Source organism: Rattus norvegicus, chromosome 1 (assembly GCF_021556685.1).
Source record: "Rattus norvegicus strain SHRSP/BbbUtx chromosome 1, alternate assembly SHRSP_T2T, whole genome shotgun sequence".
Classification (NCBI taxonomy): domain Eukaryota; kingdom Metazoa; phylum Chordata; class Mammalia; order Rodentia; family Muridae; genus Rattus; species Rattus norvegicus.
In genome coordinates, this window is record NC_141534.1 from 17,201,654 (window position 1) to 17,265,000 (window position 63,347).

Consider the following 63,347-nt stretch of genomic DNA (forward strand, 5'->3'; position numbering starts at 1 on the left):
TAAGCAGGCTTTTTGCCAAAAATCTAAACTGAGTTTGTGAGTGCAGAAACTGGTAGTTTGCTCTTTGTGTCATGTTATCTCTTCGTTGGTCATTTTTTAGACTATTAAGAGCTCTTGCATAGATGACTCATTGAACAGAACTTGCCAAGTAAAGTTTTGAAATTACAGCAGGCTGCCTTGTACATTCTCTCTGAGCAGGGGTAGTACCACCCGTTTTTCAGTTGTAGTCAAGCAGGAATTTGGAGCCTTCCTGCCTCAACACTTAATCAAGAACAAAGTCTGGTCAAGTTTATTCTTTTAAACGTTATCCAGTCCTGTCCCTCTTTGTTTGTCCCTGATACCAACTCCTCCAGACTACACTCTTACTGCCTTCCTGATGCTGGTTCTCTCAAAAAAATCATTCTCTTAACTATTGACACACAGGAAAGGTCTTAAGCAGTCCGGGTCATAATACTCAAGTTTCTTAGAACCTTGCTTGTAGAGATGACTCTTGACCAGAACAGAAAGTTCATCTGGGAACTTTCCAAACTCGCCAGCCTCGTCTGTTACCTCTGCCGATGTCTTTGTCACCTTAGCTAGATCTGTCTCTACAGGGCTGTAAAGAGGAAAGAACTTAACTGTTTTCTTTACATCCAAGATTCTTCAAATTCTCATATCATGTGTGTATAAGCACCAAACCAGTAATATCCCCCCAAATTCCATAGAGCTCCGTACCCAGGTACTGGCTTATTTTGTATTTGTTGGTTTGTTTGCCTGAAATGGATCTGGCTATGTGGTCCAGCCTGGCCCCTAACATTGAACTCGACTCCAAATCTCTGCTTCAGGCTCCTAAGTGCTGTGACTTAGAGACATGCCTTGCCGAGCCTCGCTTACCTGGGTCCTCTGGGTCCTCTGCCATCTTCAGTGACTCAACTAGAGGCCTGTGACTCAAAATGTCTTCTTTGAAGACAAAGTAAGTTCTTTAGTGATTGGCAGAATACCAGCTTCATGTCCAATGTGTCCTTGACACCTCTCTCTCCCCCTCCCCCTCCCCTTCTCCTCCCCTTCCCCTCCCCTTCCTCCTTCCCGTTCCCCTCCTCCCACCCCCTTCCCCTCCCTCTCTCCCTCCCTCCCTCCCTCTCTCCCTCCCTCTAGAAGAGTGGCTGGACTAAAATTATAACATGACATGCATAACAGGACACGTCCAGAAAGTCTCATTCGATAGACGTCACTAAGATCTGGAGATGTGCATTGCCAACAGAATTGGCTAACACTGATGGGGGGAGGGGGGCTTTTAGAGAAACACTGTAAGCACCCTAGAAAACTGGGTGTTGGGTTCACTAAACCCTTGTGCAACCAGTCATACGAACTTTATAAACATTCCTCAAATGTTGGGGGCAGTCAGTTTCAGGAATTGAAATCAACTTCGTTTGCTTGTCCATTCCCCCCTCTGCTTTCCCCCTCTGCTCCCCCCCCTCTTCCCCTGCTCTCCCTAAGTCCCACATCCTTGCCTTCTGTTTGGTTGAGTCAAAGAAGATCACCTCTGCACCATACAAGTGATAGAGACTCTGGGTCAATCCCTGGATACTACAGATGAGGAACTTCTCCCAATGTGCTCCAGTTATTCGACTTGAGAGTTAAGCTAAATTATTTAGTAACTTCCCCTGGGACAGTGGCAGAAGGTAGTATAAGGGTAGGGGGGTAGGCGTCCGATTTTTGGTTCAGAGCACTCCCAGTCTGCAGTCTGCTAGAGTCTGAGCATCTTGTCTTCATCCATACACCAGAGATGCTGCCTATGTCAGAGTCAACACAGAACGAAAGGAAAAGTGGAGTGATAACGTGAGTCAAAGTATTTCAGAGACTGAATAAGTTGCAAGAATTTAAATATGGCTACAATCGAATGGATTGAAATAGTAGACTAATAGTTACTACTTACTAAGCCACTTCCAACTAATGCTAATCCTTAAGGCATACTTGCCTGATCAGGGAAATAAAATGATTCTGTTTAGTTCATTGTGTTAGATACACTGTAGCTTCAGTACTGGGCATGAAGTACTCAGAGTCTGAGGCAGAGAGAAAGAACAAGTAAGACTTCACTAACAATATTAGTAACTTAGACAATTCATGTTATTACATTATAGTAGAAAGGAAATGTCATTGTCTTCTATTTTTTTCTTCTGAGATTTAGAAAATAATGTTCAATACTTACAGTTGACATGGTGCTGTGTTGGTTACGTTCACACAAAACATTTTTATCACTTCTTTGGTGTAGAATAGCAAATATTCACTCAAGACTTGTCACGTGTTAGATACCAATAAGGAGAGGGAGTCAGAAATGAGTGGTCAAGTCCCTGACTGAAGATGTTCAGTCAGGAAGACCAGCCTGGGTGGTGGTTCTCAAGCACAACGACTCAGGAGAGATGAGGTTATATTTAACTCTATAGCAACCAGCTAAGACACTGGGGATGATTTGCTCCTTATAAGCCATTCTGCAGTGTGCTGACTAATTCTTGTCAACTTGACACAAGCTGAAGTCATCAGGAGGAAGGCATCCTTAACTGAAGGATTGCTGCCACCAGATTGGTCTATAAGCAAGTCTGTGTTGTCACTTTCTCCACTGATGATTGGTATGGGAGGGCCGTGACCACTGACCGTGGCCAACATCAATTCTAGGCAGGTAGCCCTGGATGTAAAGAAAGCCAGGGGAATGAACTGTGACTAGAGAACCAGTGACCAGTATTCCACTATGGCTTCTGCTTAAGTTCCTGTCTCTGGGCTCCTGCCTTAATTTCCTGCTCCAACTTTCCTAGTGATGGACTTTAAGCTGTGAGATGAAATATCCCTTTCCTCCCCAGGTTGCATTGGCCATGGTCTTTATCACAGTAACAGAGAGCAAATTAAGACTAACAGCCCAAACAGAGATACTGTTTCTGTGTATCTGACAATAACCCTAAAGGAAAGGCAGAATATTCTTCCAACCACAACTTTTTAAAGTAACATATTTACTATTAATAATATGTGTCCATTTATTTTCTTTTCCTTTTCTTCTTGCATCAGGGCCCCAGTTGGGACCCCAGGCTGTCCTAGAGCTGGTTGTGTTGGCTCAAGTTTGCAGGGATCCTCCTGCCTCAGCCTCTCGTGCTGAGATTACGAGCATGTGCTACCTGAATACAAGGTCAAGGTCTGAGCTTTCATTCATTTTTGAGTTGAGAATTTGGTTGTGAAGAGGCCCAAATTAGGCAGACATAAAAAATTTATTAGGCAGTATGTAAGCCTATGCAACTATATCCCAGACATTTAGCAAGGGTAGGAAGGAGCCCACAATAAATCCGTGCTTTCATCTCTGCTCTGTCTGTAGGAAATACTGTACTGTGAACATTGTGAAATGATTGAAAAATATATACTCGTTAGATACCACTGAAGTCTTTAAAATTACAATATTAGATTCTTCTTTATCATAAACAGGCCTGATAGATAATTTGGACTACTGTGTGCTTAAGTGAGGTGAGTGAACTCGTCGATTCTCACTGGGACCTCTGTCACACAGCCTTTGGAGATGAACTCCCTGGCCAGGCAGGCATATCGCCTGAAAGGTCTGTTTATTCCGATGACCTGGAACTTGCTTCAGTGATGACTTCATTAGAAAACCCCAGGTCCAGAACACCTATTCAGCAGGCGGTAATCACGTTGTTTCTCCATCGCTGTGGAGGTAGAAGGAAAGTTTAATTTTTGATGGTGGCCTCGAACAGCCCAAGTGAGGGCTTCCAAAAGAGAGTATGGTTGGCTTCTCTTCCGTTCAGAGTCACAAGTACGTCCGGAAAACTAAGTCCATCTTCGGGGTGGACTGTGGTGTGTCCCCGCTTAGTGAGTTACAGTTAGAAGCTGGTATAAACTGCTGAGGGTTCAGAGAGCAAGGGAGGCCTCCCCCAGTTTCCCTCGTCTCTTTACAGTATCCGCTGCTTCTTCTGAGCTAGGGAGAGGCTGCTGTTTTATGAGTAACCTTTCACTTTGAGAAGACAAGTTAGTTATGGAGGGAATTTAATAATGAATTCAGGATAGAAGGTGGCAAGCTATGCCTGGTAATGTGTCTTCTGAGGGTGCCTCACTCTGCCAAAGAAGCCTTCAGATAGATGAGGCTACTGAGGGGATCTTTGGAAAATCGTTCCTGCACGTGTGTGTGTACATACATGCACATACACATACACATGCAAACAGACACATATACTACACACACACAAATGCATACACATATGCACACACATACACACATCACACCAAACCACACATATACACTCACATACACATCAATACACACATACACACATGTACAGGTGCACACACACATATACACAGACATGCACACATGCACACATAAATACACATATTACATTCACACATTCGAGCACACACATGTACATGCATGCACACATATGCACACACATGCCAACATACAAACATACACACATATACATACATATAAACATGTACAGGCACACATGTACACACATGCGCACACACACTACCTGCACACATATGAACACACACATACACTCACACATGCATATGCACACACACAAGCACAGGCACACACATACACACATGCACACATGTGCTACATGCACACATATGAACACACACATACACTCACATGCATATGCACATATACACACACTATCAAGTGTTCTGAATATAACAAATGAAGGAAGGGTAGGAAAACGGAGCCATCAGCCCATGCATTTTTAATATTATAAGTCAGTCTATGTGAATGGCACTTCAAACTCCCACCAGCATTTGAAATCGCATGCTACTGTCAGCCATATCTAATTCGTTGTGTTCTTTACAGGCATGACATTGGTACTTGCACTCTGGAGGCTGAGGCAGGAGGTTGTCAAGTTCCAGCAGTTCAGTCCGGGCTCCAAGGTAAGAAGACCCTGTATAAAAGCGAACAAAAACATCAGAAAACAGAGGAAGAAAACGTTCTTGCTTGATTTACAGTTTATCCCAGAGTTTCTGACACAGAACACTCAACACCCAATAACAGCTAAGGATGTTTTGGTGGCGATCTTCCGAGGAGACATTCAGGATGCTTGAACTTAGGTGAAATGCAGTAAAACACATGAAGGTTCATCCATTCCATCGTTTCTATTTCCACGGCGGCCACAGGTTCGTGAAACCATTGGTGGAGCGAGAAGCTGTGGTACTGTTCTTAGGTGCCATTTTTACATGTGATTAGACAGAGAATTAAACACGGGTTTACTTGTGCTTCATCCAAACAACGTTGTTAAACAACTAGAGAGTCCATAAATGAATCTCACGCAGCAGACATTAAAGTCGATTTATCTGTTTCCTAAAAAAAGTAATATATATATACGCATATATGATATAGAATCATATATTTTATGATTTAAAAAACAAAATCATGGTTTTTTTTTCTTCTAAAACTCAGAAAGGTCTACTTCAAAGAATTTACTTTTAAAGTGTAGATGTTGGTTTCCAGAAAGAAAAAAAAAAGGTAAAAACGTGCAGGTTTTAATATAAGAACGGTTAACTTTTCCACTCCCAGAAATACAGACTCCACTAAAGAGAATCAGACTTCTAGTCATAAGCCCTTCTTTTCTGCACTTGAAGAACTGAAAGGTTTCTCTGTTATTTTCTGAAGGAGGGGGTTTCCTGTGTGTCTCGCGCTCTGGGGATCCCCTCCTCCTTCCACTCCCCGGTAGTCTTTCTTCACATGGAGCATCTTTGAATCAATAAAGCTTCTGTGTCTCTCCGGACGAGCTATCCACACACATTTTTTTAGTAACCGAATCAGGACGCCCGTTTCTTGGCGTCTGGTAGGGTGGAGTTGCAGGTAGGGACGGCAGGCCTCTCAGGAAGAGGCAGAAGCTGCCCTGAAGGGATTCAGTGCTGGATGCTAGGCTGCCTTTGTCCTGTGTGGGCGTGTCTGGCGTTCTCGCTTTAGTAATTTGCCCCCACGAAATACACTTGCTCTACACTTCCCTACATTTGGTGTTTATAATGTTGGGCAGCGGGTGTCGGAGCATTGATGCCCACATAAACCTTAAGGGGAAAAAGCTTGCTTGGTAGGACAGGAGAGCCTAGGTGCATTGTCTGTGTCAAAGGCTGACACATCTTCTGCGGGGGAGGAGGGGGGTTTCCCCTGCCTTGGCCTCAGCTGAGAGTGGTCCAGGGGGAGGCTTCCTGAGGCCCACCCCTGCAATGTTAGGAATGACCAATAGGGAGGAAAACACACGCCACCATTTTCTTCCCCCTTAATTCACATTAAAGCTCCACACTTGCTATCTATGTTCCAAACCATTGGGGGTGAAAGATAAATGTATTCTTTTTTTCCCTTTGACACAGAGATTCTGGATTTTAAAAACAAAGTCACAAATAGTGTTTTAAATGGGTGTTAACGCCGGTCATTTTATTGTAGTTCAATAAAGACCTCTGTGTCTCCATTACACAGACTAATGACACCTCCAGACATATTTACAGTAATTTTCCCAGCTGATAGAGTTTAATTAATGATATAAGGACATAATTACATGTTTCAGTGATCTCTCACATATTTACAGGAACTGCTATAACTAGCTTAATTAGAGTAATTATGTAAATAGCTAATAATGCACAACAAATTACAGAAAAAAAATATCTCCTAGAGTCTGGTGTGTATCGGGGGTCTGAACAAGCGCATGAAAGGCAAGCATTTACCTCTGAGTTTCAGCGTGGAGACATGGCCTCTACTTTTTATCCCTCCTAAGCAAAGCAAAGGGTAACAGTTGGAGATTCGACAGCTATTTTCTTCCTTCCCGAAGTTCATCAGCAGAGCGGGGGTTCTGTCCACAATAGAATCGCTCATTCTGCCCCGCCGCTGGTTGGAGTTTCACGATGAGTTTTGTGTCATGTGAGGCAGCGTCGTCGCCCTAGCTGGGAACTGCAGAGGGCGCTTGGGCTTGGCAAACATTATGCCTCTCTTTCATTTCCTTTCTCGCCTGTTTTTCATCTGGAATCGTCTGGTTCCATTGCTGTCATGTACAAGATGATTCTCTGAACCAGCCAGCCCCCTAGTACCGTTCAGAAACAACTCGAAGACTGCAGTTGACATCTCACGGTGCAGTTCTAAAGGTCAGTCTTTACTCCCTAGGAGGAAGCAATGGCCTCTACTGAAAGTGAGCAACTTTGTATCAGCCGCTACATCTCCATGGACGCATCTCAGGCCTGCTCTCTTTCTTTACTCTGGAGGACAATTGGAGCTCAGTCATCACACTCTTCTTTAAGACCTAAGGAAACGGGTGGAGAGATGGCTCAGTGGTGAAGAACACTGACTACTTTTCCAGAGATCCTGAGTTCAATTCCCAGGAACTACATGGTGGCTCACAGCCATGTGTAAAGGGATCCAGTGCCCTTTTCTAATGTGTCTGAAGACAGCTACAGTGTACTGCTCATATACATTAAATAAATTTTAAAAATCTAAAAAAAAAAAAGACCTAAGGAAATGTAAGTAAAAGAAAATGTAAGTAGGTGTTTTAGTTAAGATTTTACTGCTGTGAACAGACACCATGATCAAGGTCAACTCTTATAAGGAAAACATTTAATTGGGTCGGGCTCATAGGTTCAGAGGTTCAGTCCATTGTCATCAAGGTACAGTTGGAGCTGAGCGTTTTACATCTTTATCTGCTAGCAGAGTGTTGGCTCCCATGACGCTAGGATGAGGGTCTTAAAGCCCACACCCACAGTGACACACCCACTCCAACAGGGCCACACCTTCTAATAGTACCACTCCCTAGTACAAGCCATAACAGTGGGCTAAAAGAAATATTAACTTTTGGGAGAATATGGAGTCACATTTCAATTTAATTTAATTATAGTTCTCTTAAATTAGCGACTCTCATAGGCTTGAACACCTACCCCATATCTACCTTTCTATAGCCTCTTTAGTCAGGCCAGACTCTTGACTTGCCCCATGGACATATTTTTAAACCTATGTGTTCAAATTTTCTTTAGACACCAACTTCTACTGGACATTCCCCATTTAAGCCCCCTGTTAAGTTTAACCCCTGCACCAAGCCTTTAACTAATTTTATCTTCCAGGACTTAGACAAGATCAGGATGTCTGAGGAAACACAACATCACCTACAAGACATTATCGTCTACAAAAGTGCTGGTCTGCATTCACAGCTATTCTGGGACCCATGCAGTCAATGGGTTGTGCATACCTGCACTATGCTGACAGTCACTGTCATGTGCCTCCTCTTCCAGCAGGATGGGAATCGTGTGTGTGTGTGTGTGTGTGTGTGTGTGTGTGTGTGTGTGTGTGTGTGTGTGAATTTGTGTGCAGACTGGAGAACAAACTTGGGTGTTGTGCTCAGAATTTTGTTTCTGATACAAGGTCTTTCCTTTGTCTGGAACTCTCTGATTGCCCTAGGCTGGCTGGCCAGTGAGTCCCTGTATCAGTTTGTATCAGTTTGTCCAGTACCTTGCTTGACTTTTCCATATGGGTTCTGGGGATCAATGTCAGGTCCTTATAAGCACATGGACAAGCGCTCTACTGACTGTGCTCTCTCTGAAGGTGCAGAGTTCCTTCTGTATTCCCTATCTCATTTCCATGACAATGCTGGATTCTTACTGCGATGGCTGGATTTCTAGCAACTTGACACAAGGTAGATTCATCGGAAAGGAGGGAACCTCGATTCGGAGAATGCTTCTTTAAGATCAGGCTGAAGCTGAGACTGTAAGGTATTTTCTCAATTAGTGACTAGGGAGAGAGAGGGAGAGAGAGAGAGAGAGAGCGCCCGTTCATTGTGAGTGGGGCCACCCCTGGGCTGGTAGTCCTGGGTGCTATAAGAAATCAAGCCACTAGGAGCAAGCCAGTAAGCAGCACCCCTCTATGATCTCTGCCTCAGCTCCTGCCTCCATGTTCCCAGCTTGGTTGAAATTCTTGCCTTGGCTTCCCTAAATGGACTATGACTCAGGATATGTAAGCCAAGTAAACCCTTTCCTCCCTATGTTGACTTTGGTCATGGTGTTTTATCACAGCAATGGTGACCCTAACTAAGATGTTTATCATCCATTCAGTCATTTATCATTCATGATTTAGTCGGGAGCTCTAAATACGCTTGGCCACCATCTAATAACACCTTTGTGAGGCTTTTAACTGTTATAGGGTGTCCCATTCCTTCCCCAGTGTCTGCAGCTTCTAACATCTGCATCACATTCATGAGAAGTCCAATAAACTTCTTTCGGGGAGCTCACAGGTTATAGTGAACACGGCCAGGTAAGTAAATGATCACTGACTCTTGCGATATTTGTACTGAGGGAAGGATGTGGGAGTTACAGAAGTGGCTCATAGTGGGTAATGTTTAAATTGCAGACTGAACAGCACTAGCAGGAGAGGGAGCAGAGGGGAGGCAAGATGGGAGACCATTTCTAGATTGATGACTTTGAAGATATCATCTGTCATGGTTTGAATATGCATAGCCCGGGGAGTGATACTATATGGAGGTGTGGCCCTGTTGGAGTAGATGTGTCACCGTGGGTGTGGGCTTTAAGACCTTCATCTTAGCTACCTGGAAGTCAGTGTTCTGCTAGCAGCCTTCAGATGAAGATGTAGAACTCTCAGCTCCTCCTGCACCATGCCTGCCTGGATGCTGCCATGCTCCTGCCTTGACGATAATCGACTGAACCTCTGAACCTGTAAGCCAGCCCCAATTAAATGTTGTCCTTTATAAGAGTTGCCTTGGTCATGGTGTCTGCTCACAGCAGTAAAACCCTCACTGAGGCATCATCAATGACAGCAATCCTGGGGGAGAGGAGGTTCTGAACTATGTGGAAATGGCTTGGACAAGTGTGGTCTTTGAGAAAACAGTAAGAGATAAGAAAGGAATAACCACCCGCGGATCCCGGCCCGCAGCAGCTCTCTGCTCCCAAACCCCGTGGGAGAGAGACCTCACCGCCTGATCAGGTGGGCACTCCTGAGGCTGCAGATCGGAGGAGACCACCAACACTGCCCACCCCTGCCCACATCCCTGGCCCAAGAGGAAACTGTATAAGGCCTCTGGGTTCCCGTAGGGGAGGGCCCAGGAGCGGCAGGACCCCTGCTCCTGAGACACCGCCGGAACCTGAAGGAAACAGACCAGATAAACAGTTCTCTGCACCCAAATCCCGTAGGAGGGAGAGCTAAACCTTCAGAGAGGCAGACACGCCTGGGAAACCAGAAGAGACTGCACTCTGTGCACATCCAGATGCCAGAGGAAAACACCAAACGTCATCTGGAACCCTGGTGCACAGAGGCTCTCGGAAAGAGTGGCGCAGATCTTCCCAGTTGCTGCCGCCGTGGAGAGGACTTAGGCAGTACCCCACGAGCAAACTTGAGCCTTGGAACCACAGGTAGGACCAACTTTTCCCCTGCAAGAAACCTGCCTGGTGAACTCAAGACACAGGCCCACAGGAACAGCTGAAGACCTGTAGAGAGGAAAAACTACATGCCCGAAAGCAGAACACTCTGTCCCCAAAACAGGAAAACAGGTCTACAGCACTCCTGACACACAGGCTTATAGGACAGTCTAGCCACGGTCAGAAATAGCAGAACAAAGTAACACTAGAGATAATCTGATGGCGAGAGGCAAGCGCAGGAACCCAAGCAACAGAAACCAAGACTACATGGCATCATCGGAGCCCAATTCTCCCACCAAAGCAAACACGGAATATCCAAACACACCAGAAAAGCAAGATCAGTTTCAAAATCATATTTGATCATGATGCGGGAGGACTTCAAGAAAGACATAAAGAACTCCCTTAGAGAACAAGTAGAAGCCTACAGAGAGGAATCGCAAAAATCCCTGAAAGAATTCCAGGAAAACACAATCAAACAGTTGAAGGAATTAAAAATGGAAATAGAAGCAATCAAGAAAGAACACATGGAAACAACCCTGGACATAGAAAATCAAAAGAAAAGACAAGGAGCTGTAGATACAAGCTTCACCAACAGAATACAAGAGATGGAAGAGAGAATCTCGGGAGCAGAAGATTCCATAGAAATCATTGACTCAACTGTCAAAGATAATGTAAAGCAGAAAAAGCTACTGGTCCAAAACATACAGGAAATCCAGGACTCAATGAGAAGATCAAACCTAAGGATAATAGGTATAGGAGAGAGTGAAGACTCCCAGCTCAAAGGACCAGTAAATATCTTCAACAAAATCATAGAAGAAAACTTCCCTAACCTAAAAAAAGAGATACCCATAGGCATACGAAGCCTACAGAACTCCAAATAGATTGGACCAGAAAAGAAACACCTCCCGTCACATAATTGTCAAAACACCAAACGCACAAAATAAAGAAAGAATATTAAAAGCAGTAAGGGAAAAAGGTCAAGTAACATATAAAGGCAGACCTATCAGAATCACACCAGACTTTTCGCCAGAAACTATGAAGGCCAGAAGATCCTGGACAGATGTCATACAGACCCTAAGAGAACACAAATGCCAGCCCAGGTTACTGTATCCTGCAAAGCTCTCAATTAACATAGATGGAGAAACCAAGATATTCCATGACAAAACCAAATTTACACAATATCTTTCTACAAATCCAGCACTACAAAGGATAATAAAGGGTAAAGCCCAACATAAGGAGGCAAGATATACCCTAGAAGAAGCAAGAAACTAATCATCTTGGCAACAAAACAAAGAGAAGAAAAGCACACAAACATAACCTCACATCCAAATATGAATATAACAGGAAGCAATAATCACTATTCCTTAATATCTCTCAACATCAATGGCCTCAACTCCCCAATAAAAAGACATAGATTAACAAACTGGATACGCAATGAGGACCCTGCATTCTGCTGCCTACAGGAAACACACCTCAGAGACAAAGACAGACACTACCTCAGAGTGAAAGGCTGGAAAACAACTTTCCAAGCAAATGGTCGGAAGAAGCAAGCTGGTGTAGCCATTCTAATATCAAATAAAATCAATTTTCAATTAAAAGTCATCAAAAAAGATAAGGAAGGACACTTCATATTCATCAAAGGAAAAATCCACCAAGATGAACCCTCAATCCTCATCTTCGGTTGGTTTATATACAAGTGCAATTTCTGGGCTTGAAAGTAAAATGATGCTATCTGGTGCTGGATAGAGGAGCCTTATTTTTTATTATGGCAGCTTGCTATTTTTGTAACATGGTGATTTGGTTGAACACAATAAAGTACAGTAGTAACTGAAAAAAAAAAACTACTGGGGCTAGAGAGATTGCTCAGTGGTTAGGAACACTGATTGTTCTTCCAGAGGTCCTGGATTCAGTTCCCAGCAACCACATGGTGGCTCACAACCATCTGTAAAGTGATCAGATGCCTTCTTCTGGTGTGTCTGAAGACAGCTACAATGTATTTATATGCATAAAATAAATAATTATTGGAAAAAAAAGTCAGTGACGGTGTACTCACATACATGAAATAAATAAATAAATCTTTAAAAAAAAAAAAGAAAGGAATAACCTTGAGCAATGGGAAGGGGGGAGTGTCCATACAGGACGCTCACACAGCGTGATGGCTTTTCTGAGAGAATATGCAGAATGAACAAATGAGAGAAAAGTCTGTGAGGTGAGAGGGGAAAAGGCAGAAAGGAACAGAATAAGGTAGGAAAGCCCAGAGCTCCAGGTTCCCCAGGCCACGAGTTATGATAACTCAGAATGTATCGTTAAGGTGCGCCACATAAACCTATGGACGATTCCCACAGACACAGACGAAGGCCACGGTGAGCATGGCATGTTATTTGCACTGGAAGTTGGATAAAATGTATTTTTTTTCTAGTGGCTGGAGAGCTTGCTCAGTGGTGAGAAAGATGTTGCTGGGCAGAGCCTGTGCTAATCCCACCGTGGCGTGAGAGTCTTTTTCTTGTAGCGTTAGTATTTCCTGCACGTTTGTGGTTCCAAAGCTCAGTCTCCCGTCTGGATTGGTCGTTGACTTCCAGGTTCACATAGGTGAATGCTGGATGCCCAGTGTGTCTGTCTAATCTGGTTCTTTCCGTGTATTTCCTTTCTTGGAAAAAAATTCTTCCAGTTCGAAACCTTTGTGGTTACCCTAGGCTTCCTCCTTTATCACTCGCCACGGTTGGCTCCACCTTTAAAAAGTCACTCAGAATGTGTTACCTCAGCAGTCCGGTCCTGCCTCTCTGTCCAGCCTTAGCATCTCTACCTGAAATGACGCACTGCTTTCTGATTGGCTGGCTTCAGTCTATTCTTGTTTTTGTTAAACATACGATTTATTAATTTACCTTATGTGCATTGGTGCTTCGCCTGCATGTATACCTGCGTGAGGGTGTCTGATCCCAGAGTTACAGACAGCTGCGAGTCGCCCCGTGGGTGCTGGGCATTGAACCCCGGTCCTCTGGAAGAGCAGCCAGTGCTGTTAACTGCTGGGCCGTCTCTCCAGCCCCGGTCTATTCTTCCATAAGGACTTTTTACCTTTTGACTCCCTATTTTTTTTCCAGGCTATTCCTATTCCCGTGGCCTCCAGTCTGGTCTTAGAGCATGCTAAGCTTGCTTACCCGAGGTCTCCCTGCACTTGCTTGTTCTGCTTGCACATCCCTCCTTCTCTGCACACGGCTTGCTCTGTACTTCCTGGAGTCGCCATTTAAGCTTCCCCTTTCAGTGAGAACTCCCGGGGCACCAGAACATTTCAGCTCCCTACGCTCCATTCCCAGTGCCCCTTCCTCACAGACTCTTTGCAGTTGCGTTATGCTTCTTTATTTTCATAGTCCTTTATGTGCCCACATCAATACAAGCTGTGTGTTCAATACTTGCTGTATGTCCGTGAGAGCCACCAGCCAAATAGCTAACAAGCAATGTGATAAGCTCAAGGACTAAAGGAAGCCCCAGTGATAAAATAAAACACTCCGCTCGAAACGAGCTAAGTGGTGTCAGCTGAACCGTAGTCACCACGGTTGTCTACGTGCTTCATTTCAGTGGCGGGTGATGGGCAAGAGGTCACACTGACCGACTTGTTGATAATGAGTTTAGTGTTCTTGAGAGTCAGAAGACAAGGCGGACTGGAGAGATAGCTCATCCGGCAAAGCGCTCCCTCTGCAAGCATGAGCGCCTACCTGAGTTCAAGCCCCAAGACCTATGTGAAGAAGTTAGGTACAGTGCCAGGAGCCTGTAATACCAGCACTTGTTCCAACTTGGTGAGTTCCAGGCCAGAGACTATCAACCGGAAAGGTAGATAATACCTAAGGAATGTCAGTTGAAGTTGTCCTGTGCTCACCCACACACACATCTGGACCTTCGTGAGCACACAGACAGATAGACAGACAGACACTTAGATGTTAAAGGCTAAGCTAGACATAGTGAGATATGCCTGGAATCCCAACACTTAAGAAGCAGAGTCAGAAAGATAAAGACTTTGAGGTGACCCTAAGCTAGAGAGTGAGTTAGAAGCCACTCTGAGTTTCAGACCTGGTCTCGAGCAAGGCGCAGCAGCAAAAGGAGTCAGTGGTTATGTCAAAGGATTGGAGGCTAGAAGCTTGCAATCCATGCCAAACTGTCTTAACTTTCCTTATGAAATTTTAGCCAGTTTTCCCAAAGAAGAAACTTAGCTCTGTAGGACCAGAAACATAGCCAAGAAGATGTAAATGCACACATGAACACATGCATACACACATACCCATGCGCATGTACACACACACACACACACACACACACACACACACACACGCATGCACACAAACACACAGAGGGAGGGAGAAAGGACTGTGAAGTTTCTGTGTTTCTGCATTATTTAGGTAAAACAAAGCATTTAGCTTTAAAAGTTGGGTGACAGGTTGGGGATTTAGCTCAGTGGTAGAGCGCTTGCCTAGCAAGCGCAAGGCCCTGGGTTCAGTCCCCAGCTCCAAGAAAAAATAAAAAAAAGAAAAGTTGGGTGACAGAAAGGGATTTGGCTATGGTCATTCATGACTCTGAAAACATGGAGACATACTTTCTTCCCCCCCAGAAGATATTTCTGTCTTCCTCTTCGCATTACTACCCCCTATTTGCCTAGAGAGGTCTGGGGCTTGGGACTGAGGAACATGAGCTGATGCAGGGGCCGCCTAACGGCACAAACTGAAGTCGAAGACCTTGAACACGACGCTTCAAGAGGCTGTTATTTCACCATGGGTGTTGCAACTCTGTAGAAGATACTTGAGGAAATTAGTATCTTATCCATGGATGGGTATGTTTTATTTCTTCAGCAAGGGTTTTGTAAGAGGTCTAGAAGCAGTTTTATTAAAAAAAAAATTAGGAGCTCGCCATTAACTTGATGTTGTACTAGACAAACAGGATGCTTCTTACAGCCATTCAAACACCCTCCCACAATTAACTGTCACCTCCCAGTCCCTGTGTTTTCTTTTTCTTTTTAAAAGAGGTCACACTTTGTCTTTCTAGGTCAATTTCTGCACCCTTATTTCCTTCTCTTAGCAGATAATGGAAAAGAAGTAGGAGTAAGTTGGTAGTGGACAACGTAGAGGTAAATTTGATAAATTCAGATGTGACTGTGCATTTGTCATGGGACTGCTGTTGGAGGCTCGAATGCTCGCTCTGGGCTATTCCAGGAGAGCATGCCCCTCTTAGAGCAACAACAGCCGTGGCAGACACTCCTTTCTACAACCCACACTCACATTCACGAACGTGGGCATGGGCATTGTTGCTACGGTTGCATAAACATTGTCTCTGCCCTTCACAGGTCTCATTCAGTCAGCAGCTGCTTGCTTGGTTCTCCACAGTTTTGTAGCTCACTGGAATTAACTCACAGCGCAAACGGAAGAGACTGTGAAGCCGTGTACAGTAACTACAGAGAGAGATAGACACAGCTGACCTCTCCTTTACTTAGAAATCAAACATTTTAAATGGTATTAATTCAATATTTTCTTTTCCTAATCTATTCTTCGGTAAAGGCTTGAGAGAGAGAGAGAGAGAGAGAGAGAGAGAGAGAGAGAGAGAGAGAGAGTTGCTGTCTCCATGACCCACATCTGGTAGTTCGAAACTCTTAAGAGACAAATGAGTAAGTTTGCACACACTTCCTGAAACTGCCTTTCCTTAATTGTAAGAGCAACGTGGCTGCATGTGGATATAAACACACATACTTTTCCATGTTTCCTTCATGATTTTCCCCCATTCATTTTCATCTTCTTTTCCTTCCTCCTCTTCTTCATCTTCCTCCTTCTTTCCCCTCTCCACACATCTGTATTTGACAGCATATATAATTTGTGTCCTGATTTCCACGTTTGTTCTCAAGGAAGGATTCTACCTGTGTTCTTTCACACCTACCCCATTTTTTCCCTGCCCCCACGTTCATCCACTTAATACCAGTGACTCCCGACTCTGAAGAAACATCACTGTCCCTCCTTGCTATGGGAGTCTCTATCTTGTATTATGATTCTCTTGAATATTTATTCATCCATCATCATGTGGTGATTATTGGCAGAGTCACGGTTGGTGTACAAGTCTTAAGCTCAAGGAGCCAGTAATAAGGAGCTTACGGTTGTGTTAGGAAGTGTGTGATCATCTGAGGCAATGTGTCTGAGAGAATAATAGCAAAGAGAACAAAGGAAGGGTCATGCTAGAGAGAAGGAGTTGCAGGTGCTATCTGAAGGAAACTCAGAAGACCCTTCATCAGTGAGGAGCTAACGTGAGGGAACAGTATGGATGTGTGAGTGTCCCTGCAGGGACAAGTCACACACAGAACATGACCAGGCAGGAAGTGACACAAATGAAAGGGGCGGGTACTTTGGAGAACCAGAGCTCATGTCTTCTGTAAAGCAGACAGCCATTGCTTATGTGTTGCGGGAAGGTGTCATGCACGTAGGCTGGCTGAGGGTGGCAAATCTTCCATTTTTGACAAAAATGTAGAGATCCTGTAAAATGCCTTGAAATCTTCAGACCCTCAAAGGTCCAAAGGAAGCATGCCCATGGGCTGGATGGATCCGCTGCGCGCCAGCCAGCTAGCCTTCTCGGTCAGTATCAGTCTCAAATGGTTAGCTCTGAGTCTTCAGATAAGCACGCTCTGAGCATGGGAGAATCGGCAGGAAATCGTAGAAAACAGAGTTGGAGAGGAGACCTCACAGGCGCTTTAGGAAAGCCCTACGGTCTCCATATTGACAGTTTACATTCCATTCTTGGAGTGATTGAAGACAATTAAAAATGCTACCTTATAAAAAAAGACTAATCATGACAATTGGATTTATCTTTTTTGTTTGTTTTTGTTTTTTTTTTCCGGAGCTGGGGACTGAACCCAGGACCTTGCGCTTGCTACCACTGAGCTAAATCCCCAACCCCTTGGATTTATCTTAACTTCTAAAAAAAACCATTTTTTATTGAAAAATTTTAAACATACATTTCTATTCACAGAGGCAGTGGGCACAGTAGTAATTCGGGTGTTTGTGTGCATGTGTGTGTGCGTGTGTGTGTGTGTGTGTGTGTGTGTGTGTGTGTGCAGCTACTGTGTGTATGAAGTGTTCAAGAACGCATTGAGCCATGGGCTGGCTTGGTAGTCACCATCATGTGGGAACCCATAATACTGTTGTATAACTGGGGTTAATCAGCCAGAACTTCCCACCAATACAAAGTTTCTGGAAGCTTCTCATTCTGAACACAAAATAAAAATTGGCTTTGATGAAACAGAAGGAAAGGAGGAAGTGGGTGAAGGGAGGGAAGAAGTGGGGAGGGAAGGGAGAAGGGGAGAGGGGAAGAAAGAGGGCAGGCAGGTAGATACCAGAGGGGCTACCACACATTTAGTAGCGCATACCTGCTGTGCACAAAGCCCTGGATACCAGCCCAACTCTGCTTAACCAACACAGAACAGCATTTGACATTCACAGGTAAAACCAACGCAAGACTTTACCTTTAGTACACAGACGGGGTCAGAGTTGGGGTGACTTCATTCCAGAAGACTGCGGTTAAGCTGTAGCCCAATGCCTGCCTACCTGTGATCGTGGCTACTGATACTACTTAGGCCACGGCTGTCTACCTTAGGTCACCCCTACCACTCCCTTCTCTCTCTACTCAGTGAGGTCTGGTAGTGAGGGGGTGTAAAGGAAAAACATCATTACTTTCCATCATGGCCTCTGGGCAGGCACAAGGCACTGTCATAGCTGCACATAGCAACTTTGAGCCTCAGGGCAAACTCAGCGTGTTTAATCCTAAACTGGAATTTTGCTGATTTACAACCTTGTGCCTAGAGGAACGTGCATTATCCTGGTGTTTAATCTAGTAAGGTCAGTCATAAACACACACACACACACACACACACACACACACACAATGTACACGTACACACATGAACACATACCACCCACCTTAGAACTTTACATAGGATCTCTGTCTTTACAGAGGCCCAGATTGACTTTGGGGATCAGAAATTAAAAGTAACAACTAAAATCAGACTCCGAAGTTTCAGTTGACACAGGTCTTAAAAATGCCACCTCCAACTTCTTTGAGGCCAGAAGGAACAAAATAGAAAAGGCCACCTAAAGGCAGAAGTCTGGATTGTGAGCCCGGAGACACATTCTGCACGCAGGATGTGCTTGGATCTTCTTCCCCACCCTGCAGATAGTCAAGCTTTGCGAAGAGGGGTTGGATCTGGTCAGTGTGTACTAAGAGAGTCATGAGAAATTATTGCTAACTTACTTTTATTGGTTAAAAATTGCACTTTTAAAATAATTACACAACTTCCTTGTACTGTTTCAATTATAGCAAATTCTGCCTATTAAAAGACTTATATAACAGATAACAATCTTTAATTCTTTTGCTTTCATTAGTTTCCAAGTAGGGGACACTCACTTGATAACTCTAAAATGTGACACAGATGGTGGCGATGTTAGCTATCTTGAGCACCCCTAATGAAACGGGAAATCCCTGGCCTCCTGGGCTTCCTGCGCGATGCACATGGGTGACCAGAGAAAGGCATGTCCATGCCTCCCCACAGATGTCCACATGAACCCAGATCTTCCATTTCCACTTTCACCCAAAAACGGGGGTGCGGGAAGGATCCATAGTTAGGGGGACTTTGCCACCCAGCTTTTTTTGGTTTGCCAACTTCCTGGTTTTAACTTTCACTCCTTTCGTTCTCGCTATCAAAGTCTGTCCTGGGATCACAGTCACGGATTCCATTCCTCCTGGTATGTTTTTCAAGGGACTCTTCAGTTATCCCCTGACACTCGGAGGTTTTTACTATTTTTATCCGCTCATTCTGCAAGTTTCCCCTTGAGCTCTCCACACTCATCCACAGGGAAGCCGCGGGCCTTCCATTTCAAGCTCCGCTCCCCGCTTCCCTTTCTTGCCGAGAGAGGTGAGCCATCTACCGCCACCTTTGGGTATGACATTTGACGCTGGAAAATTCTAGTGTCAGAGCAAAACCCAAGTTCACAAAAATGGTCCTGAAATGCTGTTGTTACGGATTTACAAATTAAGGGGAAATGATTTTTAAACGCTGGGGGTTTCCATCGTTTTCTCTGTGCAAGCAACGCCACGTTTACCACGCATGCTCGGTGGGGAGGAGGCAGAAAAGGCCCCTGAGGTGGTGTTCAGAGCTCTGAGCAGAGACAAGCAACACCAGGCTCTAGGACACACTAGATCATGGGGGCTTTTAAGAAACATGAAAGCGATGCCCCTGCCCCTGCGAAATTCCAATTAAACAATCTTGGACGAAGCCCAGGTATTAGTCTTCTTTTCAAAATTCCCGGACGGTTCCAAATATATTAGAGTTGAAAATGGCAAAGGTTTTCGAGGCATCCTGGTTCTTGTACCGTCTCTTTTCCCGTTTACTGAGCGAAGAGATTCCGTCTTTGGGCTCCTTACAAAGAAAACGCTCGTGAAGGGTGACTCAACAGAGTGGACTTTTTACGAAAGACACCCCGGTGACGTGGCATAGCCGAATGACCAAATCCGGTCATTAGCCAGTTGGAAGTGCAAAATTCCTCCTTCGTTTTGTGGATTCGTCAATAAATTGGTAGCATGAATCAGAGAGACGTCATTTCGTTCGGAGGTCTGATTTCTCCTTTTTGACTCGGAAACCTTCAGCTTTCGTGTTTACTTCTGGGTTCTAAAAGGATGGCACTAATGGCAGGTACCTCCCAGGAGTTGGCAGGGATCGAGTGCCTGGTCCCAGCACGTAGCCCCAAGCACTTAGCAGCAGCCAGGATGTCCTCAGAGATGGCAGAGCTGTTACTGAGGCAGGGGACTGCCCAGAGTCACAGCTACAGTGAAGGGTGTGGAATCAGTCTCCAGAGGTGTCTTTTAAAGTTTCGCTCGAGTCTGGCTTTAAGCTGGTAATAAATTCTTTCATAAAATTATATTAAACTTCACTTAGCTCTTGACTTGTGACGCATAGCTAAGCAGTTTAACCAAATTTAACTCCAATTTTACTGCCAAACTATGCTTCTACAACTATGACTAGGCCGGGGCACAACTCACATGACCAGAGAGGAGTAAACTGAAGTATCTCTCTCCTCTTAGGTGTCATTGGCTACCACCTAATGACAGGGGACCAGTACGCTCAAGAAATGCATGGTGCTGTATTCTTCTTTAAAAAAAGGAACCATTTTCTAAAATACCTTTAAAGACAATTTTTTTAAAGTGCTAAGAGCAAACCTTTAAAGAAATCTTAGTTTCCTTTTGCTGTCTTCCAATAATATTTGTATCTTTTTATTTACCTCCGGTTTCCCAGGCCAGAGGGGCAAATTTTGCATTTGATACTTTCCCTTCTGCCCTAGAGCTTACTAATTAGAGGCATGGGCACCACCATCCACCAAACCTCTGCTAACCCTGGTTGTTTAAGCTTGAACTTCACAGAGGCCTGAGGACTTGGTATATTGGTTATCTACAAACGTCATTGTCTACCAGGGTTTTTTGTTTGCTTTTTTGTAAGCCCTTTCAATTTGCTTAATATCACGAGCATTAGAAAGGCTGATACCCTTTTCACTGATGATGAATTAGCATTGAAAGACTGTAAGCTGCATGGGTAGTGTTAAAGGTTACATTTTCCCCACAAATGTATTTACTCATTTTACATCCCGGTCGCACTCCCCTCCCCTCCCCTTTTCTTTTCTTCTGTTCTAGGTTAAATTGATTCTAATGATATATATCCAATTAGATCACACAGGTGCAGCAAGAGAAAAACCAGAATTGGGGAGATTACTCAGTGCCACCAAAATCCGACAATCCGACTTTGGTCCCTGAAACATATGGAAAAAGTCATATGCACTGGCGATGCCATATTCCCATTTTAAGAGCGATTGGAGAGGCAGAAGGATCTGCTGGGAGCTTACGTGCATACTGCGATGGCAGAGACAGGAGACCCTGCCTCAAAAGCAAGGAAGAAGTATAGAACTAGCTTCCAAATGTGTTCTCTGACCTTCACATGTGCACAGTGACATGCATGTGTGCCCATACCCCCTGTCTCTCTTTCTGCCTCTCTCTCATACATGTACGCATGCCGCACACAAATAAAAAAAATTAAAAATGATTTTTAAAACTATGGTAGTGTTTCGGTCCCCAGCTCCGAAAAAAAGAACCAAAAAAAAAAAAAAAACAAAAAAAAAAACTATGGTAGTGTAATGAAGAAGCTACCTATAGCCACACAAGGCGTCTTAAGATGTCGAACACCTTTGCGGCCATATTGTGCGTGCTGTCCTCTGGCTGTGAAGTATAGACTAAAGAGTCACATTTGGAACGGTCTCGTCTAGAAATACTTCTTAAAGACCAGAGACAGGGCTCAGTGGGAGAACACCTGCATAGCGAGCAGGGCCCTGGGTTCCAGCAATAAGAAAACAAAGAAGAGAACATGTCTTTTTAATTAATTATTTATATCCCCCAATGTTGTCCCTCCCCATCCTAGTTCCCCCTTGCAGAATTCTTCCCCCGTCTTTCTTCCCCTTCACCTCTGAGAGGGTGCCCCTCCTCCCAGCATCCCCCTTGTCTGGGGTATCAAGTCTCTGCAGGACTAGGAATATCCTCTCCCACTGAAGCCAGACAAGGCAGCCCTTGTATCCCCTTTGGTTGGTGGCTTAGTCTCCGGAAGCTCCCAGAGATCCAGGTTCGTTGACACTGTTAGTCTTCCTGTGGGGCTGCCCTCCTCTTCAGCTCCTTCAATCCTTCCTCTAACTCTTCCATAGAGGTCTCCTACCTCGGTCCAATGGTTGGCTGTAAATATCTGTTTCTGTCTCAGTCAGCTGCTGGTAGAGCAGAGAGAACGTTTCTTGAACAAAACGTTCCTGGGTCTGGGAGTGTTGGAGAAGAGGAGTGATTTTCACCTTCTAGCTCTCCCGGGGTTTAGAGAATGGGGTGTGATGCTCATCTACTCCGACAGTTGTCACCGAGTATGGGTTATCTGTGAGGGCAAGTGCTGGGAACAGGGCATGAACAGCTTCAGACTCAGTCTGACCTGCCAGAGCTTGCCCTCCAGGAAGGGAGTCAGACAGCCACCAGATGATCAATTGAACGAGTGTCAAATTAAACCTGTGACATAGTCTGCAGAGGAACGGGTCACGGTGCAATGAGAGTCTAGAGTTAGGCGGTTGACCTGCCTGGTGGAGTGGTCAGAAAAGGCTTGCCCGTAAAGTCACGGCTGTGCTGAGAACAGGTGGAGGAGCAGTCACTGACTAGATGGAAAGGGGGGCGATGAGCAGAAGGAACAGAAAGCGTGGCAGTCCTGGTGCACGAGGAAGCAGAGACAGTAAAGGGAATTGAAAGAAAAGCCAGGTGGCTGGGTCTGTCACAGAGAGGGATAAGCACGTGAAGCTGCTGGGGTCCTGGGGCCGGCCGGTGTTTACATCCGAGCCAGTCTATACACGTGCCTTCCCAAACTGCACATTTAGTGACCTTTACTTTGTAGCCCGAAGCTGGATAGGGTGTGTCTATTTACATCATAGGAATGGGCCTGCCCCTCTTTTCTGGGCCAGTGATTCTGTCTCAGGCAATGTGGAGCCATTTCTAGAATCAGAATAGGACACGGCCTACATCTGAGATTTTCGATAGCGGAGACATATACGTTGGGGGAAAGCAATCCCCACTCCTGGTAACTATCAGCCGGCCAATCAGGTTTGAAGAATACCACCTGGTATTCTGGCTTTAGCATCCAGTCCTCCACTCTCTTCTCTTCTTCCTTAATTTTATTATAGAAACCGGGGTGGAAATTGCTGGGAGCCAAGCACGGCAGAGATGGGTGGATATTAGGGCTTGGAGAGCCCTCTGAGGAGAGACCGACCAGCAGTGAGGACAATCCAGAAGTTCAAGGTGGGCATGTGTGCTTGGGTGCTGATGCTGCTTTGAGAAAGGAAGGTGATGGATGATCTCCTTACCTGCTGAAGATGTGCATAGATGTGAAGAAGGGTGCATAGAGCACCGACTCAGAGGCCAGCTTCCAGCGAGAGTAGAGCCCATGCAAGAGTTCAAACAGCCGGCCAGATCATCGGGAAGGCATGTGGGGTCTCAGTGGGGAGGACTTGGCTTTTTCATATTTGGTACTGGCGTTTGAATGGTTTTGCTTATGAAAGGAGAAAGATAATGGAGATAGAAGAAACCCAAGGGCCTGGGCCTCAGCGCTAGGAGAATTCTAGATCTTCGAAATGATAATTCGGCTTCACTTCAGGCCATACGCTGAAGCAGATTTCAGGACAGCAACCAAATGTCTTGGGTTTCATTCTGGGTAATTTTACAGAGACGCCATGTTTCCCCTTTGCAATGGTGGGCTTGTTGCTGTCGGAACCAGGGCGGCTCTCCTGCCGCCAAGACTGAGCCCGGTTCCATTTACAATCTTCTGTTGCTCACTTTTCATCCTTCCAGGGCAGGCTCCTTGGCGTAATTAAAACGAGACTCTTATCCCTATCCTGCCCGGGTCTGGAACCCTGGACACAGGCGTGTTGCTGCAGGCTTCCTGCCCATCAAGGTTACAGCCTGCGGGGCACAGCCTGCGCTCCTGGGCACAAGGGAAACCGAGACGTCCTAGTCCTATCTCCTCCTCCTGCTCTATCCCTCTCTGTCTTCCTCTTTCCTTCCCCGCTGTCTTCCCCTTCTCTTCCTCTTTTTTTTCCTCCTCCTTTTCCTGTTCCTCTTCCTCTCCTGGCTAAACGTGTGCATGTGCACGGACGGCTCTGGAGGCAAGAATTCTTTTTGTGATATTTTAAGGTGGAGAAGAAGCTGCTGTGTTGGAGGGAGGGCTGCCTCATACTTAAGAAAAATACACAGCCAGGGTAAGTTCGGCTGCTTTTCCCTTAGCCTCAAACACTCCCCAAACCCACAGAGCTGCTCAATAGATAAGATTTAATCTGCTATCCTTCCCAGAACTATTTGTATTCGCTGGAGGAAAAGAACTTAACTGGAGAAATCAATATTGTTAAAGGGAACAGAATTATTTTTTTTTTCAAAAGGGGCCTCCCTGACCTTTTTTGAGCTCACACGGCTCTCTTAAAGGGCTCTTCCTGGAGGCCTAACAGGAGCAGAAACAGACGCTTTTCTGGGGTGGGAAGGTCCCTTTATAATTAACTCAGCTTTGCTGAATCAAACCCTCCTTCCAGGGTGGTTATAGTGTAACTCTATATGGAGAGATAGAGATACAGACTTCTTTAAAACATAGAGACACCATATTTAAATGGAGAAAAACATATTAAAAATCATGTTAATTATGTTTAAATGATGTTACTTCTTTAAAACATGGGGGAAGAAGGAGTTATTCTTCACCACTTAAGACAAGATTGACGGGGTTGGGGATTTAGCTCAGTGGTAGAGCGCTTGCCTAGGAAGCGCAAGGCCCTGGGTTCGGTCCCCAGCTCCGAAAAAAAGAATCAAAAAAAAAAAAAAAAAAAAAAGACAAGATTGACAATGTAAGACCTTTCAGAGGGATTGAAATTAAGAAACCATTGCTGGCTCCTATTAGACTTCTTTTAAACATGTATTGCCCACCAACCATTGTCTCAGTTCATCTCTTAGAGCTTTAGAATGAATCAAAAAATACAAACCAAGACACACAAGCCGTGCCTGTCATCCCTAAATAATGGAGCCCTAGGCCTTTTCAACCTCTGTCTTGGAACAGATCTGACTCGAAGGAGAAATTCCCAGATGCACCCACGGTGTGGATGGCTTGCCCTTGCTCACGCTGGTGACTGAGGTCATAAGGCTTGGGCAGGACTTCGAGACAGTTACGTGGATGTCATAAGGTCACGGCTGGGGCTGGGTTTGGAAATTGGATCTACTAATTGGAGAAATGAAGACCAGCAGTCTGTGCGAATGGAAATGAAGGCCAATTAGACATGATTAACATGTAGATCCCAAAATCAGATAGCACGGCCTTCTACTCTGAGACTCTGCCAGTAGGACTTCACAAATTAAAGTGAAATGCAGTCAAGTTGAAACATCAGAAAAGCAGGTTACGCAACATCCTGCGAGCACCTCGAGACCTGCTTAATGGATCCTCATACTTGGAAGATGGATTCCCTTAGCCAGTGGTTTTTCTCTGGCTTGAGACCCGAACTTTCTGAAAGGAAGGACATGCCCGACACATAGGGACATTTTAGTTCGTTCAATCAGCAAACACAGGCGCACGCATAAACTTTTAAAGGAGCCCAAAGCGTTCCCGTGTTGTTCGCATTTAAGAATAGTTTTAGGAAGGATCCTACGAGATCCACTTTAAAAGGGCCACTTAGTTACGTATTAAAAATATAAATTCTGTGACTATAAGAGTAAGTGATAAGAAAATAGAAGCTTTTAGGGATTCCCTGTGCCGTTCCCAAGGTTTCACTTAGACAAAGCTTTAGGCTGTTAGGGTGCAAATTAAGCCTCGCTCGAGGGCAGCAAGATTTACTTAATGACTGTCTGCAAATCACTGTAAAGAAGAATGTTATTAGGCTGCAGAGAAGCAAACTTGCACTCTGCCAGGAGAAAGCTGCCTTAGCTGCTGGCTTTGATCTCATCGGCCCTCATAAAGTCCGCTCAATTTCTGCCTCGTGTTTTATGGGGACTTTCTTCTAAGGGGAGCAAAGCCCAGTGCAGACATTATCTAATTCCTCCTCATAACACTCAAAGGAGGATGGGTGGGGCTGGTGTTATTATTACTGACCCATTATACATGCGAGGAAATAAAATACAATGTTAGGTGAGTTTCCCAAGGTCAAGTGGAAGTCGTAGGACAGCGGAGAGGGTTCCTCTCAGGGCTTCCCACAGCTAGTCCAGAACCTGACAGATCAGACACTGGGCAAGGAGCCCCAGACTTTGAGACAGAGCTCTAACTTCACCCCTGTTGCTGGGTCTTTTGTGATACTGGATGAGAGGCTGGCCCTTCTGGAGTGAATCCTGCCTCTAACACACAGCAAGAGAACTGGTATAGTGGCTCATACCTGCAGTCCTGACACTCTAGAAGCTGAGGCAGGAGGATTGAGGCTCGCTAGCTAGCATGGGCCACACAGCAAGACTCTGCCTCAACAAGACAACACCAGCATTGGAGTGCGCTCCACAGGACACTGCCCAGTTAGATTAGACAGTGCATTTTCAAGTAGTGACAGATGAGAGGAAAGACCACAGCATGTTACTGTCCCAGAGGCTAAAGCTTATAACCATTATGTTGGGATGCATAATAGAAAAATATGAAAACAGACTACCAATTTACTTTTAAATTTGATTTTATTTCAGTTTGGACTTAGTTCAAATTGTCTATCCCTGCTTTGTTTTGTTTGTTTGTCTGTTTGTTTTTGTTGTTGTTTTTCTGTAGAAGTCGATGATTTCAATCCAGTAAAGACATATGTAGGTGTCCATGGCCTTGAGTCTTTCCGTCACCCTTTAGTTTATGACCCTAACGTAGACACAGTCACAATTCCTGAGCCACACTCAAAGTCTCACCTGTGATCCCGAGCAAGTATCTCGCTGCCACAGGGCTGTCACTTCCTTCCTGTTTCACTGTGGCCTCACCTCTCTTTATCTCCTGCACTGCCTGTGGGGCCCATGATAAGTCATCGCCGTCAGACACGGTTGCTGTCCTTAGACATGATTGCCACTGAGGCCAAGTTCCCTTGCAGAGCTCCTGTGTTCTCTGGAGCTTTCCAATTACAAACCCGTGCGTAGCAGGAACAGAGGGGTGGCGTTTCTGATCTCCGTGGCTTCTATCTCCCTACGAAACCTTTGTGTCAAAGGTTTACTGTGACAGCCTCAACACCAGCACAGCCCTGACAGGCTAGATTAGGGGGAATATTAAAGAACAATTAACATGCGACAGTTGGAAATTCCTCTTCTCTGATCACTAGGGCCCTGTGGAGAAGAAGCCAGATAGCAGCAAAAACCCAAGCCCCAAACGACATTTTAACTATTTCATGCTTGTTTCAATTGTTTTGCTTTCTCACACAAAAATTTGTTTTTTCTCCCAGGTGGTATTTCAAATTTTAATGCATGTGATTCCTGGGCCAAACATGGGCACAATTTCATTGCCTCAGTGAAGCATTAACTTTCAAGTGAAAAAAATTGAATTAAACTTAATCAATCTTATCATGATTTTAAGGTTATCAATTTACTCAATGTTTTCTACACGGCATATGGACCTCTGAACTTAGTTTATTCAGTGAGTGGGTGGTCTTGCACAGCACAACTCTCCTGTCCGTCAAATACAGGAGAATGAAAATAGAAATGGAATGTTTATTGATCTGAGATTGTATAGCACTGCTGAGGCTGAACAAGGTCCCTTTTTTCTAGATGCTTCCATTTCTACATTCCGGGATTTATTTGGTCACCTTTTGTGGCGGGGCACATTAATTTATGTTTTTCTTTTGCTTCTTATCCGTCCCATCTGCTGCATATCCAATTCACATCTGGAGGTAAGAAATTTACAGATCACACCCTGAGATTAACTGGTAGTTGAAACATGAGAAACAATGTCTTCTGGGGAGGGGAGGGTCAAGGGCAGTATTCAAAGCTGAACTGCTTAATTTCTGTCTGGTCTATGGCTAAGGCAGCTATCTGACTTTCTTTTTGAGATTTTTTTTTTCCTAGAGCAAAACTGAGAAAGAAGTAGAGTTCCCATCCACCCTTTGACTCAGGTGTGAGTAGCCCTCCTACTGTCAGCACTATGAGAGAGAGACATTTACTACAATGGACAGGTCATTAGCAACCGGCTGAGAGCTCACACTGGGGCTCACTCTTGGTGGCATAGATCTATGAGTTTGGACAGGTGCACAGTGACATTGCCTAGAGGTCCTCTGTAGTGACATCTGTATTTCTCCTGCTTGCTACCTCTGGTTCCAGAACTTCTGGTCGACCTCCAGGCTCCATGGCTTTGTCTCCCAGAGTGTCTACCATACAGCTGTGACCGGGTGCTCTGGGACCTTTAAGACCGCTTCCTTCCCTTACCAGTGTGTGATATAACTGAGGTCCCTTTGCTGCCCTGAACTTTACTCCATTATCGGGGTACACCACCATTTATTTATCCATTAACCTACACACGGATGTCTTGGTGTCTTCCGAGTTTGGGCAGTTAGGAATAAAGCCACCACAAACATGAATGTGCAGGGTTTTGTGAAGATCTTTGCTGGCTTGAAATATTTAAGGGGCTGGGGATTTAGCTCAGTGGTAGAGCGCTTACCTAGGAAGCGCAAGGCCCTGGGTTCGGTCCCCAGCTCCGAAAAAAAAGAACCAAAAAAAAAATATTTAAAACACTACTTATTGTACACGTATTAGGAACGTGAAGGTTTCTGAAATTGCGCTCGACGTTTTTCACGGAGCAGAATTTTTATAGCGCTTGGATCTACAGATTAACTCAACATCACCGTAAACAGAAGCACGGGCTAAAGCGATAAGCTCCCGAAGAACTTCTGCGTCTAAACTGAAGTCCTGAAAGGTACGAGATTTTGCTAGATATAGGGATAGATGTATAGATATATATCATCCTTAAAGTAGAAAGTCAAAACAAATGCATCTTGCCAAGCAAAAGTTTACCTCCCTAAATTTCTTTGAGGAGTGGGTGTGTAAGAATGGGGGTAGGGTGTAGCGAGAGCTAAGTGTTCAGAATTAGATTAGTAATCCTACACTTTCCAGGATCTTCTTCTGGACAAAGAACCTTAGGGGGTTATTCTAAAGTGAGATTGGAAGGTTTTGCTGATCCCTGTATATACCCTGGAGGAACTATACAGAGAGGAAAAGGAGCAGACTGTACAAGTGTATCGTCCTGTTGGCAGGTAGGCTGTTACCTAAAGAAGTAGGTATAGTGGCCAGACGCCTAACTGCAGGTATAAGAGCTAAACCTTACTGCTTTTATTTTTTCTTTCCTCCAGGATTTTGACTAGCAGACCTTGCAAATACACACAGCAGAACTCAGTCCCAGGGACTATACCGCCTGGCTAATTCTGAATGCTCATTAAGAAGTACATCCCCAGGGCTGGGACGGTGGTTCAGTAACTGAGAGCATGGGCTTCTCTTCTAAAGGACCAAGGTTGAGTTCCCAGCACCTCCATAGACGGCTCACAGCCACCCATAACTTCCACTCCAGGGGCAAATGACACCGTTGGGCTCTGTTAGCACCCACGCTCACGTACACATACCCACGTAGATGTGTACATATAATTTAAATAAAATCATAGATAATAAAACAATTTTTTTAAAAACCAGAGAGAAAAACCATTACTGAGTATGGGAAGAGTTTGTCTTTTGGGGACAGTCAAGATTCCTATCAGTACATGGCATATAAAGGGGTCAAGGACACCCAAGGGGTTTCAGAATGACTGTAGATTACAGGAATAGCAAGAAGGTAGCGAACAGAGGAATCTGGGTGGGGCGAAGAAAGATTCTGTCTCTCTGTCTCTGTCCCTCTGTCTTTGTGTGTCTCTTTGCCTCTCTGTCTCTCTGTCTCTCTGTCTCTCTGTTTCTCTCTCTATCTCTTTGTCTCTTTCTCTTTCTCTCTGTTTGTCCCAGTGCAACAGCGGTTAGAATCAAGTCCCAGCCTGAGTGGCTGGGAAAGTACGGTTGAGCAGTCTCACAATTATCCCTGTTGTCTCTCCGTGGGAGAAGGAAGAGAACATTTTTTTTTTGTTGTTGTTGTTGTGTCTTATTCTGACTTTAAGGACTGTTTCAGCAAGTTCAGGAAGAGGAAGTCATCGATGCCAAGTTACGGGTGGTTCTAGTGGGTATTCCCTCTCGCTGCCCCCAGAGGTGGGGATTTCCCTCCCTTTCTTCTGCCTTGCCACCGGCCCCCAAGAACGCTGGGAGCACACAAGATTTTGCTGAACTCTGACTCCCTTTGGTAGGATCATGCTTAAGCAGGGCGCTTTTGAGTCACTGAATACAGTAGGGCAGTGGAGGTAACACTTCAAAGAACTTTCCCCCACCTCTCGGAGGACCGGTCTTCAGAGGTTCAAAAGACTTTCTGGTCTGATTATCTCAAAGTCAGGGTAGACAGAGATGGAGAATTTCATTTTGTTTATTATCACGGCTATGCTCTGAGTAGAATCCAGGTCCTTGTGCACGCTAGCTAGGTACGAATGCTACCACATTTCATTCTCAGCACAATTTTATAATCTCAAAAAAAATTAAAAAAATAGTCTTATAAATTTGGCTTTGTTGTGTTAAGGCTGAAATGGTTAGGCATTTTTATTATCTGTTTGAATAAAATAGAATAAAATATAGGTGTATTTATAATATCCTATTTTTTAGGCTCCCCGTTTACTGACCATTGCTAAACAGTACTAAGTATTTTCTGTCACCTGCTGTTAATATTTCCTTTTTGGCTCTAAGATTCCCAAAAGTCATTATTATGAAAGTCATGGGGATTTCCTTTACCCCCGATTTTCAAAGATGGTGGCAATTAAAGATAATTTTAATCCTGAGTAGCATTACTTTGCGTTTGCAGGATGCCTTAGGGGAATGTATTGCTGGGCACAGACTACGGTCGTCCACTCTGTGTTAGCCGGGAAGCGTGTGACTGTGTTTGTAAGAGGATTGGTTCCACTCTGGGGCATAGCGTAGCCCTGAGGGCCAAAGAAATGGGCATATGTGTCTTCAAGTTTTTATTCCTCTGACAGGGTCGGGTGAGGCGTTGGCTGGTGTTAATGCTTACTGCTTGTGCCCTGCGTTCCATCATGGCTTGAAGGGCATTGGAACTAATCCTATCTATGGCTAAAACTTTGTTGATCATGGCACGATACACACTTAAACTTTTTTTTTCTTTTTTTTCTTTTTTCGGAGCTGGGGACCGAACCCAGGACCTTGTGCTTGCTAGGCAAGCGCTCTACCACTGAGCTAAGTCCCCAAGCCCCTTTAAACTTTTTAAAAAAGACTTTGCATGTCTGGTTTTGTGCACATGAGCAGATTCCCCCGTATATGTCTAACGTGCACGATGTGTGTGCCTGGTGCCCTTAGAGGCTGGAAGAACTTGTCTGGAACCAGAGTTAACGGTGGCTGTTGGCCAACACATGGGTGCTCAGAACTGACCCTGGGTTCCTTGCAAGAGTAGCAATGCTCAAACCCGGAGTCATCTCTCCGGCCCCTCGATTTTATGTGGGCTAATGTATATTCCTATGTGAGCACACATACGTGTGGGTACGGGTATGCATGCATGGACGTGCGGTCATGTGTGTATAGGTCAGACGTGAACCTCTGGTGGTGGGCCTCACTGGTTTTTTGTCTTCTGTTTTGGAGACAAGTTCTCTCATTGGCCTGGGGTTTACTGATTACCTTAGACCAGGTGGCCTCTTCTATCTGCCTATTTCTGCCTGAGATTACAAGTGGATGCCATAATACTGGGCACTGGTGATTGAACTCAGTCTTCCTGCTTGATCAGTAAGTACTTTATTGACTAAGCTGTCACCCAGTCTGTCCATTTATTTGTTCATTTATGACTTTGAAATCCAGATCCTCCTGGTACCACCTCCCTAGTGCTGGGGTGGCCGGTGTGTGCTACCTATCATTCCCAGCTACCACGATGTTTTCTACATTGACTTACCATATGTAGAAATTACTGTATTGATCTATGATTTCTCTGGATTACTAAGTCTAGGGGCATTCCACCTCATCCTGTATCCTGAGGCAAGTGCATCCTGGTCCCGCTCCCGACCTTGCTGTGTTTCTAGCATTCTGTCTATGGCTGCTGGGCCTGCTGACTCAGTGTGGAACAGATGTTTGAATGCAGCTGCTGATGACCATAGGACTGTTCACCCTGGTGTAAGTCCATTGTAGCCTAAGGGGCCATAAAATGTGCTTCATGGCCTATTCCAAGAGATGGGAAGAAAATGCCATGAGATGCTGAATAATTGGCTCGTTATTGCTCTAAGGGCACCTGCACAGCCATCTTTCTTTCTGTTTTGGTTTTTGTTGGTTGGTAGTGTTTTTTCCTGAATGTGCACATGCACACTATGTGCACGTCGTTTCCTCTCCCCATTTTCTCCAGTCTCTCCCCAACTCCTGTGGGCCACAGCCCAATCTCTTTCCCTTATTTTCTAGCTTTGGTTTAAGTTAGTGCCCCCATAGAATTTAACGAGGGCTGTATGGGTGACCTTTGAGTTTGGAACTAACCCTTAGAGATTGGTGGGTCCTGCTGGTCTTAACACCTCAGGCCTCTGAGTCAGCCATATGACTTATAGGCTCAGGACTCTGCTTGGTTCTTACATTAGGGAGAAAGTAAGAGTATCATTTCCTGCAATTTCTTTGAAGAAAAAGTGAATTATTTTGCATACCTTGACAATGAACTGCCCAAGGCAAAGACTTATGTGTCAACTCTTACTAGAGAATACAGTTCCAGGAGGCAAAAATGTAGGGGAAGGCAAACAAGACAGCCTTGGTCTATGGCTACAAAAGAGGGCTCAAGGCTAAACACTTAGAGGTCTGTTTAAGTTCATCATTCTGGAGTCTGAGGAGAGCTGGCATCTGCTTAGCCTGTACTGGGGGCTTTGCGTCCCAACATGGCAGAAACCAGGAAGTGGTAAGGTGAAGACACTTGTCAAAGGGAACTTACCTTTTCAATGGAGCCACTCAGTTATGCATCTGTGAGGGACAGTGCGTAACATCCAATCACCTCCAAGAGGCCTCGTCTCCAAAATCCTTAAAGTGTGAACTGGAAAACGACGTTTTCAGTCAGTGCAAGTCGGAGGACACAGTCAAGCCCTCGAAGGAGAGTCGGTAAGGGAAGTGGGTCAATGTCTGTGCGTCTTTCCTTGATCACCTGGTGTGGTGACAGAGGAAAAAGATTCACCTCGGCTCATGCTTTCCCAAAAACTTGGCACATTTGTGTGGTGAGACTACGGCAGTCACACGCGGCCAGGAAGCATGGCAGTGGGAATGTGGGCGTTCCACTGGCTTTCTTCCTTTTACTCTACCCCTGCTGCCCTTCACGGAATGAGCCACCTACCCTCACAATGGCCATTTTCCCTTCAGTTACTTCCCTCTGGCACCCAGACGTGTGCCTTCTGAGTCAGTCTCTTGAGCGTGGTTCTAACTCTAGACAAACTAGTAATGAGAATTAACTCTCATACCTGGTCTCACAAGACCTCTCTAAGAGGCTGCCTGAAGACATCTAGAAATGGACTCTCTGAGTGGAGAAGGAGCAAGCCATTAGTCTTCCGGCCCCTTTCTCTTTTTCTTATTGGTCGAAGCCAACTGATGACAGTATAACCTGACCACGGGTTCAGCAGAGTATACAAGGAGTGACCAGCCAGTGCACAGGTCCAGGGCTCTCCTACTGTCACCTCTAGCATGAGGACAGTGTGAAGCTGCCCTTAATATTGGGAACCACACGGTTCTAGTACGGAGTCCCCTGAGCACCCACAACATTACAAAGCAGCCATCCTTGTTTGTGTTTGAGGCATGAATTCATTTTCACCCTGCCTGATCTTTGTGTGTCACACCCGACTTGGGATTTTTTTTTTTTTGTTTGTTTCTATCATTTGAAGCTCACTTTGAATGTCACCTCTCACAAAGTCCTGATGACTAAGACAGCCTCCCTCCCTCACACTCAGATGAACACACACACACACACACACACACACACACACACACACCCTTGAGCCTTACTCCTGCTTTTGTGGATAAAGTATTGCGGTGTGCATCGTGCCCTGCAGATGAAGACGTTTCGCACTAGGAAGGAAAGGGCGTGAAACGGGGCCCACATCTTCTCTCGCACTTCTCAGCCTGGCAGTTCATACAGCCAAACCACAAATGGAATTAATGCCTCACTGTTGGCTTCCCCATCGCAGCCGGCCTGTTCTGAATTAGCTCCCTGTGAGTGTCAAAACTGGCTTCTCCGGGCTGTGAAAAGGTGCTATTCACCTGTTTCTCTTCAGAACTTAAGTTTGACTGGGAACTCTTGGCTTCTCTAAACTTCATGCAGGCTACTGGAGTTTGGACCGACAAAAAAAAAAAGCACTGTCACTCTCTGTAAGAGACCCTTTTCACGTCATTTCTGCCTCTTCATTTCTCAGCAGCCCTCTCCCGGGAGCTTGTGTGGTGGCCACAGCCCCTCCCTTGGGCTACCACAATCTCACCTTCTTATTGCAGGTCTTTGTATCATGTATGGTTTCTATCCTCTTGGGTCAACACATATCAAGTTACTCACACACTTGAGAACTCACAGGACAGCAAGAATAGTACATGACTCAAAACCATTCAGATGTTTCCCTTGTGATCACCGTTTAAAGTTAACTTGGGAAAAGGTAACTGACTAGCCACTTTAATGATTTCTAACTGGACAGGGGTCTTTAATGCTCCCGTCTCCATTCTGCACCACTTACCAGATAACTTCTCTGTAAGGGACAAGGACCAGAGCCGGCACCGTTAGCTCACACTAAAGGATAAATATGCTCAAAGTTTGGAAGTGGTGAACCACGCCTGTTATCCAACCTCCGAGCTGGTAGGAGGCTCAGAGGGGAAGGCTGAAAGTTCAATATCAGACTGGACTGGATAGGGAATTTCAGATCAGCCTGAGGTGCCTAGCAAGACACTGTCTCCCACATCCAACTAGGAAGTAAACCACTCGTGTGGAGCAGAAGCCTCTGCTGTTCAATGGACACCAAGGGTCTCGGTGGTCCTCAGCAAAGTGTAACCACATGAGATAGATTTCTACTTCGGAGTGTCCATAAGCTCCCTCTCTTCTTATCAAGCTGAAGTCTGTCTCCCTGTAGTATTGGGCTTCTGGATCTCGTCTGTCTTACGTAGCTGTTTCATACCTGCAACCAGTTACCCCTTGTCCTTGTGGAAATGAAGGTCTCTCTGCCTCCCTCAGCATAGGGCATTTTGAATGACTGTACGTGTGTGTGTGTGTGTGTGTGTGTGTGTGTGTGTGTGTGTCTGTCTGTCTGTCCATGAAGCCTAGACTCCCACTTTCACTTCTCAGAAGCCAAGTCACCAGGTCAATGTCACTTACACATCTTCCTCCTTCAGACAGGTGAAAGGGGTCTTTATTGCTCCTTTGTCTTCTACGTCACTTGTTCTCTGGACTGATCTCCCAGGTTTTCCAATGCGCCTTCATATGCAACGGCTTCAAGTCTTATTGTTTGCAAATGGAATTTCATTTAATTTTAATCTTTCCTCAGGATGGATGCTCAAGACTGATTATAGCACCTCTGATGTGCACTGGCAAGAGGCGGGGAGGAAGGACGAAATAAGGGCGTCAGCTTCCTCCTTTGGGAGGGCATTGTGTTTACTACAGGAGAAACGATTCACAAAATCAGGCACAGTCATTTGGTTAAAGGACTGGCAATTTGCAAGGGCTTGAGTCGTCCATCATGGGCTACTTGAAATAGAAGCTGTTCAGATACACTGTGGAATTTTAAATACGAATCATCCCTGATTTCCAGTTTGAACACTAGGTGTGACAGAACTTTGAGACCTTAGTTGGTCAATTTTATAGTTTTGGTAGTTTGGAAAGACTGTTAAGAAAAATTTCTTAGGGCAAAAAAAAAAAAAAAATCCAGAAGAGGTTGATGGCGATGTTTCTATGTTTCTGAGATTTCTTTGTTGCCTTAGAATAAGGTTTGGATAAGATTGTAATGGAGATTGTCTTTGGGAGGTTTCTGCTCAGTGAATTCAGCAGGCAGTGATTGCAGTAAAAGAGGGCTGTCCGGTAAGTCTACGGTGTGATTATCACACAGTTACGTAGCCTCAGTTTGTATATTAACGAAACACTTCTTGGTACTTATAAAAGCATCAGTGGAAAGGGCCTGTTTGCTACCACTCCTTTGGGCCTTATAGGGTGTCATCAGATAGATATGAATAAACAAATCTCTATTAAGTAACTCTTCAGAGCACTCCCAGAATTCATTTGTTCAGACTGGCTCTCTTTTCCCTTCCTTGTCTTGTCTGAGTTGAGTCAAAACATCTGGAGGCAAGGTAAAGCAAATACTTTTCTCATTGCAGCAACAAAACACCTGAACTCCTCCCTCCCCCCACAACAAACAAACAAAAAAACCAACAAAAGCAACTTTGAGCCGGGCAGTGATGGGTCACACCTTTAATCCCAGCACTTGGGAGGCAGAGGCAGGTGGATCTCTGTGGGTTCAAGGCCAGCCTGATCTATAGATGAATTCCAGGACAGCCAGGGCTACACAAAGAAATCCTGTCTTGATACAAACAAACAAACAAACAAACAAAGCAGTTTAAGAAGGAAAGAAGAGGTGTGGGAGAAAAGGTTTATTCTGGCCAGTGGTTTACACAGGGCAAAGGAGCATCCTGGCTGAGAGGGCATAGCTACCATAGTGATATAGGTCACTAGTCGCAATTCATTCATAGTCAGAAACAAAGAGTAGACAGGAAGTGGGAACAGGCTGTGAAACCTCAAGGCCGGCTCCCAGTGACCCACTTCCTCCAGTTAGGCTCTGTGTTTTGAAGGTTCCACAATCTCCCAAAACAAAGGCTCAGTTGGGACCTAGAGGTTCAAACACATGAAGCTAAGTGGGACATTTCACAGTCAACCCACAACAGAAGACTTGGCAGACCAGCTACAGGTAAGTATCTCTCAAAGTAATTTCTGACATTTACGTCTTTGTCCTTCACGGTAAAACCGGTGACTATTGTTGGCTGTGTGAGGTGCATATCCAAAAGTAAAAGGCAAGACAACTTTTAAACCCTTCCCACAAAGTCATTTGATGATAGAGGACCGTCAAGAATGGAGACTCCTGCTCTCATCACTTTAAAGCAACAGTAGTGTCCCTTTGTCCTGTCCTTCCCCTACGGATTCTGTCTCTCTCCCTTCTTCCCAGTCACTAGCTCTAGGGCTCCCTGCTATTTTCCTCTGTCTACACGCTTTTCTTTTGCAGAGTTCATCCATTCACACAACTCAGTTCCTCTTAAATTTTACCAGTGGCTTTCCAACCTTTAGCTCTGATTTCTGTGCTCCGGCTGACGAATACTGGTAACCTTATTTGAATCGTCTAACAATTTTGCTAAGTGTCTCATATCATTCAACTGTGAGTGAACTGAGGCTGTATTCAATTTATATCTAGCATTACCCAAAGTCAGCGTTGACGATGACAATACTCGACTGTCACTCTGATGTCTCTGTGATGTGCACAGACTATCTTTGCTTTTTCTCAACAATCTTTGCATTCTAACTCATAGAGAGCAGCTCATAAATGAGCACTGGGGGATGAATGGTTGGACTTGAACTTGAGGGAGACAGTGGGCAGTTATTTTGATTTGAGAGGTTTAAAGACATTAAGTAGATTAGGAATCAATTTCCGTGGAATTCAGGGAATGGTATGTGGCGGTGTGGGGGGAAGGGGGCAAAGGTCTTAGTCTGCAGGTGACAAGCTTCTTTGTTTCAGAGCAGAAATGGCTTTGTGGAAGTCTCCAGGCCCTTCCTTTTGCAACCATCTGCTGTGCCCACACCTAGAATTACTGGCAATAATAAAGATTTATGAAGTCATTTGGCATTTATGTCATTGATTTTTCACAAAAATGTTATAGGTTCAAGGACGTAGCTTGGGTTCCATCTCTATGAATGAGTTACACCGCTGGCGTCAAGACAGAAGAAGCTCCCTGGGTTTCTAGTGCGGCTTGGCGATATAGAGCTATTGTTCCTTCAAAACTAAGTTCCAAACATTTGATTTTACCATTGAAGACTTAGGAGCCAGATGCTGAGGTGAAAGCCTGCTAGCTCGATGAGGCAGAGGACGCACCCGGCTGACCTTCCTACTCCACAGATGTCCCAGAAGGAAAAAGCTCTTTCTCCTTCTCCATGATGTCTCAAATAGCCGTCAACTCAAAGACCCTCCTTTCCGTTTACTTATGTTCCTTCCCTGTCAGCTGATTGCTTGCTCTGCCCCTCCACCTAGGCTTGATTTTATTTAGCTCTCGAATAAAAGGTATGTGCTAGGGCCGAGCCACACCACAGCAAGTTTTTTTTCAGTAAATAACACAATCTTGGGGGTTCACAGTGTGATCAGACATCCTGCAAGAGGGAGTGCACACCTTAGGGACCGAGACATAGACTCCAGCGCTAACGCGGTTATGAAATGTTCTGCTTGCTCCTCAGTGCGCTGTTTGCTTTGGAAAGTGAAGAACAAGCATTTTAACACTTCCCATAGACCCATCTACTGATAGATCTGTAATTCGACGGTATTATTGGGAAGCAGGAGAAACTAGGACGTAGGGCCCAGTTGGAGGGCGTGGTTCCTTAGGAAAATGCCCCTGAAATATATATCTTGTCTCTGACCCGTTCTTCCCTGGCTCTGTGTACTTCATAATGGTGGTAACCAGTAGGCGATCAGCTTGTCCCGAATACATGCCTCACGGCTGAGAAACAACAGAGCCAAGAGACCAGGGACTGAAACCTCCAAACCAGCAAGGGTGAGCCAAAATACGTTTTTCCCTTCTTCAGTATTCCTCCTCGCTCCCCACTAATTCATCAAAGCAACAGTAAAACAACAATACACAGTGGCTATAAAAGTGATAGCGAGGAAGATGTCCACCCATTAGCCACTGAACACTTACGAAGTGACGTGCTCAAATGAATTTACAGTACGTTGATGGAATCTTCTGAACTTCTATTTATTTTTTTACTAGTTGAAATCTTTCGATAAATCTTTTTCCTACCAGAGTGAAACTTGATATTTTAGTTACCATATGTTGATCATATATAATAAGGGGTATCATTATGGTGTTCTTATAAATACATATAATTTGGTTTTTTTTAAATATTCACGTCCCTGTACTGTTTCTCTCCTTTTCACCTTTTCTGTTTCCCTCTGACCCTGTCAGATCATCTGCCTTGTACCATCTAGTCTCCCTTCTGTTTTTCTGTCTGTCTGTCTGTCACTTATTTATTTTTATTACTTGTTTATGCTATGAACCTTAACAGGTACCTTTATTTAACAGGAAAAGGCATCATAATTTAATAATCATATCTACTGTGATGGCTATCCCTGGTCGTCAACTGGACTACACCTGGAATGAACTACAACCCAGAAATGGAGGTCAAACCTGTAATCTAGACCTTGAGGCTGGGGTGGAAGACACAAGCCTCTCTGATCTATAGCTTGACATGGAGATCTTGAGGCATAGTGGCCATGAAAAGCTTAAACCCAGACAAGTCAGTACACACCTTTAATCCCAGGAGACAGACAGAGGCAAGAGTTCAAGGTCAGACTGGGACTGAGCAAGTTCTAAATCCGGGCTCGGTGTGTGTGTGTGTGTGTGTGTGTGTGTGTGTGTGTGTGTGTGTGTGTGTGTGTGTGTGTGATGTACACACCTTTAATCTGGGCCACACCTTCTGCTGGAGGCCTATACGAGGACATTGGAAGAAGGAAGACTCACTCTTCTTCCACTGCTTGCACGCATGTCTGTTGGAACCTGCCTCTGCAGGATTCCAGTTTATACAGAAGGCCAGCTGACACACCCAGCCTCATGGACCGAGCAACTTTGTACTACCGACTGTAAGTCATTAGAATAAATTCCCTTAATATAAGGAGGCATTCCATATGTTCGCTGACTCTAGAGAACCCTGACTTATACATGCCTGGTAATCAATAATAACTATTATTGTTAGCTGCTGCAGTTTGCTGACTTACATTTGAATTTTTAATTCCTAAGAACTCAGTCAAGGCTCACCAATGCCTCATATGGGGAAGGATTATAGTAAGTATCATTCAGAGTCATTCTCAGGACCCACTATGTCAGTTTGCAAAGATCTTTGGATAGCTACTGGCCACAGCAAATGCTTAGTAAATGCAAACTATTTGCTTTGATTAGGATCATGATTCTTAACAGGCACACTCAGGACCAGGAGCAGGGATACACACAACACAGAATTTTAGACAGAAGACCAAGAACTGTGTTGTAGAAGATCTATGTTTCCATTTAGTTTGGACATTGCTGTGATTATTTTATTAATTCCCTGCTGGGCCCATTTGTACTATCTTGGGCTTCTGTTAGGGCTGACAAGACCCTACATTCACTGTGTGTTACAGAAATAAAATGTATCTCCCGCCAGTAATAAAATGTATCGTCTCCCTCCAGTACACATTCAGGGTTCTCAGAAAACATGATGAAAACTAAGTTTAACTCTGCAGCCAAATTAAAATTTGTAACTGTAAAATTCATTCATTGCACTTGATTCTCATCTGTGACATATTGACGATGAAGATGTGAATTTTAATGATGTCTATCAAATATTTTCTAAAGGGTTGAAAGCCCTGAGTTTAACCTTATTTTGTGGTAATGACATCAACTTGGTCTCCATTGATTACGTCTCCTGACATTAATATTTTTTTTAACAAACCAAGAGATAAAATATTCAAACAAAGGAATCCACAAGAAAAATATTTTGACTCACAATAGGGGTACCCCTAACTTTTCTAGCTGGGTAAAATGAATCATAACTGGGTAACGACCTCAGGACAAACTTTTTAAAACAAAACACACTAATTTCATTTTCCTTTTTCTTTGAATTTCACTCTTACGGATTTGTGGTTATAATGAAACACCCCTCATATTTATTTCTGAGCTATCTCATGAGACTGAAGCCATTTCTGAGCCAAGGCCATAAAACTTCAAAGACGGCTATCTAGATGCCCCGGGAAACTGGTATGAGTGGCTGAGTGAGTGGATATTGTGTTCTGTAAACCAGATGCTTTCAGTGGAGAAAGCAACATAGCTGGACCTACCCTCTTTGGGAAGTTCTTTATCTCTTCGTCTCACATTTACTTTCAATGTCTCCTTCTCTTTCACCTCATTCTGTCTTCCTCAACTTTTTCTAGAATTCTCTCCCTTCCACCTTGATCTTGTCCTTCATTGCTGCTTTCCATAGATGATTCTACGGGGCCTGTAACTCCAAAATACAGACAATAGCCACTTGACGATGGCCGATTCGTGAGTTTTAGAATTTCACAATCGTGTGGAAGCCCCGTGCCTTCAGTTGGAAGCATACGTCAGGTTTTGAATTTTGATTTTTTTTTCATTGTTCCCCTAGAATATCAGTGAGCTACATGTGCGTTTGAGACATGATGTTTTCAACTCAGGATGGGTTTAATGCATTTCAAGTGGAGGAACATGTGTACAAACCATTATTTATAAAACTAAGGGCCTGGGGCTAAAACCTGTTTCCATAGTTTGGTTCCAGCATAGCTCTTCACTCTTGACTCTTGGTTTATTTTAGCTTTACAGTTCTGTTGCTGTGCCTACCCACTTAGATTTCCCTTCTGTTTGTGGTTTTTTCAGTCTCTCAGATGGCCCCAGCAGACTCCAGCTTGGTTTGCTCTGTGGGGTCTCTTGGGCATCACCTCTTCTGTTGAGCTCTACATTGTACCTGTCCAACTGTGCTCAGGAAAGCCACTTCTCCAGGTCACTCCTTCCCTTCTGTTGCTAGGCCAGTCCTGTCTGCTTGGAAGAGTAATTCAGTTATTAATCATAAGATTCATCCATTAAATAAAAAAAAACACCAACTTTTCTCTTTAATTTATTACTCTTTCGGGGGCAAGTTTTTAAGTTCTATTGAATATAACAAAGCAAACTCACATGTCTATCTAGTTCCCTCCAAATGATACTAGTAATTAATATAAATTTAAGATGAATAGGCTGTTTACATCATGTGGAATCCATATACTACCATATACTCTGTTACTTAACTCTATTGCTTCTTATCATGCCTTTCGAATGGCTGGATATAGTACCATCACAGAGTATATAAATAAATATAATTCAAATAAATCCCCTGTACACAAACACAAGCTAGATGATTGACAAAGTTTGTTGGTTTTGATTTGGGCATTTTGATCTTTCCTTAGTCTAAAGCTTCAACTAAGGCTTTAATATTTAATATTTAGTAGGAATATTTAATATTTAGTACTTATAAAAATTTGGTAATACATACATTTTTCCAAGTTGTTATTTGGCCAAAGTATATGTTTACCAAAAAGGCATATGAAAGGTACCCTAAGTTCCAGGAGCAATCCGCCTTGTCTCAAAGTACACACATTCACAACAAATAACCTTCAAGTCCATAAATGCCAAAGTGGATGGAGAAGAACCGAAGACCCTTGCTAAGCTGGAAGGAATGATTTTCCAACGGACCAAATCAAACAAAATACACGATATTGTAGTCTTGTGACTTCAGTCCTGAACTGAGTTAAGGCCTTTTAATTTTAACATCTTTATGTTGTTTGGGATGAAATTAATGCTTACTATTATATAAGCTACTTAGTTTTAACATTTTTTTTTAAAGAGGATACTAGCTAGCAAGATAGATACTTGTTAAGTAATGAATAATGGGTATATCATTAATAGTAACATTTATTAACTCCATAAGCGTTTATATTTTAAATGAAGTAGCTTGGCTTTAACACATGGAGAATTTTGCACTGTCCATCCCAAAGGAGACAATGAGACCTCCTTGAGCCTGGTGTCCTTTGTACTTTGACGCAAAGACAACACATTCTTAAGTCATACATGCGGCTGAATGGGCTAAAAAATGGACAGTTTCTGAGTTTCCCATGAAACTTTCCTGCTTTAAGCTTACGATATACGACACAGAGTATTAATATTGATTCTTTTACAACGAATCAACACAAACTCATCCCCTATGGTGATCGTTGTTTCATTTATTCCTTTAACATCTTAGATGATAAGATTGTCTCTCCACCATTGAGGAGAGAGCCAAGCTCCAAGAGGTTAAGACAGTTGTTCTATCCAAGATCATAGTTTCAGATATGCCATTCAAACATTCTTTTGGCTCCCAACCCATGTTTCCCTCCCACCATAACACTATGTGACACACACACACACACACACACACACACACACACACACACGTCTTGTTTGCATCTGAATTGATGGATTAGAATGACTATGCCGTTCACAATTGCTGCTGTGTTTTCTGTTATGGGTTTGAAGACAGCACTGTAACTGTCTCCCATGAGAGGGGCTTGGAACACCATCCTGGAGAACAAAGGGCGCAAGATTGAGACACAACAGCTTGGTCCAGGCGTAGAGGTGGCAGAATGGAGCCTGAGGTCCATTTTATCTCAAGAAGAGGGGGCAGTAGGAAGTGATGGAGAAGTCAGGGAGGGAGCTGCTTCATGGAGTCCAGTGCAAAAAGACAGAGGCAGGCAGGTCAGGACACGGGAGTGGAGAAGTTCAGTTTAGAAGCTGAAGATGTGAGTGGATACAGGACGTAGTGTGGATGAGGATTATCAGAAGACACAAGCAGGGCTTTGCGGTGAGAGGAGAGGGTGGGGAGAAAGATGGAGAAGAGAGCTGCAGAAACTGCCTACAAGCTGAAGAAGGGAATATGTCCAGCGTTATCTTCACTAGAAAAAGTGGAAGTTTGTCTATTGTGACAGATTGTCCCTAGCCCATTGTGTTGGGCAAAGATACTGGATTATCTCAACTGTTTACCATGAGAAATACGTAGGTTCCCAGGGTCACTCCTTAGCAAATGCCCAGTAAGACTCCTGAACTTGTGGAGTTCATTTGATGAAACAGTCAGGTTATCGCAGCAGGTGACAATTGACCCCCCCCCCCCACACACACACCGATCCCTTGTCTTCTCATCCGTGAACTTGGAGCTTCCCTGTTTAGCCTTCCCTATTTAGAGGGTGTGTAGAGATAAAAACTAACAACTCTACGAGGTAGTTCTGGGTGTGCTACATGACTTTAATTCAGCATTCAGCTCGTGGAGGAAGGTGGATGGATCTCTCGGAGTTGGAGGCCAGCCTGGTCTATATTATGCGTTTGAGTCCAGCAGAGTTACATGGTGAAACCCTGTCTTGGTGAGATTGTGTCTTTGGCATCTGACAGGGGAGCTACATTCATGAAATATCAACAAGATGGCTGCCTGTACAAGAACTGAACAACCCCAATGGCAGTTGACATTTCAACAAAATGGAGGAAGTCTCGCATAGCCCCACCCCTAGATAAAGAGCTTCAGGCAATTAAGTGCTGAGAAAGGAGAATCATCAGCCTTTCCCTGGAATGAACCCCAAATTGATTACCCAATACTAAATGGTTAGTTCTAAAAACATATACACACAAGTAACACTAGATGAACTCAGCGGGCGGTATTTATTTATTTATTTTTATTTATTCATTCATTTATATGTAGCAATACATGTACACATGTATATACGTATTCATAGGCATATGCACAGACACATATCCATGTATATGTAACAATAATAATTAAAAAGAGGCCATGAATTTGAGAAGGGTGGCAGTGAGACACAAGAGGAAATATAAGGAGGAATGGTGTAATTGCCTTTTAATTAAAATAAAAAAGGGACCATACAAAGGGGAGATACCTGTTCTCATGGGGCCAAGTTTCTGTGATCCGTAGATTTCCGGGAGATAACTTATGCCTTCTAAGCATAATGTAGATTTTTCTCACAGGGTCCTAAGAATCTTGTTTAAATATTTCGGACCCTGGAAGACATCCTTAGATAAGTAAACATCAGAAGAGGTTCACTGCCCCCTCCCTGGGGCTGGTAGAGTGTTCAGCTGTGCTGAGCTGGGTTTGAGCTGAATTACATGTGAACCTGGTTAGTGTTTCAAGAGAACATGGGGGAGGGGGCAGTTCTCTCAGGATGAAGCCAGGTGAAACTCAAAGGGTCCAAAGAAGGCTTCGCTTTGAGTTTCTCTCTGGTTCTGTTTGAACCTGACACTCAAAGTGAAACTCGGGAGATATGAACCTCTTGCAAACTCAGGCTCAAAGGGAGGCTTTTGGAAGGAAACCTGTGTGCTGAAAGTGCTGACCTGACAGTATTACCTGGTACTTCAGCTTGCCCTGCCTGAGCCTCTGAAGAGACTCTCTTCTGCAAAGGATGTCTTTCACGCTTCAGTACAACTTTGCAAGCGAACTCTGGGCTTGATAGTGGCTTACCTCCACCCAGCAGAGTGCACAAATTCTTATAAATTCCAGATTGCCAGGCAGAACACCCTAATCAAGTCCTGTGTTACACTACTGAGTTGGATCAAAAGGCATTCTGAGGAATTTGGTAGTTCAAAGTAAAGTTGCCTATGTTGCCTGTTACCTGGGCAGTTGATCACAGTGCCATAAACTATTTGGTCATTCATACCAATCTCTTATTTGAGAGAACGAGTAACTTGGAAGAAAACCCTCTTTCTCCCCCATTAAACACATCTATCAAGGCCAACATGTGACTCTCCTTAAAAGCTGAAGGCACACTGTTCAGAGGTGAGCCATTGCCAAGATATTTTTACAAGATATGCTTCTGACCTGAATAAGGGTTGGTTCTGGGGCAGGGGGAATTTAATTTACCCTTGGCAAACAGGGCTGAATACTAAATGAAACCGAACAGAAACAAGGGTATTTTTCCCCCTTTGAGAAAGGAAACAGGCTGGCAGAATTTTGGCATGTCAACAAAAGGAAATCACACAAAGAGAAAAGGATTAGTCAAAATAAAGATCAAGTGAAGATCAAAAATGAGTTGGCTTCGACCCAGGAAACATTTGTTACAATTCTATAAGCAGGTCTTTCCCTCTCAAGTGTGAAGAGAGGAGAGGAACCACCTGATCTTCCCTTAAAGGTCAGTGAGTGCCCCTCTTGAGCTCGTGATAAAAATGCACCCAGAGCCCTCAGAGCCTTGTGCAGGTGCAGTACTGAAAAGCACACAGCCCTCCTTGCCCAAAAGACTAAAACAAGGTAAAGGCAGTGACCGCCAGGGAGTGGATCCTGAGGGAGTGGTGTGCCAAGTACATGTCAGACAAGTGTTTTCAGGAGCTGCTTTAAGAAAATGAATAAACAATGTCTGGTCTGTTTGTCTGTCTACCATCTTTAATCATCTATCATGTACATTCATCATCACCGTAGATCAATCAATGTACCTATCTATCATGCTTCCATCTATTAAGCATCCAGATGAATATCGATCCTTTCAGAAGCCTACGAATGCTATTGCACCGATACTAAAGCTGTGAGATGATCCCCGAGGTCCGGTGCCCAATGAAAAAGGTCCCTTGTTCAAAGGGCAGGCAAAGAAAATGCTAGGAAGGAAGCTAAACTTAGGCCTGTCCTCTTCTTCTGGGGGTTTCCTTTTGGGTTGCCTTTAAAATTTCCTGTTGAATGTAATTCAAAGTGAAGAAAGAGTTTCAGTTTGCAATCGTAGGCCTGGATCGCCTGCGACTTGCCTTTCCTTTGTGCACAGCCAACACTCCAGGTAAGCGTAAAAACACCGCCTTCCTAGACAGAATTACCAAGATTGCACAATGTGTGCTTTGCGGCTCACCCATACACATGCATCTCAGTCTCTTTGGAATAGCCGGGCATTTTTACAATATGAGAGCAATTGCGTTTTGTTTCTTGATATGCATACAGTGTAGCAACATTCTCCATGTTTAGCACATTGATCTGTAAAGAAGGGCTCCCTTCTGAAGGGAAAAATACCCAACCATGTGTTGCACTATCTGTCTCTGACACGGAGGGCAGGCGGGAAGCTTTCTGGAGAAAGTGACCTACAAAGATAGCAAGAGTGAACTTTATATAAGAGAATCAATGGGTTAACTCTTGATAGAGAGGTAGAACTATTATATGTGGTTATTTTAGTCAATTCTCTTATTTCTTCACACACACACACACACACACACACACACACACACACACACACACACATGCACTTGCATATGCACACACAAACCCTGACAGAAATTTAAGGGGGAAATGATTTATTTTGGCTGAAAGGTTGGCCCACCGTGGCAGGGACAGCATGTCGTTCACAGTAGAAGGGATGTGCTGTGCAGGCTTTTCCCATCTTGGCTCATCAGGAAACGAGACGTGGACTGGAATTGAAGACAGATGTAACCACCAAGGGTCTATTCACAATGGCATAGGTCTATCTGCCAGCTAGGTCCAAATTCCAAAAGGTCTCATAATCTAAATTAGTGCCACCAACTGGGAACCACATATTTGAAAGACAAACCTAAGGAGGACACTCTGGGCTAAACAGTTACAAGAATGTAATAAGCATTGACGTGGTTGATAAGTCAGGGGCCATAAATCAACAATCCAGTGCAGGAGAAAACCCAATTTTTAAAGGTTAGTAACGTAAACACACCGAGTGTTTGAAAAACACATGGCCTTTTCATATAATTCTAGTTAAATAAAGGACCTTAACACCAGAAGTAAAAGAGGAAAGGAGGTTTGGGAGATAGTTCAGTTGGGAAAATACTTCCCTGGCAGGCACAAGGACCTGAGCTCGGTTTCCAGAGCCTATATTTTAGAAAGCCAGGCATGGTGCATGCACTTGTAATCCCAGGAGACATAGCGACAGGCAGGGTATTGAAGTTTGGTGACAGCCATCTTATCCTACCTGATAAGCTCTAGGCCTTAAAGAGACTCTGTCTCAAAAAAAAGAAAGAAAGAAAGAAAGAAAGAAAGAAAGAAAGAGAAAAGAAAGGGAAGGAAAGAAGGAAGAAGGAAGCAAGAAGGAAGCAAGAAGGAAGAAGGAAGGAAGGAAGAAGGAAGGAAGGAAGAAGGAAGGAAGAAGGAAGGAAGGGAGAAGGAAGGAAGAAGGAAGGAAGGAAGAAGGAAGGAAGAAGGAAGGAAGAAGGAAGGAAGGAAGAAGGAAGGAAGAAGGAAGAAAGGAAGGAAGAAGGAAGGAAGGAGGAAGGAAGAAGGAAGAAGGAAGGAAGAAGGAAGAAGGAAGGAAGGAGGAAGGAAGGAGGAAGGAAGGAGGAAGGAAGGAGGAAGGAAGGAGGAAGGAAGGAGGAAGGAAGAAGGAAGAAGGAAGAACTGTGTACAGTATTTTCAGTGTGACACCTCAGACTGGCCTCTGGCTTTCACATATGCATTAACAAACACACACACACACACACACACACACACACACACACACACACACCATATATGTGCATGTAGACACAAACACACTCCCTGTTCCCTCTTATAAAAAAAGTAAAAGGAAGAGTTAGGTGTGGTGGCACATGCCTGTAGTCCTAACATTCAGGAGGCAGAGACAGGAGGCTTGCCCAAGAGTTTTAAGGTTAGCCTGATCTACATAGTAAGTTCCTGGGTAGCCAGCCCTATTTAACAGGACCTTGTCTCAAAAGACCACCCCTTCCGACCAAAAGGAAGGAAGGAGGGAGTAGAGTTACACGGGAGCACATTTATATTCGTGGATGGAGTAGATCCAGTCAGCACCATCAGGCCACAGATACTCCCTAAATCATGACCTCAGAGTTACGCTTCGCCAGTCACATGGAGAACCTCGGATGAAAATGTGGCTACTAGGTGCAAATGAAACACGACTTTAGGGAAAAAAACAACCCAATGTGTGTTCCTGGGAGACCATGGTTCAGAAATACTTGGACGAGTAAAAAAAAAATAATCATCAAATGCCATGTGCTTTCATGTCGTCCCAAGTGACATTTTTCTCTCACCCCCCCGTTTCCTTTGTGACCAAGCATCTGGTGCCCTGCCACACATAACAGTGACCACAAAGCTGAGCTTCACAGGTCTATATTTATTTGTTAAACAGAAATAAAATGCTCGCTTCGTTTGGTAGCGCTATCTGGGTCCTACACTGATATCTGTCTTACTATTAACTTAGGAGGCAGGAGACAGCTTAGTTTTGACCCTTTGGAAATAGACGTGTGACTCTCTTTTCCTTTTTGGCCGATTTCTTTCTGGAAAGACGTCTCAAACTGCCAGAGGTTGAGCACTGTTTCCTTACACTTGCTGGGAAGTGCCTGTTCAGTTCTTCACGGCCCGAACTAAATGACATTCATGAGGGCTCCAATATAAATGACAGAAGTCTCGCATCGGAAGCCTAATGTCCTAACAAGCTCATGTGTTAGAATAAGTACTCCCAGTTGGTGGCGCTGTTTTAAGGTTCGTGCTGTAGCTATCCTCAAAGGGATATGCGGGCGGGGGTGGCGGGGAGGAGAGGGGCAGGCCTTGAAGGTAATACCTGCTTTTGTTCTATTCATCCTGATCCCCCAAGATCTGAACAAGCCCCACTGCAAGCTCCTGCCACCACACCAGAGCGTCCCTGGCTGTCGTGCCTCCATGCCATGGCGGATGTACCCTCTGAACTGTGGGCTAAAACTAACTTCTTCCGGGTGCTTTGTCGTGGCGATGAGAAACGTGGCTAAGACAGTAAAGGAAATGTCACCAGATAATTTCAAGTCTACCCAAGGCAATATTTATTCTGGGTTCTTTTTCACTGATGTGTCTATAGTTTGGAAAGCAGACAAGATTGATCGATATATTTTTTTTTTAATGATATTTGAACAAGATTTGAAGCTAATGGTAGTTCTCCAGATCACACAAGCCACCGTGGTGACTGCAATTATTCCCTACCGATAGTGTTAGAAGACTCTGCCTCTTCACCCTCTGATTTTCTGTTCTCTGGGATCCTGAAGCCCTTTCTATGCCAACTTAAAGAGAGCTTTTGACTTCTTTTCACAATAGCCTGCTGTTCCATTTTCTGGAGAGATTATGGTGTGAGGTTTAACAGTTCTCTCTGACAGACATCTGAACTCTATCCTACCTAACTTTAAAATAATCAACAGTAACTTAACAACCTTGAGGGCTCACCATTTTATATAGAAGCAGATATGTTTGTAGGGAAAAGATTCAGAAGTTGGATGTAAATTGACATTTTCTGACTTCCTCCCAGAGCCACCTTCGTTTCTCCTCCGTGAGGAGCTCTACTAAACCGACGGCATAATGTGCTTTCTTTCTGCTTGGAGCAGAGGTGAACGCATTGCTTATGGCTGGATCTCTGTTACCTCTCATGTGGGAAACCGGTGCTTTTCAGGTTGCTCCCTTCTCGTGATTTCACAGCCTTTGCTATGACATCAGGGATTTTAGAGCACCCTGCTGTGAACTGCAAAGGTGTGAGTCCAGGCTCTCCCTTGCTTTAGACGTGCTTGCAGAAGCTTCTATTCTAGTTCTATGTTGCTTCTTTTTGGTTTTAGAAATGCTTCCCACCCCACAAATTATAAAGAATGAACTGATATTTTGCTTTGGTAACTTTTCCCTTTTTTTTTTTTTCATTTCTTCTATTGGATATTTTCTTTATCGACATTTCAAACATTATCTCCCTTCCTGGTTTCCCTTCCAGAACCCCCCATCCCCCAACCCCCTGCCTCCATGAGGGTGTTCCCCCATCCACCCACCCATTCCCTCCCGCCTCCCCGCCCTGGCATTCTCCTGCACTGAGGCATCTCCAGCCTTCACAGGACCAAAGGCCTCAAACCTTCTTTTAACAACTTAGTTTACCTCTAATCACTGGTGTATTTGTAGATATCTTGGTATAAAAAAGTAAAAGATATGTCCGATTTTTAATTTTTTAAATATCCTATCCAATTTCTTCAACACAAAAAAAGTGAAGAAATCTATATTTTTCATAGTAGATCTCCACCCGAGACATAAACTGCATTACACCATGTCTAAATACATTTGGCTCCATTTTAATTTTTACATAAAAATAAAATAACCTGTAGATACAGGCCAGGAAAGGAAGAATCATCTGGCATTTTAAAAAACATTTTATGAGTCATGAGATTAAAAGATCTCCCACCCACCACATTGATAAAATGTCATTAATAAGATCCAAGTGACGGTGACAAAGACACTTGATAAATCAAGACATGGTCCTTATCTTGACAGCGCAGAAGGAAGTCAGCAACATCAGGATGCACAGCGTCGTGGCCAGCAGCCTTCTCCGGTAACAGACAGAGAGCAAGCAGAGGCAAGCAGAGGCGCTCTTGCAGATAGCACATCTGAAGGGCTGGAGTCATGTGAGAACTCCTAAGAGGTCAACTGACCCTTGAGCTCAGCCTTACAGTCACCCAGCGGGGTACTTCACCTGCTAGGTAGAGAGGCAAACCGCAAGAGCGTGGACCAGAGTTAGCCACATCGTGAGCCTCAGAGGGCTCCCAGGACGCCGGGCTGCCTATCATGGTGCAGAACAGTGCAGCATACTCAGGGTATGTGTCCCTTCCCCCAGTGACTTCAACATGGCAGCATGGCTTGATCGTGCATTCTAAAGGAGAGCTGTGGAAACTAATAAAAGTCAGCATAGATTTTGGAAATAGTGGTTATGATTTCTAAGATCATCGGAAAGACTCAACCTGAAGTTAGAAGAAAAAGATAATTATTCCCCAACAGATCCAAAAAGTGTACTGACTGCTAAATAAGTAGAAACATGCATTCTATAAACATATGTGTATTATATATATTACGTGTGTGCGCACATATTACATATAGTATATATGTGTATATAACATATATGCATACATGTATGATGTATACGTAATGGGTAAATATATAGCAGTTACCAAGGACCTATAGCTAACATTTTTTTTCAGAGGAAATATCAAAAAAACATCCCACAAGACCAAGAATTTCTGCTCACAACCATTCACCATACCCTGAAGGTTCTAAAAGTACTCTGAAAAAAATTGAAAATAAAAATTTTAAAGCAGACCCGTGTATATAATTTACACGGGTTACTAAAAGGCTCGATAGGTTGGCTACAACCACTAAGATGGGCGTCTGTTATACAAGATTACAGTGCAGAATGGGGCTGAAGACAAATCTCAATGGCAGAGCATTTGCCTAGCACATCCAAGACCTGGGGCTCATGGGGTTCAGTCCTCAGCACCAACACACACACACACACACACACACACACACACACACACACACACACACCACACCACACCACACCACACCACACCATACACACACCCCACACCACACACACACACACATACACACACACCACACCACACACACACACATACACACGCACACCACACACACATATACACACACATACACATACACACACCACACACACACACACACACACACCACACACCACACCACACCATACACACACACACCCCACACCACACACACACACATACACACACACACATACACACACACCACACCACACCACACACACACACACATACACATACACACACACCACACAAACACATACACACACACCACACACACGCATACATACACATATACACACACATACACACACAACACACCGCACACACACACACCATACATGTTTGTACACACACCCACATGTGTCCATATCTGCTTATGCAGGCATGCGTGAACACACAAACCCTCGCACCAAAAAGTTCAGTATTCTCTATGGTGTGTATAAAAAATGTAAGTGGGAAAAAATCCTCCTTTCAAATAACAATAAAATGACCATAAAATCCTTAGTATTAAAAGGAACAAATATTAACGTCCTTTTAGATAAAAGAAAAGGCCAAAAACGGTCCCTCGGGTGGACAAAAAAGACAGGAAGACCCCAAGTCATTTACAAAACAAACCAAAAAATCAAACCAAGAGCAACCACTTTTCATTTTGGAATTGTACAACTTTGCATCAACCTAACTAAAATGCTGCTAGACTTTTTAGTAGAGATAATTCTAAGAAAGAGAAGATATGCAAAAGCAATTAGGAAGCAGCGGTAGGAAATCACAGTATGTTCTGCTCTACCTGAAAATGCATCGCAAGGCTTTAGTCCTGGGATCGATTTCAGGCAAGTATGGAAGATGGCACACAGATCGATCAACCAAAATACATCATCTAGAAATCGCCCTATTCACACGTGGACGTGAAGAGTAAGGTAATTTAAATCTAAAGGGAGGGGCCCATGAAATGGCTAAGTGGGTGTGAGGCGATTGCTGCTAAGCTTGACCACCTGAATTCAGTCCCTGGAACTCATATGATGTAAAGACAGCAGACTACACACTCCTCTGACTTCCACGTATGCACAGCCACCCATGCACCACCCCTGTGCTAAATAAATACATTACTGTGAAGAGTTAAAGAAGGGTAATAAATGTTAGTGGGGAATTTATTAAATATTTGGAAAAGTAAAATTAGACACTCCACCTCAATTGTACACATGGAGATGCCCAAAGTTCAGGTGGACTAGAAGCTATACATAAGGTAAACAACAGATAGCCAAGGCCTCTTCAAATGATTCTTGCCTTGCCTCGCTGGTTATCTAATTAAAATGGGCTATTTAAAAATGTGGCGCTCAATCAGCTCTAATAAGGACTTTTCCGGCTGGAGAGAGTTCAGTGAGTGAAATGCTTGCTGTGCTAACCTACAGACCCCAGAACCCAAGTAAAAACTGTCTGACACCCCAGTACTGGGGAAAGTGGAGGCTGTCAGATTCCAGGAGCTCGATGGTAGCCAGACCAGCTGAAATAGCAAGGCCTCTGCTCAGGGGAAAACCCTATCTCAAAAAATAAGGTGGGGTGACAGAGGAAGACATCTTGATGGCAACTTCTGGTCTCAATGCACTTCTATACAGGTAGGTGCACACACGCACACACACACACACACACATATACACACACAGGTACACCTACAGAGGCCATACACATGTGTATATGCACACACTATACACACATGTGCACATGCAAACAGCATACACACACATGCATACAGCATACACACGCACACACACACACATGTACGCACATGCAAATAAAAATAACCAAGGACCCTTAACTTTCTCCTTAATTATAGCTTCAGTGAGGTGGCATATTGTTTATAGAAATAGGCCAGGGGAGATTGGTATTCCTTCCCCATTATTCAAGTCTTTCTCTGCTATACTCTAGTCCCTGGAGTAGCTTTTTCCTTGAGGTAGGTCTCTAATGTATTGCTCATGCTGCAAAGAACTGGTCACTCACAGTTCAGGCCACCGTGCTCCATTGAGATAAGATTTGTAGGACTTAGTTTAATTTGAGAGCCCGAGGATTGCTCAAAAAAAAAAATTGCTTCACCTCCAAATAACCGTATTGCTTTCTGGGGAACAGTTGATATTTGTTAGAGTTAAGTAGAATTCCTAGAAAATATTTACCAAGGCCCTGCCTGTTACTGCCTTCTTCAGAGTGAAGGGAAATGAACTTTCTAGTAACGGAGGGATACTCAGTTTGGCTAATGCGAATGGCTAATAATTGGCTAAACGCTTCTGGTTCTGAGACTCCCTACCAGTCTATATACGACAGAGGGAATTGGCTCTTTCCCAGGGCTCACATGATTTCAGCATAGGCTAAAGCCATGGTTCCTGTCTACATTTGCTTATGATGAATTAATCTAAAAACAAGAACAACAACAACAAAACAAAAAACAGGCAGGTTGGGACGTTAAAGCTCTTGAATTTTCTTTTAACTTTAAAATTACATTTTATTTATTTTATTATGGATGGGTGCATGTCGAGGTCAGGGGATAACCTGTGGGAGATAGTTCTCTCCTAATGTGTGCATCCTGTGCATCCCCAGGGTCAAACACATCATCAGGGTCACTCAGCAGTACCCTTACTCTCCCCGCCATCTTGTCTTTCAGTATCCTTCCCTCTCCTCCTCTCTGTCTCCCTCCCTCTCTCTCTCCTCTGCCCCTCTCTGCCATAAGTTCTCAATGTCACCATGTCCTAACATCTCTGCCCCCACAACAGTGAGCCAGAGGCCTCAAATTGAAACCTGTGGAGCCATGAGTCAGAAATCAACCTTTCTGCCTTTGGCTTGATTCCGCTGGGCATTTTGTTACAGCCATGGGAAAACAGCTAACACAGAGGCCAAAGATACTTTGTCATTATAATGCCCCCCCCACACACAGGTAGTAGCTATGGAATGTAGACACTATTATCATCAATATGGGTTCTAGCCATAATTCCTAATGCTTTCGTTATCTCACACAAAGAGCTTTCTTTCATTTGGTCCTCAATTAGGAACTCAGTTTGATGACCAGACATGCTCAACTCTGTCCCAGACAAAATAGAAAGTTTTATGAAATTATCCACACCATGATAGAGTACTGCCTGATTCTGAATAGGATTAAGATACAAAGAATATCCTCTGGATTAAATAAACCTTTCTCAGTGATGAAAAGAAACTGTGAGGCAGCAAGCCCAAAGGAAACATTGCTATTTCTAGTTAACCTGATGACGGTTGGGTTCCGAGCTCAAAATACTGCTCCAAATCAAGCAGGACTTGATTCTCAGCTCATGGGACTTCTTCAGTTACTCTAAAAAAGAGGGAAATGTAGACTTTACCACACATCACCAGGAGGCCAAGTCCCTTCATAGGCACTGATTCCCCAGATGTCACAGCCAAACAACACTTGTCTCAGATGGCAGTGGAGGGTAGCAGCCAGCCAGAATTACCCACCCCCAAGAGGGCTTTCTTGATGTATGGGTGAATGGATGGGTGACCATGTGTTTACTTGACTATTGTACTATTTTGGTATTTTGCTTTTGAAGTTAGATTTTAGATAGCATTAAAAAAAAGTGGGGGGAGACGAATCAGCCTTTGGCCCCCAGACCTCTGTTTCACAAGCATCATGGATGGGAGTCATCAGTTTCGGCTGGAGATATCACAGGTCAAATGATGTTCTCTAAGGGGTTGGGGATTTAGCTCAGTGGTAGAGCGCTTGCCTAGCAAGCGCAAGGCCCTGGGTTCGATCCCCAGCTCCGAAAAAAAAAAAAAAAAAAAAGAAAGAAAAGTATGAACAAATGATGTTCTCTGGTCCATAGACCGCTCATGAGTTTGGTTTGGGTCTGCCTATGACCTGTCTACTTAGGACTTAGCACATGCCCAAACAGCTGTCACCGTTCCTGTCCCTGGGATTGTAACCATTTAAATGTACACTAGGCGACTCAAGCACGGTCCGCATCTCCAAACGTGATGTCTCTCAGGGACTGCAGAGGGCCAGCTTACCCATCGGTGTTAGTCATGTTTCTGTTATTATAACAAAATACACGAGGCTTATAACTTATTTTAAAAAAAGACAGTGGTTTAACTCATTACTTAGAAAGTTGAAAGTACAAATAGCACAATGAGAGAGCAGGTGAATGGACTCGTGGTTGAATTACTTCAGGAAGTGGACATCAATCGACGCGATGGGGCCTACGTGAGAAGAAACCTAGAGACACTGTGTTGGGGTTGATGCAGGCCCTCAGTGACAGAGGAACTGTCCACCAGAGTTCTTTTCCTTTTTAAATGTGTTCGTGAGTGTGTGTGTGTGTGTGTGTGTGTGTGTGTGTGTGTGTGTGTGTGTACCTGTCTGTGTGCTTGCATACATAACACATGAAAGCAATGTGTGTAGGTGCCCAGAGGGGCCAGAAGAGGATATTAGATGTTTCAGAGAGAGAGTTTCAGATGTATGTGAACTGCTAGACTTGCATGGTTGGAAATGAACATGGGTTCCCTAGAAGACCAGGGAGTGCTATTGAAGGATGAAACGTCTCTCCAGTCTATAGAGCTTGTTTCTTAAAGTTCTCCTACGTAACACCATCGCACTGCAACTACGTCTGCAACACAGCAGGCTTTAGAGGATGAACCAGACTCACCCTGTACGTCAGGCTGGATGTCACAGAGGAACTCTCAATTGCTCATTCTCTCTCTCTCTCTCTCTCTCTCTCTCTCTCTCTCTCTCTCTCTCTCTCTCTCTCCTCCCTCCTCTCTCTCTCTTGTCTCCCTCCCTCCTCTCTCTCTCTCTCTTTCTCTCTCTCTCTCTCCTCTCTCTCTCCCTCCCCCCCCCCTCTCTCTCCCTCCCCCCTCTCATCTTCCTTCATGTAATTTTAGACAAAGGAACAGATAATTCTGAACTTAGAATGAGAGACATGAGTCTTTTTTTTTCTTTTCTTTTTTTCGGAGCTGGGGACTGAACCCAGGGCCTTGTGCTTGCTAGGCAAGCGCTCTACCACTGAGCTAAATCCCCAACCCTGAGACATGAGTCTTAATAGAACAGGGTTAGGAAAGAGTTCACCGAGGTCTTTCCAGGATAGACTCAGAACATTAGCTTCCTATTTCAAATCACGGCAGCCAGACTGGAAGAAGGATCGGGTAATTTAGTAATTATTCATGATATTCATTACTTGGTGTCAATCAGGAAAAAACATGTCTAGATGAATGAGGTAATCTCAGCATACAGTGTGTTTAATTTATAAAACAAACATAACTGCAACCAGAATAGTTACGATGAAGCACTACTAAGGAAGCCTTGTTGGCCATTTTAATTGACCTGTAATATTCTATTTTGTGTGTTACTATCAGATGGTGGCCTGTTGGAATGCTGACAAGAATTTTGACTATGCAAGATGCTGTTTTCAAATATGCCATTGTTTTTGTCTCCATTTAAGGTTGTGAGGTTCTAAGGTAATACGTTTAAATATTAGAAAGAAAACAAAAATTGGAGAGAAGCCAAGTTATCCCCTGTGAGAAACTGTGAAGTTTGTGGATTTCCTGGCAGGGAGGCAAATAAGTGAAGTATTACAGCATTTTCCACTAACTAAAAACAGATGTCATGTGATGATGGTGTCACATCTGCAGCTGACACCACTTCAAAGGACAGGTGCCTCAAGTTGTTTAAGAAAAAGCATCTCATGTACCAGTCTGGCAGCCTTCAGGAAGTGACGGTATGGGCAGTGGGAAGACAGCCCCCAGGGTCACCGTGTCACCGAGGTACAGCCATGGGGACACTTAGGGACCCATTGCACTTAGCCTGGCTAAGCCAGGGTGAGAGTAGACTTGGAAATGGCTTGAGATTTAACACCAAAGCACAGGCTACAAAAGGACAAATAGATTTCACCAGAGCACAAACTTGTGTGCATCAGAGAACATATTCAGCATAGTCAAAAGTCAACCCACAGAACGGAGAGAGGACTTGCAGGTCGGTACCAGGAGGAATTAGCATCCAGACTATACAAAGGACTAAAACTGGAACAATGGTGAGAACTTGGTTAAAAAGTGAGCAAAGGAAAGCAATCGTTAATGAAAGCGAGAAGCAGGAAGCAATGTGCCACCAGAATCCAAATTATACCACGGAGATATAGGAGTCAAAACAGCAGGATATAAGCGTTAAAACAAGCATGCAAAAGCGAGGTTTGGTGGAGTAGACCTGCAATCCCAACACACAGGAGGTCGAGTCAGAAAGAGCAAGAGTTCAAGGCCAGCCTCAGGTACATAGTGAGTTTGAGATCAGACTGGGATACAGAAAACCTTATCTTGAAATGAAGTAAAATAAACAACTTCCCCTCAGCCAAAAGCACACACACGAGAGAGAGAGAGAGAGAGAGAGAGAGAGAGAGAGAGAGAGAGAGAGAGAGAGAGAAAGAGAGGAATAAATACCCTGAAAGGAAACCCATGTATCTATAACCAATTACTCTTTGACAAAAGCAAATAGTCAGAGGACACAGAACCATCCACCTCATAAACTGTCTAAGGAGAATGGGATCTGAATGTGCAGAAGACTAAGGCTGCTCTCTCCATATATAAAGCAAACTCAAAACAAATTAAAGACTTAGATAGGAAACTATGAAACTACGAGAAGAAAACGTAAGTGAAATTCTTCAGGATAACCATGGTTTAAAGATCAGACTCTAAGAGCAGAAGAAACAAAACTCAAAGAAGGCAGATGGGATTAGGCCAAACTTAAAAAGATTTTGCACAGAGAAGGAAACCATCAGAAGAGACAACCTACAAAGTGAGAGAAACTATTTTTGAACTATAATGCTACAGTTTGAATCTGGAATGTTTAGAAAAGCCCGCCTGATTAAATAGTGGGAGGATGTCAAGTCCCTAGGGAAAGGGCTTGGGGCTGGTGTTGAAAATATAGACTCTCTCTCTCTCTCTCTCTCTCTCTCTCTCTCTCTCTCTCTCTCTCTCTCTCTCTCTCTCTCTCTCTCAGCTTTCTGGCCACCAAGAGGCGAATGACTTCTTGTACTGTCTGGATTGCTCTGTCACAGTATCAAAGCAGCGGGACCAAGTAACCATGGACAGAAACCTCCAAAATCACGATCCAAAAAAACCTTTTTTCCTCTTCATAATTAATGTCAAGTATTTTGTCACAGTATTAGACGTCTTATTCATGATATAACTGGAGAGGGTTAGAGTTCAAAATATATAAAAAAAATTCAGCTCATTAGTTAAACAATAACTCAATTAGAAATACGTCCTAGATCTAGATAGACATTTCTCAGAAGAAAACAGAGTTGCCAGTGAGTAAAAATACCCAGCCTGACTAAAATGCAAATAAAAACCACAGTGAGGTGTTGTGTCACTCCAGTTAGAAGTGCTGTTCCCAATGAGAAAGAGGATTAAAAACTGTTGGCAGTGAGGCTGTAGGAAGGAGGGAACCCTTCGCAATGTTCCTTGGGATGTGTTAATACAGTTATATAGAAAGTAGTGTGGAACAGTCCAGCAGTTCTCCTCCAGGAAGTACACACATGTCCACCGGACATCTCTCCTCCAGGATACACACATGTGGACACCTGACAGATCTCCTCCAGGGTATACACACATGTGCACCCCTGACAGTTTTCCTGCAGTGTACACACACATGTACACCCCAACAGTTCTCCTCCAGAGTGCACACACGTGTGCACCCCTGACAGTTCTCCTCTAGTGTGCACACGCATGTGCACCTCTGACAGTCCCCTTCAGGGTACACACATGTGTACCCCTGAGAGTTCTCCTCCAGGGTACACACATGTGCACCCTTGACAGACAGTTCCCTTCAAGGTACACACATGTGCACCCCTGACAGTTCTCCAAGATGTACACACATGTGTACCCCTGAGAGTTCTCCTCCAAGGTGTACACACATGTGCACCCCTGACAGTTCTCCTCCAAGGTGAACACACATGTGTACCCCTGACAGTTCCCTTCAAGGTACACACATGTGCACCCCTGACAGTTCTCCTCCAAGATGTACACACATGTGTACCCCTGACAGTTCTCCTCCAAGGTGAACACACATGTGCACCCCTGACAGTTCTCCTCCAAGGTGAACACACATGTGTACCCCTGACAGTTCCCTTCAAGGTACACACATGTGCACCCCTGACAGTTCTCCTCCAAGGTGTACACACATGTGCACCCCTGACAGTTCTCCTCCAAGGTGAACACACATGTGCACCCCTGACAGTTCCCTTCAAGGTACACACATGTGCACCCCTGACAGTTCTCCTCCAGGTTACACACACGTGCACTCCGTGATTGCGGCATTCCTCACACTGTCCAAGAAAGCACAAGCCTGAGTTTCACTGGCTGAAGAAAATGTGGTGCAAACTCCCAGCTTCCTTTCTGCCAGTGGAAACCTGGAAGAACTGCAACTTGCAAGATGCACAGGACTGAGGGACACTATTTTTAATGAAATAAGCCACACACGGAAGCACAAATATAATTATGTGTGCATGGGTTCCAAAGTAATTGATCCAGCAGGAGCTGCAAACAGGGGCTAGCAGAGGCTGGGAATGGTGTGGAGGAGGGAGGGGGGAAGATCGAATAGTGTGTAATAAATGAAAGCTCATTAGTACCAAAAATTTCACGTGATTTATTGTTCAGTCTGGTGACCATAAATAATAATGCAGCACAAATTGCAAAAGGCTAGAAGAGATTTCATAGGAGTTTTACTCAAGAACATACCGAAGCTGGAAGAAATACATAAACTGACACTGTGTGATTTTAAAATTACGTAATGTGTGTAGAGACCAAATCACATGGTACCCAATAAATGCAGATAATCTCATGTATTTCTAATGCCTTTGCTACTAAAACAAAAATGTGTCTAGGGGACATGACCAGACACTTTCTGTGATGGTGACATACAAGTGACAAACACAGCACGTGAAAGATGCTAAATGGCTATGGGCACCAGGAAAACACAGAGCCAAACCGGGAAATGAGCTTCGTGACCGTTAGAAAGCACAGTCATGGAGAGAAAAGGGCAAAGCATAAACAGGGAAGGGCAGAAACTGGAATGTTTGTACATCTCTGCTGGAAACATCAGTTCGTGTGGACACTTGGAAAACAGTATGGCAGGGTTGGGGATTTAGCTCAGTGGTAGAGTGCTTGCCTAGCAAGCGCAAGGCCCTGGGTTCGGTCCTCAGCTCCAGGGGTCGGGGTGGGGGGGAAGGAAAACAGTATGGCAGTTCCTAAAACAGCTAGGCAAACCTTCCACAGGAGATGACAATTTCATGCTGGAGAGGAACTCTCTTTACCTCAGTTACCTCAGCACAGTGTTTATTGACTGCATTAGTCACTGCCTAAAAGACAGGAGAAACTCCAATGTCTATGAAGAGATAAATGGGCACAGACACACACACACACACACACACACACACACACACACACACACACTACACCACACACAAGTGGGAGGGTAAATTGATAGTTACGTGAATAAATCCTGGAAGTGCCCTGCTAAGTGAAGGAAACCGAACACGGTACAGTGAATAGTGTATGAGTCCATTTACGTGAGGAGATCTGAAATAGTCAAATTCATAGAGACAAGGAGGTGTGTGGTTGCTGACGTATCAAGGAGATGGGGCTGGAGAACATTTAATAGAGTTTCAGTCTGGGATATCGAAAGGCCGTGTGGATGGAGAGCTGTAAGATGCCCATGTGACGCAGAATCGTGTACGTGAAAGCTGCTATGGTGGTGAGCTTGTTCCGTCCCTTTTTGCTCATGTTTGATTTGGCACAAGCACTGCAGGGTAGGTTCTCGTAGGTTTCGTTCCACTCCCCTGACACCTAGCTAGTATTGCATTTCTAGTGCTCGATGATAGTTTTAATCTTTCAATCCACCATTCCCTCCCTGCAACAGACTAAAAAATGAAAGGGGAGAAGAGAGTGTTTAATGTGAGCAGGGCAGTCTTGGTGGGGGAGACATCCCTCAGTGTCTCATGAGGTTACAAACGGCCCAACCTGTGGTCCACTTTACCGCACAAGGTCATGTCCCGTGTGTGCTCTATCTTATGCCCCACACTGCCTGGGACATAAGAGGGGAAAATGATGGGGAGGGGGCAGCCTTCTATCTCATTAAGGTCTGTGTTAACTTCTGCTGTTTCTGCTCCTGAGTTTCCCTTGACTGTTCCCTCAGCTAGCAACAGACACCCCGACTTATCTGACCCTACAAACTTCTGGGACATTTGGTTCGTGGGTCTTTCCTGATTGTCTGGGAAACACCAAGATGATCTAGCAAGGCGTTGACATGTCACTGTCGAAACTGGCCTTTGGAACTTAGCAGTCGGAAGACAAGCCATTTGGGTCAGTGTGTGGAAGGGTTGCTCTGTGTTCTGCCTTATCCTTCAACATTTCCCTCAGAAAGTTTCATAAGTAGAGACTCCTACAGGAACTGCACCACTGCAAAGTGCCGTTGGTCAATTAGGAGAGCTACAGTATTTTAAATGTCACAATATGGAAGGATCCGTGTACTGTTCTCTATAACAAAAGTAACAGCTACTTAAACAGGAAATGCATTGGGGCAGACAGAGAAAAACTATGGACTCACAAGACTGAATTACGTCTAACTGGGAGGATATGCAGTCTCTGCCCCGGAGCACTGAACACCCAGAGCCCTGTGTAATAAAGGGCTCTACATGCCAGAGATAGCCTGATTCCACCTCTCAGTGAAAGACAGGAAGGTAAAGTCTAGAGAGAACAGACCCTTCTGTCAGTAATAGGATGTTATCGGAACCTTGAATGCTAGTTGGATGTAGTTTATGGGTCTCTGAGTTTAAAGACTCCATGGTTCACAAACTGCTCTATTTTAAGTGTAGCTTAATTTGGGTGGCGAGTCTCACGAATATTTAAAAATATTATGGAAAACACGAACATTCTTTCACTAGGGGTCTGTAAGCAACCTGTGGACCAACAGTGTCTCTTTATGTCACAAAGGTGCAAATTGTGGATCCTTGGCTCTAAAAGTTGGTCAAATAATATTTTAAATTTACTTAGAAGGAAATGGAAAAAAATTTTTTGCTCAGAAATTTTAGAAAATAAGTTTGTCAGTGAACGTTTCCAGAGGAACCCAAACCTGTCGTAATTAAAGTCACGTGCAGCCGATGCAGAGATGAGCAGAATGCTAACAGAACATCAGCAGGGAGAAGGCTGGAACACTGCATGCTTCAATCAATGGGGCAAGAAGAGAA

General features: G+C 44.2%; 1 long non-coding RNA gene across 1 annotated transcript; it reads right to left on the bottom strand.

The window, feature by feature from the left end:
* Window positions 1-3,216: 3,216 nt before the first annotated feature.
* On the bottom strand, window positions 3,217-18,023 carry LOC148006860 (uncharacterized). Its single transcript, XR_015644716.1, has 3 exons — window positions 17,858-18,023; window positions 6,694-7,262; window positions 3,217-4,910 (listed from the first exon to the last, which is right to left on the bottom strand). It is a non-coding gene; the product is annotated as an uncharacterized LOC148006860 (long non-coding RNA).
* Window positions 18,024-63,347: the final 45,324 nt, after the last annotated feature.